Here is a 72,089-nt window from a genome sequence, read left to right on the forward strand (position 1 = left end):
TCTTTAAAAAGATGTGTTTTTAATTTGTTTTTTAAAAACACTACAGGAGGGAGCATGGTGAAGCTCTTAAGGGAGGGCATTCTAAAGATGAAGGGCCACACCCGCAAAAGCTCTGTCTCTAGTCCCCGCCTACTGGATCTCTGTTAGTGGCAGGGTCATGAGCAGGGCCTGAAATGATGAATGGAGGATGCTGGCAGGTTTATATGGCCGAATATGGTCTGAAAGGTACCCTGGTCCCAAGATTTAAAGGTTAAGACCAACAACCAATCTAGTCCAGAAGTGGATGGGTAACCAATGAAGCAGGATGGGTGTGACACTCACGAAGCAACTTGCGCCTACGAGCATTCTTTCAGCAGCATTCTGGACCAGCTAAAGCTTCCGAACCATCTTCAAGGGCAGCCTCACATAGAGTGCATTGCAGTAGTCCAATCTGGATGTTACCAACACATGAGTGACTGAGGTCAGATCCAATTTCTCCAAGTAGGTCGCAGCGGGTGTATGATGGTAAAAGGCACTTCTGCACACTGCCACCAACTGTGCCTCCAGGGACAGTGCTGGGTCCAGAAGCACCCCCAAGCTGTGGACCTTGTCTATCAGAGGGGGTTTGACCCCATCCAAAACCAGATTACTCAGATGATCAGTTATACCAACCCAGTTCAACCAGGCACAAAACTGAATAGGACTGGGTGATCTCGAATCCGGTTCAGATTAGAGCCAATCCAGCCAAACCAGTACACCTCCTTAGTTTGATCAAGCATTTGAATCAGCTTGTCTGTGGGTGGTCTTGTGCAAGACCACTGATGATAACAACAAATGTCATGGAAACCCTGAGAATTTCACATGAGAACCACCCTGAGAACTACCCTCCTTCCTTCAGTGAGAGTACAAAAGTTGTTTTGGATGAATGCTTGTATTCAGCAACTGTGGATATTTGCAATTGATCTCCGGTGCAGATATCCTTGAACAAGTTCACTGGGATGTAGAAAAAAATAGGATTTTTTAAAAAGGCACTTTGCATGTGCACATAGGTACTCCTTAACTACCTGGGAGCAAGGTGAATGCCCCAGTAGGAAGCAGAAGGCAGGGTACCCCTCCTTTTCTTGAACCATTGGCCAGAAATGGGCCTGATTAATTAGGATGGATCAGGGGAAAGCCTATGTGAACAAATCAATATTTGAAAAAAACATAAGGAATCTTAATCAACTGTAATAAAAAGCAGCAATGTAAATGACCCCAATTTCCTTCAAATATGCTTATTAACACTTATTAATGCTTATATGCACTTTATATACTCTCATCCAAACTCATCCTAATTTCACCACTTTACACCATAGTAAAAACTCCAGTCTGGAAATCGTCCAGAGCTACATGGAAAAACATTCGTGTGAACTGGATTCTTGCAACCATTTTTATTACTGCAAATGAAATTCTTCTGGCCATTGTGATCACGGGAATCACTGTGGGTCTCTCTCTGTTCATACTGTTTTCTGCATGGTGGTCACACTGTTTTCTGCATTGTGGTGTGAATAGATGCTTTGTTCACACTGCGTTCACAATGTTTTCTGCATTGAGGTGTTTCCCTCCAGATGATTACATAAATGGAGTTGCTCTGCACCACTACTTAGCCAGTATGATTACATAAGTGGGATTTTTTAATCTGGAAACTATGGTTGGCACTGAACTTCAGAAGAGTCAGATTTGAAGCAAATTTCAGGTCTCCCTCAGGAAGAAACATTAGACTTTTCACAGGAAGCCTAATGAGTCAACTGAGATTTCTCAGGCAGTTTCTGCTAGAGGTATGCATGAATCAATTTTTGCAATTAGAATATACCTTGAATCAAATTGCAAAAATTTAAATTGATTTCCAGCCAGTTCAATGAGTTGATTTGAAAATTTGCCCCCCAAAATTGTGATGTGCCTATAGGGAACAATGAGGAACTTAAATCACCCCATTGTTCCCCTTGGGTAGGCCCTAGGAACACCAAAGTGGGTTGGGTGGTAGGGCATGGTGGGTGCTACTTACCACCCAACCCACAAAAGAAATGGGCAAGTGGGTGATATTTAAAAATATATACTTCACCCCCCAAAAAACCCATAGTATCCTATGGGGGTAAGTTCATTTAAAAAAATACACCAGACCAATAATAGCCTGCTTGCCTGTTTCTTTTTTGGGTTGGGTGGTAGGTAGCATTCATCATGCTATGCCCTTTGGTTTCCCTAGGTCCTATCTATGGGAACAATGGGGTGATTCGGGTTCCATGTTGTGTCCTATGGATGAAACAAGCAGAGTGCAGTGCACAAATTTTGCAACCCTTCCTCGAAAAACAACACTGAAGAACAGAAGCAGCACATACAGTCCATCCCAACACAGAAAAATGCATTTTGACTAACACATAGTCCAGAAGTGGCCAAAAAAGAATCACTGACCCAGAATCAACTGTCGGCTACTGTGCCCGCTCTGTGGTAATATCACTGGCACAAGTTGCTCTCTCACACACAATTACAACTCTATCCTTATTTGCAACAGCTGCCACAGCGGAGAGCATCCTTAGCAGCCAGCAGGCATAGCCACAAGCTCAACCAGAACAATGTCTTCAGCCACATTTTGGCTGAATACACCTTGCAATGCAGAATGCAGATTGCAGAACAGAACATAGCAGTGACTGAAGGACAGGTTAGTCAAGGCTAGACATGGAGTTCATCACAGCAGTCACCAAATTAGTCAAGGCTAGACATAGAGTTCACCACAGCAATCACCAAGAAATAGCACAGAAAAAAGTGCCACATTTTTCACCACACCATCTCGCAAACAGAACAAACTACAGCTCAGGAAAGGCAGGCAGGCACCTAAGTTCTTCCTTTGTCAATCTGAGATCCAGGAACACCATATACCGTAGTTACAGCAGCAAGCAATAACATAGCATTATACTCAGTGCTAAGAAAATAAAAGAAACCACAAAATCAACCCTTGCTTGATTCCTTCCTCCTCCCCTGATGTAAGGGCTCTCTCTCTCTTTCACTCTCTCTCCCTCCCTCCCAGTAGGGATATGTGAGCCAGTATTCCAACGGGGGTACTGGTCCAAGTTCATACCAGACTGGCCCTGGTTCTAAAAGAATCAGTCTGAAACAGTTCAGGGGGTATATTAATAAAGTGGTATTAAATTGGCTTATAACAAATAGGTCATAATCTCCCCCCCCTTCTGAATAAGAATGGTAACAGACATAAACCAGTTTCCCCCCTCAAAGAGCTATGCATACAGATATTTCTACAGATGAAATATGAATATAATTCTTTCTTTCAAATACTGCAATAGAAGCATAAATAAGGTTGTCTAAATAAAAAAGCCAACTTTTCTGTTGAGAAAGCTTATATTCTGGTAAGGACTTCAGAATTCTTCTGTCTTTCATATTGCATTATTTTGTATGCTTTCCCCTGACCTTTTTCTTCTTTATTTAGCATCGTGTTCACTGGCACATACTTTATTCCATATTTAATGGAAAGAAATATTGCTGTTCTAGTCTGCTCCTCAAGGAAACAACTCTACGTTAGTTGTATACAGCCTCTCTTGAACTCAGGGACTTGTATCATGCATTTGGCAGGAAAAGCATAGCAGATGCTATCTGCAAGGTCTTGAACCACCAATTTTGGAATTTATGCTTTTCTGAAACAATAAACCATTTGGTTTGTTGTGAGGGTTTCACGCAGGGAGTTTTATTAGGCAGCCTTTCAAGCATAATATTCTATTTGACTTTGGCATCTATAATCTTTGTTGTTATTTGTGTGTTTTTTCTATGCAGTCAATCCTTAAAACATGCTTTTGGCATAAGTATACTGATCTCAACCCTCAGCTCTTTATGCTGATGATACAAAGCTGTTACTAGAGATGCTGTCTCCTGAATTGTCTTAATAGACCTGGGGTTGAAGTATTTAACTCCCAGCAATCTATTAGACTTCTGGCATTTGGGGAAAATCTGACAAGGGTTAGAAACAAGGAGGGGAAGCCTTGGCTTCTTCTAAGTCCCAAGCACCGTGGTGGTTTGTGGGATGGGGAATCTCGTGGCTGTATCCCTTAAAAGGACTACACATCCCACAATACACTGTGCCACTTGGGGCCTATAGGAACTTAAAGGGAGAAAAGGGGGGTGCTTTAAAACAGAAGCTGTAGTGAAGGTAAGAGACCACAGCAGCTGGCTCCAATGCTCCATAGCATTGGACATCACACCTTCTCGCACTCATGCCAGTCCCTGGTAAGGGATAGAGATGGGAAGATATCAAGGAAATGACAGAGTCCAACAAGATATCAGAGAAATGTTGCGGTTCCAATCCGATCCAACACTTGGGAAACGTGTTGACCTGTCTCAACAGTTTCCCAGTCGGATTGGGTTAGATACAACATTTTTGTGAGTGCTTAGACCAAATGGATATGATACAGAAGAGGACATATCCATAACTGGGTCACAAGTAACTAGGAAAGTAAGTAACTATGAAAGTAACTATGAAAGAATGTTCTTACGATCAGCCCAAACTGGGCTGAGTATGCCAAGCCTGGTCTTGGCTGATTGTAAGAAATGCTGGGATCCCACCCATCCTGGTGGCACTTCGGCGGCAAACCTGCCAAAGAGGCCAGCCTCTTAAACAGGGTTAAGGCAGTAAGCGCTTCTTTAGACCTGTTTTTTTTTTATCATCTGCCAGCACAGGCTGCTTGCAGCTGGGACTGGGAAACTGCAGGGCTCCTGCCTGGTGCCGGGGAATACCCAGAATTCACTTTAACTTTGTCTGTTATTATTTGTCTCCAGGTAATGTTCTCCAATTGTCAGCTAAATACCTGCTAGGTAGCAACGCCTTCTTTCAGTACTTTTCATTGATCCTTCATTATCCTAATATCATTCAGAGTTTTAAATAATATATTTATATTGATGTGTTCAGCAACAAGAGACTTACAGGAATTGTTTAGCTGCTTAACTTTAGCGCATTGCAGCTTTTTGTTCATAGGCATATACTCCTTGCCCTACATAGTTTATTGCTGATGACAGCACGGAAACATCTTTTGATAATTAAAAGCAACTTTGAACATCATGAAATTCAGTCAGCGTTACTGTATGAATAAAGCTTGTCAAACTATTCCATTGGAATATCACTTTTTACTGAAACTTGCTCAACATGTGCATTTTGATGGATGATTAGTATTTTCTGATCAGCTCTAGCATACTATATTTGAGTGGAGAAGAAAAGCCTGGAGATTATAGACAACCAAGTTCTATGCACAAGAAAGTTCTATGGATCAAGAAAGCAGTTACCTGAATGAGTTGAGTGCTGAATCATCACCATAGCGGAATGTATAGCATTAGGCCAGTGTCCTAGCATCACTTTTATTTTTGCTTTATTTTATTTTTTAAGCAAGTCACTGTTGCCTTTCACTATATGGTAGACTCTCAGTAGACTCTCAAGTTAAACAACAAGATAAGAGTGAGCAAGCTAGAAAAATAACCAAAAAAAGTAATATAATTAGGAAATGAGATGAAGATCAACAAAAGCCAGTTCCACGGAGATTAAAACCAGCTACATCACATTTTGGGATACATGGACAAATAGTGAAGCCTTTTCCTGGTACCAAGACATCAGAGTTGAAGTCTGTTGACCTTCTCGAAGGATGTTGGTCCATATACAGGACATTCTGAGACTGTTCTTAAGATCAGCCCAAACTGGGCGGAGGAAGCCAAACCCAGTCTTAACTTATCATAAGAACTGCTGGGATCATGCCCAATCCCAGCAGCACTTAGCTGGCAATCCTGCCAAACAGGCCAGCCTCTTAAAGGGGTTAAGGGAGTGAGCACTCGTTTAGCCCCATTTTTTCAATCGTCTGCCATCACAGGCTGCTTGTAGCTGGGGGTGGGGGAGACTGCGGGGCTCCTACCCATTGCCAGGGGAATACCCAGAATGCACTGCACACTTGCGTGGTGTATCATGGGATTTCCGGGGGCTGGGCCAATGCATCCTAACCCCCAACTGTCCATGCTGCCTGGGACAGTGGAGGATCATCTGCGTCCTCAAACCCAGCTCCTTTGACAGATTGTCTGAGGGGAAGGTAAGCATAGTGAACTTCCTTCCCCACCCGTCAGCCCACCAAGTCCTTCTCACAGATTGTGAGAAAGGGCTCTATCATCAGCAAGGCCCTTTCCCCGATCACTGCCTGCCTCTCTTCAAGCAGTTTGTGGGGAACAATGAGAAGGGCCTTGAATGAAGAAAAGCATGCAGTAGCAGATGGTCTTTCAGGTAACAGGTCCTAAGCTATTAGGCTTTAAAGATAACAACAAGCACTCTGAATTATCTGACTGACAACCAGTGTAGCTGGCAAGGCTACTGGCAAGAAATGCTCCCCAATTGGCCCTTAAATGCAAAAAGAATTGCTGGATTAAGATATCAGTTTAATTTAGAGCAGTTGGACTAAAGCCTGAACCAACTGTGATCCATCAAATAGCCCACCATCAGCCATGTATGGTGGCCCACTAAAGGCCAATAACCCTCCTGTTTCCTGCCTGCTTGGGACTACAAAAGTGGGGCTTGTCAATTAGATCAAAATACAGTAAATGGCACAAAGGCTGGGTTCATCCTGGTTCTGTCCTCATGGATTAGCAGTGTGTGTGTGTGTGTGTGTGTGTGTGTGTGTGTGTGTGTGTGAATATTAAAAACATTCTATCTTAATATTATCAAGTTTTGTCTTTTTTACTTTCGGTTTAGATATATAATGCAAATGATGGGCTTCCCACCACCTATCTTTGTCACTTCTGTCTCCCATTTATAGTTATTGTTGTTTTTAACATCATGGCAACAGAGTCTCTTCCACAGACCAACTAGTACAGTATTCTTTATTCATGGGAAATCCTTGGGCAAGATAAATATATTTAAAATTTTGTAACACTCACATTTGTCCATTGGCAATCTATGTAGCAGAACTTCTGCTTCACAAGGGTGTTGAGGAGTTTAATGAATTAATGTTTGCAAAGTGACCTGGGATCCTGCCATGTGAGTTGTTAATTAAGTGTAGAGTATTATTATTATTAAATTTGCATCAGTGTAATGCACTCATGGTATTGCACATTTCATGATGATGAATGGATTGAAGTTGCTCAGAATAGAGTTACTGGGCTGGAAATTCTTTAATGTGCAGTAATGGTTATAGACTGAGGTGTAACACAATACTTAGTGCAATTATGCTACAATTAATTTTTTCTAGTACAGAGTTATGCATTCTAAGAATATTCTAGAATATATAACTAATATTTTTATTTTAATGATCATATTCAGCTTAATAAGCTTATGGAACTTATAACATCAACAAAAAACAAGTAAAATAAACCATCTGCTGTACATGGATGATCTGAAGTTGTATGGAAAGTCCCAGTCAGAAATTGAATCACTGCTAAACACTGTCCGTATATTCAATAGCGATACAGCAATGGAGTTTGGACTAGACAAGTGTGCTGCATTAATAATGAACAGAGGAAAAATAAGAAAAAACAGAAGGAATAGAACTGCCCAATAGAAGCAACATCAAGAACCTGGAAGAGAAAGAACATTACAAATCCTTGGGCATCCGCCAGGCTGATAACATTGCACACACTGAAGTTAAAAGAAAAATTGGAAGTGAATACATCAGGAGAGTTAGAAAAATCCTAAATTCCAAACTCAATGGCGGGAACAACATACAGCCATAATCACCTGGGCCATACCTATAACTGCCCAATGGAAGCAACATCAAGAACCTGGAAGAGAAAGAACATTACAAATACTTGGGCATTCTCCAGGAGGATAACATCGCACACACTGAAGTTAAAAGAAAAATTGGAAGTGAATACATCAGGAGAGTCAAAAAAATCCTAAAGTCCAAACTAAATGGTGGGAACACCATACACACCATAAACACCTGGGCTATACCTATTATCAGATACACTACAGGAATAATAGACTGGACCCAGGCAGAGCTAGAGACGCTAGATCGTAAGACCAGGAAAATATTGACCATCAATCATGCTCTGCACACCCAGTGATGTAGATAGGCTATACCTCCCTTGCAGCTCAGGTGGAAGAGGAATGCTGAAAGTCCATCAAACAGTAGAGGAGGAGAAAAGAGGCCTTGAAGAATATATCAAGGACAGTGAAGAAGATGCAATTAAAATAGTCAATAACGAGAAACTGTTAAATACCAATGAAACAAAGCAGGCTTACAAGAAAGAACAAGTCAAGAACCGAGCAGAAAAATGGGAAAATAAGCCCCTGCATGGTCAATATTTGCACAATATACGTGGAAATTCAGACATCACCAAGACCTGGCAATGGCTTAAGAATGGCAACTTGAAGAAAGAAACAGAGGATTTAATACTGGCTGCACAAGAACAGGCACTAAGAACAAATGCAATAAGAGCAAAAGTTGAAAGGTCAACAACAAACAGCAAGTGCCACCTTTGTAAAGAAGCAGATGAAACCGTGGACCACCTAATCAGCTGTTGTAAAAAGATTACACAGACTGACTACAAACAAAGGCATGACAAGGTAGCAGGGATGATACACTGGAATATCTGCAAAAAAATACAAGCTACCTGTAGCCAAAGATTGGTGGGACCATAAAACTGAAAAAGTTGAAGAAAATGAAGATGTAAAAATATTATGGGACTTCCGACTACAAACAGACAAACATCTGCCACACAATACACCAGATATAACTGTAGTTGAGAAGAAAGAAAAATAAGTCAAAATAATCGACATAGCAATACCAGGGGATAGCAGAACAGAATAAAAGCAGAATAATAAATAAGATAGCAAGTAGAAAAAAATCACAAAATACAAAGATCTACAAATTGAAATTGAAAGGCTGTGGCAGAAGAAGACCAAAATAATCCCAGTGGTAATTGGCACCCTAGGTGCAATTCCAAAACAACTTGAAGAGCACCTCAACACCATGGGGCCCCAGAAATCACCATCAGCCAATTACAGAAAGCAACTTTACTAGGAACAGCCTATATTCTGCGACGATATCTATAATAACAACATTGATTAAAAAATTCAGCCATTCCAGGTCCTTGGGAAGGACTTGGTCTGAATAAAACAAACCAGTCAATAACACCTGTCTGACTGTGTAAATAAATAATAATCATAAATAATTAATAATGTAGAAGGAGGAGAAAAACGAAGATGGAAAATTCCAAAATTCTAGGTATTTTTAATGGCAAACAGTTTTGGACTGCACTGCTGAGGCCGGGGCTTGTTTTCCCCTCTGCACTGCTGTCTCAGGTAAAAATCATCTAAAGCGTCTATTTGCCCCACCCCTTAAACACCATTTGGTACAAAATATGCATTTTAAAAAATCATAGAGATCTGTGACGCTTGACATGTCTTGCAATATTGACATGGCACCACAAGTTGTAACATTTCCGTATTTGTGCCTGTACACCGACCACACATTATTTGTGTATAGCCAGATATGGATACAGAAGGAGGAGGAGAAGAAGAAGAAATTTTCAATTATTATTATAAATACATTCCTAATGTATTATACCAATAGCAGTCCTCACTCTCCAGTGATAAATGGGAGTTACATGTGAACAGAGCTTGTGGCGTGCAGTCTGTAAAAGTGGAGGAGTGAGCAAAGAGGAAGAATGTAAATAAAAATAAAAATGGTCACAGGATTATTTGGGCATTATCACTTCATACAGCATTTCTTTCTCAGTCATATATATATATATATATCTATTCTTAAAATGCACATCATTTTGATGTAAAGATATATTCTTGCCAGAGGCAAAGATGCTCTACAATGCATCCCTTAACTTTGCTCGCCATGGTCAGCTGAAACTAAAGATTGCAAAAAGATGAAGTGCTTCATAAAATCACAGTTTTATTGTATAAGTGCCCTTATGAAACTGATTGACTATACAATGGCATTATATCAGAGCTGGAGTAAGGTTTAGAGCATTACAATGACCAGATGTATGGCTTTCTTGCATTGGATTTAAAGTGAAATATGTATGAACTGATTTAAATACTAATGAAGAGGTATTCTTACAGCAATCATGAAGTACAAGAAGGATAATGGTGTCAGATAGTAATATCCCAATGATTATGTGGCCCACCTTCAAATGTTGTCGACATAGATTTCTTACCCAGGCAAGAAAAGAACAGAGACCTTCTGTAGCATAATAAAATATGCCCTCAGCTTGCACATATGCTTTTAATTCCTTTAGATATTCACTTAATCAGAGATTTGGAGTCCTCAATATCAGTATATCATTTTTAATAAGCCCAGGAATAGTCTTTTACTATTATTACTATTATTACATTTTATATCCCGCTCTTCCTCTAAGGAGCCCAGAGCAGTGTACTACAAACTCAAGTTTCTCCTCACAACAACCATGTGAAGTAGGTTAGGCTGAGAGATAAGTGACTGGCCCTTTTCCATTTTAAACAATCGCTTGGCGGGGCTATGTTTGAATGGATGAGTGCAAACAGAGTGAAATGTAATCTAGACATAACTCAGTTATGATTGGAGGACTGAGTGCATGTTGGTTTGTGGGGACAGAGTGTAGCTTAGGAGTACTCTGTTTTGGAAAGATTAGACATTGGCAAGAAGAACCTTTTAACAACTTCATGTTATCTGCAGGTTAGGGACCATCCTCAGTTGTAAGGATCTTGAAACCATAGCAGAAATTTTGGTGACTTCAGTGACCAAGCCACAGCTAATATCAAGGCCAGCCTGTTAAAAAGGGAGCCTGCCTCCAGCTGCCTTTGTGGGCCCACTGCATTACATTGGCCCACTGTCCCCAATAGGAACATTTAATGGGTGGTAGTGGACAATAGTGGACATTCCTCATTCAACACCAGTGTCCTTAAAGTAGCCATGAAGCATCCAACTGCTCTCCTTTCCCCAATTAGTGGCCACCCATCCACAAAAGTTAAAAGGGCAACTGACACTAGGGGTGTGCGAGCCGCCTAGAAATCGAGCCAGCTGAAAGTTGAGCTGGCTCGGCTTGAAAGCTCGAGCTAGAACTGAAAGACTGTTTGAGTTCGAGCCAAGCACAGCCTGGTTCAAACTAAGCTGGCTCAAAAGTGGTTCAATGGCTCAAGCCACCATATCGTGCAGGGTGAGTGACGGTGGCCATTTTGTGACACTATGTGTCACTTTAACAGGTTGCCTATCCTACCACTGCCCTGATTGGCCAGCTGTCTGCTGCTTTGGTTGGCTTGCCAGTCGTGCCATTCAGATTGTTGTTGTGGCAGCTGAGACCCAATTGGCTAGGGCACTCAGTAGGGCACTCTGGTTATTTTAAATGAATGTTTATGTACTGTAGATTCTCTATTGTGAAATAGGGAATCTTTATGAAGTTATGTCACAACCTATAAAAATTCATTTAAAATGACATGAGTGCTCTATTGTGTTGCGGGTTGGGTGGTAGTTGGCACCCACAAGGTCCTGCCACCCAACCCACTTTTTAGTACCTAGGCACTACCCTCAGGGGAAAATGGGCCACTTTGCATGGGGCACTTCAAATTATCTCCAAAAATAAAACTTTGAAACACTAAAAAATTCCTTTAAAAATTACCTGAGTGCCCTACTGCCTTGTGGGTTGGGTGGTAGTTGTCACCCAAGGGGCCCTACCACCCAACCCATTTTGGTGCCCCTAGGTGCTTCCCATGGGGAATAACAGGCTGGTTCAAATCCCCATTATTCCCTTTGGCTGAACCTTTAGAACCAGCTCGAGCATGGTTTGAGCTCAACCCATTTTGGTGCCCCTAGGTGCTTCCCATGGGGAATAATGAGTACCCAGAATGTTGGGGGCAATATGCTAAATCATTGTAAACTGCTGAGAGAGCTCTGGCTATAAAGCGGTATATAAATGTAAGTGCCATTGCTATTGCTAAGTGCTATAATGGGGCGGTTCAAATCCCCATTATTCCCTTTGGCTGAACCTTTAGAACCAGCTCGAGCATAGTTTGAGCTCAAGCCAAACCATGGTTTTGCTTGACCAAACTGTTAAGTCAGAGCACCTGGTTTGAGCCCAGGTCCAACTCAAACCGAACCAGGAAAACCAGTTTTGTGCACATCTCTGACACAGACCACCTGTATGTGGATCATGGAAGGGGGCAACAGCCCCATGAGAATTTTATAGTTAATTTTTTTTTTTTTTGATGGGGAAATAATATAGATGTAAAGGATTGAATGTTCCCTACCTCCATGAAGTGGTCCTGATCTGGATTGGGGGACATGTGGCTGACACTTTAGACTAAAAACAACCCTCAATTAGATGAATAAACTTGTCTAGTATGGCCCTAAATCACAATATATACACGTCTAAGGTGGGTATTGGAAGAAAGAGGAGCTTAGGTTTCTCTAGCCACTGCTTGAACTTCCTTAGGAAAGTATCCTCACAGGTCTTAGTGTCCCTTAAATCACAGTCTGGTCAGCTGTGTCAACAGTCACAGTTTTAGACTCCTCCTCATGCTGTTTCTTGGGTGAGCATAGACTCTGCAACATGTCCATGTGGTTTTTCCAGGAACTTTGTTGATGACCTTCTGCACTCTGTGCTAAACTGCAATGCAAATAACATTCCGAGGGCCTTAGCCTGATTTTCACATTCAAAGCTAACTTGCTAGCAGATGATTTCCAATGAATACAACTGTGGTAGGTGCTAAGCAACAACTGCACTGTAAAACAAAAAAAACCCCGAGGAGTCAAATATGTTAGCTCTTTTAAAATGAAGAGAAATAGACTAGCCTGTGAATATGCAGTAACAAATCTAGGTGTGAGGGAATTAAATAAAAATAATCATATTCCAAGCAAGAATCTTTCAATTTCATCCTTTTGAAAGTCTGGAAATTGCTATTGATTCAAGTCTGTGTGTAATTAGGTAATTGTAGACTTGGAAATACACATTTTTAAATGAAAGTAAAAAATAAAAACCAATTACTACACTAAAGAATATAGAAGAATGCAATTTTCAAGACGGCTCACAAATCCCTCATACACAGTAATTAAAATTACTGGTTTCCAAAACTTCTGTGTATTTATATTAACTTCACAAAATCTTTTTAAATGAAACATATTTTCAATCTTAGCCAAGTAAAAAACACAGTACTGAGTAAACACATATCCCTGGGGAACATGTTTATAGCTGTTAAACCATGTTGGGACATTTATTTAATTAAGAATTTGTAAGAGTGTAAGAAGGAAACCTGTGTGTGAGTTTGCCTTTCTTCATTTTAAGATAATTTATTAAGCTAAATTCCAGATGACAGTATATATTAATAATGAATTATAAAGTGACAAAAAGTATTTAATAAGCTAACAATGAGAGAAGTTTATTGCTGAAAGCAGTTTCTTGGACTTGCCTATTAGAGGATTGTCCCATTTATTAGTTTATTAACTTTTTAACTTTAATTTTGTACGAAAGAGATTATGAATGTGTGAACTTCTGATCTGCCAGGACAATGCCCTATAGGAGGCTAGTACATGGAGGTGGGGAGCTCCACTGGTACTATATTCTGTGTACACAAGCCTGCAATGGGATCCACAATGGATGGTTTCTGAAGAACTTCACTGTGGAATGGTAGGTCAGATCTACATGTTCTGCATGTTCAAGCACATTAAATTGTTTTATCTATTAAGGGTCCTGCCGGCCACTTTCCCCTCCCCCAAAGATGGCTAGTGTAGTGCAGTGGAATGTCATAGGACAGGAAGAATATGGAAAGTCTTTTTTCTAGAGCCACATCTTAGCACATGATTTACCTTCTTGAACCACATTGGGTTTTGCTGAACAAAAATGTCTCAATGGTATCATGTCAGTCTTTTTCTTTTGCATTTGTCACAATGTCATTTTTTCTTTATATATATTTTTTCTGGTTCAGGCAACCATCACAATTATCTTTTTCTCAGAACTTGTCCCAGTTTTCCAAGAAATCCACTTCTTTAGAGAAGTCTATGTTCAAAATTTACTGCTCCTTTTCAGAAATGACTCCCGAAGTCAATACCCACCCTAAGAATACTTATTGATCTGACTACAAAATAGCTGATTTGACAGCATACATTTCTATCATCAAGTGACTGGAAAATGAAACAACTTATATCAATGGCAGGCATTTAGAATTGCCACCACATTTGACTGAACCGTTCTCAATGGTTTATAATCCCATATAATTAATATTTCTTTAAATGGTGTCTAAGTGCTAATCATTTTAAAATGAAATGTTTTAAAATGAATAGCTTTAGTATGGAATCCCTCAGGACTCCGTACTATCTCCAATGCTTTTTAACATCTACATGAAACTGCTGGGTGAAATCATCAGGAAATTTTGTGCAGGGTGTTATCAGTATGCTGATGAGACCTAAATCTATTTCTCCATGTCAACTTCATCAGGAAAAGGTATAACCTACCTAAAATATCTGCCTGGAGGCAATAATGGGCTAGGTACTAGGTAATGGATAACAAACTGAGTCCAAATACAAATAAAATGTAGGCATTTATTGTGCTGGGTTGGAACACTGGGATTTTTCCAATATACATTGTCTCTGTTCTTTATATGGGGCATGCTTGTCTGTATTTGAATGTAGTTATGTACTGGCTTGGGGGTAGCATATCTCTCTCTCTCTCTCTCTCTCTCACACACACACACACACACACACACACACACACACACACACACAAACGTCTGGTTCTTATTTGCTATCTTGAATTTAAAATTCAGAGAGAGGGGCAGAGCCACCATTGTGAGGACAGGTCCAAAGAACCCAGCCACCACTCCCTGTGGATCCGCTCCGTTCAACCTAGCCATGCTTCTTGCATCGGATGTCACATGCAGGGGGCATGGCTAGAGTGCCTAGGGGCCATCGCCGGAGGGTTACACCACACCACCGGTGGCAGCTTCTTACATGCCTGCTTAGAGGTTCCCTCTGCTAGAGGTTGAAACTGAGAGGTTCCCTCTGTTATCTCTGTTTATTTTTTCTTAGTCTATGTTTAATAAATATCAAATTCTTGTTTCTCAGTTCAAGTCTGTCTATCTATCTATCTATCTATCTATCTATCTATCTATCTATCTATCTACCTATCTATCAAATTTGTACACAGCCCCAAACTTTCATCTCAGTGTGGTTCACAGTGACATAAAACAGGTTAAAACACAGAAAATAAAACAGGTTAAAATGCAGAAAATAAAAGCCTTAAAACAAAACAATTTTAAAAGTTTGGGTGAAGAGGTAAGTCCAAGTGCTTTTAAAAATTTGTCAGAGATGGGGAGGCCCGTATTTCAGTAGGGAGTGCATTCCACAGTCTTGAGGCAGCAACAGAGAAGGCCCGTTCCTGTGTGGACACCAGACAAGCTGGTGGCAACTGGAGACGGACGTCTCTGGATTATCTGGTTAGAGTGCTGGACTAGGGAGAGACCAGCGAGACCCAAGTTCAAATCCCCATTCAGCCATGAAACTAGCTGGGTGACTCTGGGCCAGTCACTTCTCTCTCAGCCTAACCTACCTCACAGGGTTGCTGTGAAAGAGAAACTCAAATATGTAGTACACCACTCTGGGCTCCTTGGAGGAAGAGCGGGATATAAATGTAAAAATAATAAATAATAATAATAATAGTATCTCAGTGGGTGATAGGGCTCATAATGAAGATGACGTTCTCTTAAATACCCAGGGCCCTGTCTTAAATACTGAAGTTGCTTCCTGTAATTTCTTTGCAACACTGGGTTATGGACCCAGTTGTGAAGCAATAAGTTGAGAGATAACAAAGAGTTTGTAGGCTAGAAAACTGGACAAGATTACTACTTTTGCTCCTGTGGAGAGACATCCCACTGTTGAGCTGCTCAATGAAACAAACTACAGAAAATGGTCATTCAGAGTGAAGATGTTGCTGAATACACCTGGGCTACCTTTTGTTCTGGAGGAACAAAAACCAATGAAGAGAAATGAGAATGGGACTCTGCAAACAAGCAAACCCTAGGATACATATCTCTGACTGTAAATGATGAATTAATCTATAATATAGAAGACAAAAATATAGCAAGAGAGATGTGGGAAAGACTGAAGAAGGTCTTTCAGCAAAGAACCATGAATAGTCAAGTAAGGTATATAGAACTTTTATGTTCTACGTGTATCTCAGAGAAATCTTGCATATTAAAGAAAATGTGGCCTTGGAATTTGTGCAAAATCACTTGCAAGAATTTGATTTAACACAGAAAACAGAAAGGCATCAGTTAAAAATCACGTCTACAAAGTTGGTGATGGTAGGCAATGTTTTATATGTGGAAGCACCTTGTATTTAAGGAATACATGTCCAAATAAAAAGCAAGGGAATTATTCAGAAAAAAGGGAATAAGACTAAATTCCAGAAAAATGGACAAATTTGCCTATGCAAAAGTGAAAGCAATGAAAACAATGCTGAAAATGATGGAAATTGTGTGCTGCAAAAAAAAAATCATTTTCAGGATGGATGCAGGTCAAAGTAGAAGCATAATATATTTGGATGGTGGAGCTACACATTTCTTCAATAATTTGCAAAATTTGTCTGAGATAAGCATGGAACATAAAAGTTGTATATACCTTGCCAATGAGTAGCAAATGTTTACAGAAGGAAAAGAGACAGCGCAACGGGGAAATGCTTGACTAACAAGCAGAAGGTTGCTGGTTCGAATCCCCGCTGCTACTATGTCGGGCAGCAGCGATATAGGAAGATGCTGAAAGGCATCATGTCATGCTGCGTGGGAGGAGACAATGGTAAACCCCTCCTGTATATACGCTACCAAAGAAAACAATGGGGCTCTGTGGGTGCCAGGAGTCAAAATCGACTTGACAGCACACTTTACCTTTACCTAATCTTGGTGCAAATAGATTGAATGAGGTGTGTATTCCAGAGGCATATAGTTTAATGAGTGTAAAAACAGCTACAAAGTGTTGATGTAGAGTTCTTTTCAGAAGGAACCACTGCTTCATTTGCAAAGTAGGAAAGCTTCTAATGAAAGTCATGCTGAAAAATGAACTGTATTAGATAGATTGCAAAAGAGAACAAGCTAATTTTGCAAGTGAGTGTGCACAAAAAGACTGCATGAATCTTTGGCATCATAGACTTGGGCACCCAAGCAATGAAGACATTTCAAAATTAGTAAAAGAACAATTGGCAACAAGCCTACAAGTTAAACTGTCCACATCTGAAGTCAAATGCTCTGAATGTGTTAAAGCAAAAGCAACAAAGGGCACATATTCATCAACCACAGAAAGGCATTTGGATTAAATTCACAGCGATATTTGTGGGTGCTTCTCCTTAAAGACACCAGGAAAGAATCTTTATGTCCTGACTTTCATAGAGGATTTTTCTCGCTATATTTACACTTACTTACTCAAAGAGAAAATTGAAGTGTTGCCAAAACTTAAGAATATGTGACTAGAGTAAGCAACAAGTTTGGAAGGAAACCTAAGATTTTGCACACTCATAATGCTGCAGAATATATTGGGAAGGATATTGAGCAATACTGAAAAGAACAAGGAATTAAACATGAGATAAACAATACCTTATACTCAAGAGCAACATGGAATGACAGAAAGAAAGAACAGAACTTTGATTGAAATGAAAAGAATCTTTGATTGAAATGAAAAGAAACTATGCTTCTTGACTCAGGTCTTGAAAACAAATACTGGGGAGGAGCTGTAATGACTGCAGCTTATCTACAGAATAGACTCCCAAATAAAACTAAAGGAGTAACAGGGTATTTGGATCTAAAGCATATGCATATATTCCTAAGGAACTAAGAAAAAAATTAGATTTCAAAATGAAGAAGGAATACTCATAAATTATTCACTGAATAGCAAAAGCTACAGAATATTTGATCTTATCACAGAGACTGTTAAATTGCTCAGTGTTGCATCTTTTGATGAGAGTCAAAAGTCAGATGCCAATGTGATATCTGACTGTGACCTGGATCTTCCAATAAGTGAAAAGGCTGAACAGCAACCACAGCAACAAAGTGAACAAGTAACCATAGACTATGATATAATGGAGTTATGTCTATCTATCTGGGTTAGGCTGTGCATGAAAACCACCCGATCCCAGTAGGGCAGTGCTACCTAGCCCAGCTTTTTAGCCCAGCTTTTAGCCAAGGTTAAGGGAGCGAGTTCTCCTGTAACCCAGGCTTATTCCAGCCTGCTCACATACAGAGACAAGTGCCTATCTCCTGGGGAATACCCCCAATGCACTGTGCTTCACACGTGGTGCATTGTGCGATACCTGGAGGCTGAGCCATGTCCTGGCTCTCCGGCAATGGATCTTGTGGGAGTATGGACGGTGCTCCCATGAACATTTTTCCAATCGTTGGCGGGGAAGGTGAATGAAGTCAAATCTTTCCCCCGCCTGCCCGTCCATCCACTTGCACGGTCGTGTGAATGACATCTCAGTCTAGAAGGGGAGATTGAGACAGAACCAGAGAGTTCCAGTCAAGAATGGGTGACTGAGATGGAACAAGAAGTGAGACTCTCAGAGTTAATAAAGGGATTCCACCTAAAAGATTGTCACTGGCAGCCAGAGAGGCGAAAATGCAAGAACCTACAGGTTGGCACAAAATTGAAGACATGCCAGATTCAGAGACAGAGAAATTGATGCAATAAGGAAAGGAAAAGATTGTATCACATCATTAAACAAAACGTGGAGCTCGGAATTCAAGAATGAGACAATGAGAAGGAAAATGCTGGGATTTTTCAATAGACATTGAAGCTATTCTCACAGGCAGCAGAAACCAGGCTAAGGCAGCCAAGCAAGGTTTCTGCTTCTCGTGTGCATCAATGGGAGCTGTGCAGCTCCTGGAGGCAGCTTGGTGGCAATTCTGCTAATGAAGACCGCCGCCTAACCCAGGTCTGTGTGTCCATGGCTGCTTGTAGTTGTGGTGAACACACTCAGGGAGGTGGGGGGATCCCAGAAATGCACTGTGCACTCATGTGGTGCATTACTGGGGCCTGAGGAGCAGGATACTGCATGGCGGTGCTTCACTTCACCCAACTCCCAGAGTTGCCAAGTGAGGTGCAGGTGGATGGCAGGAGAGCTGCTGCTCGTCTGTACCACCAATCTGCCCTCCCAGAGCCCTGGCTGTGATAGTCTGTGGGGAGATAAGCACTTTCGGGATTCCTTCCCACAAAAGAGGGTGGCTTCATTGTCTCAGTTCCTTATATGATTGTCTGTATTTGAATGTAGCTATGTACTGGCTTGGGGGTGGAGTCACAGGGGTTTTTTTTTTTTTTTGTCTGCTTCCTACTTGCTGACTGGTATTCAAACTGGAGGTTCCCTCAGACACAGTGGGTACAGTCTCTGTTAGTTTGTTGTTATCTTAGCCTATGTTTAAAAAGCTGGCAGTCATCAGTGCTTTCCCCCAAAACTTATTTGCCAAACATGCATCTTGCAACATGCATCTGGCCATTTCTAGTAAATAGCAATATTTCCTCTCTGCCACACCATTCAATTCTGGTGTGTATGGGGGCATAGGCTCATGTTTAATCATGTTTAATCTTCAGGAATGCTTTCATGTCCTTTGACATGTACTTGCCTCCATTATCCAACCTTAATCTCTGAGGCTTTCTTCCAAATTTGTTACTGACCAGTGCAACATACTCTTTAAACTTCTGAAACACTTGACTCTTCTCTCAGAGTATAAACATAAGGAGAATGTAACAATTAAAACCTCTGCTTTCTTCTAATGGACCTCAAACATCACTGTGAATCAACTGTAGGGAGAGCTGTGACTCTTTCTCCTCTCTTTTATGAAAGGTAGGCTTCACAGCTTTAGCACGAAGGCAACAGTCGCATCTGGATGCAGTCTCTCTGCACGGCTGTACTTTAAAGTCTTTAAGGAATTACCTATTCTCAAGCTCATGAATTGCTTTAATATTAGAATGAGCAAGGAGATGGTGCCAAAGTAGGTCACATGACTTGTGGTTGTACCCTCTTGCTAGATTTGCTATTTCATTTATGGAGTCCACTTCAAACAATCCACTCTCTTTTAGAGTTGCTGTCACAATCTAATCATTTCCATTTGTAATATAACAATGCTGGTCTTTGAATTAAACTCTGTATCCTTTTTCAACTCATATTTCACAGAAATCAAATTATTCTCCAATGATGTCACAGATAATTCATCCTTAATAGTAACAGTCACATTGTCCATCTGGTTACAATGCACTATTGCAACACCTCTCCACTCAGCAGAAAGGGATCTGCCATTTGGAAGATAAATCGGGACTTTGTAATCCTTATCAGATTCTGTAAAAAGTTTAACATCTTTCAAAAGATTCTCTGTTGCTCCGGAGTCGATGCAGAATACATTTTTAATTGGTATCAATCATGGTATTATAACTTTTAAGCTTGTGTATGCCCTCTATGTACTTCAGTTTATGAGAATCTCTTGCTGATATGAGGAATCTTAACCTTCTCTACCTCTCCTTTTGTCTTGTTTCTGCCAGCACCAGCTTTCCTGTGTTTATCAGTGCAATTAGCATATAAATGGTCTTCACCTATACACTGAAAACACCTTGGTTCTTCTGTGTTCTCTGAGTGAGATGGTGCGACATGATCTCTCTAGGAGGAGAATAATTTGCTTTCTATGAAAAAGTTCAGCCAAACGCCCAGAGATGTATTTTAAGTTTAATGATACATCTGAAACTTCAGTCGCCAATTTCAAAGCTTGATAACTTTCAGGGAATGAGTTTAGAATGAATCCCACAATTGCAGCCTCACTGAGGTTTGTACCCAAGTCTTTAAGATGTTTTCCCAGATCCTGGATTTGGCTTATGTGTTCAGTGGGATTTTATCTCTCATATAGCTTCAAGTTGCAGAGCTTTTTTAATGAGAAAGATTGTATCACTGGGGCTACTGTGATTATAAAGCTCATCCAGCCTTTTCCAAACTTCACTGGCCATTTCCACACCCATAAAAATGAGTATTTTTTATTTACATGCATCCCAAGGATTCCAAGAGTGTTCTTGTTTTGAGAATCCCAAAGCTTTCTTGCATCAGCCTGTTGCTCACTGGGTATCTGTGTTCTCCAGAACATTGTTGAGTCCTTGGCTCAGATTTTATCTGAATTGACTAGTCACTGTAGTTTGATCCATCCAGCTTGTGAATGCTGAGGCTAATCTGGCTGGAATCCATGCTGTCTCTTTGTTACTGTAGCTATGCCTTTATCAATCCTGATATAAAATTTGAGTCCCAAAAATGCTGTTAGGGGCTGGGCCAGGGGCGTAACTACCATTAGGCAGGGGGAGGCAGTCGTCTCGGGGCCCCCACTGCCTTGAGGGGCCCCCCAGAGACACCTCACATGACTCCCCATTGCCCCCTGCCCAGCCCCAAGACCCTTCAGCCACTTGCCCTGTTTGCCCTCTCTCCTGCTTGTCGTCCTGGTTGGCAATCAAAGCAGCAGGCAAGCTGCTTTTCTCCCCGCCTCTCAGCTGATCAGCGGGTGGGCGGGGCTTCCAGGGAGGCCTCCGTGTAGGCCTCAGTAAAGCCTGAATTCGAGTAGGCTGGCAAGCCCCAGGAAGAAGGCTGGCAGTCAGAGTGGCCACTACAGTTCTCTGCAGCAGACCCTCTTTCCCAGGCCAGACAGCTCAGCCTTTGCCAGGTAGAATGTGAATTCCTTTATGTGGTTACACCCCCCCCACCCCCTATAGGTAGGGATCTGCTTGCCATAGGGCTTTGATGGGGGGTGGGGAGACTGAGAAGTCTCTGAGTATTTAATTTAAAACTGATTGGAAAAATAGCTGGCTTAAAAAAACCCCTCTAAAAAGTCCTATAAGTGGCTTGTTTCATGGCAGGAAATTACAAAAACTTCTGGAACAAATTTATTTATGTATTAATTAATTCATTAATTAATTCATTAATTAATTCATAAATACACTTATGTTCAAGTTGTTTTGCAACCCAGGTCTGAGTGAGAACTGTGACGCATGTGTTGTGCTTTTATATTTTTCCCCCTTAGGGTAAATCTGGCCAACATGTGAATGCAGCACCTCCATTCCAGAGGAGATGTGTGTTAAAGGGCTTTAAAAGCCTCTTGTGAAAAACCTCCTGGAATCAAACTTTACTGAATTTGTTCAGAATTCTGAGAAAACAAACACAGGCTCACCCTGCATGGTTGAAAGTCTCCTTTTCTAATCTGCAGCAAGGAGCCCTTTTTAATAATTAGTGTTTCTAGTGTGTTCTAGGCATTAAAAGTAGCACAAATATATAGTATTCAATGTATATCACTATATATTGTGAAGTGTGTGTGTGTGTATTCAGTGAAATGTATTTCTTGGCAGCATACTTATTTTGAAATATCAGACTTAAATCCTTGGAAGCCTGGGGTGTGTGGAGGCCCTGGACTTTGGGGGGGGGGCATTTTAAAATCTCTTCTCAGGGCCCACTCCAACCTTGCTATGTCCCTGAGCGCATTCGGCTCCGCTCTTAGAGCTCTTCTTCGAAAACGGAGCACAGTGCAGAGAGCTTCACCATTGAAAAGGGAGCTGCATCTGCTGTCCACAGAGCCACCACCGGGTATTGCTGGCAGACTGGAAGTCGCTTAGATGAACTTCAAGCTCAAATCCTTGGTTTTGCAAATACACCATATGAAAAAGGAATTTTTGACTTGGAAATAGTTGTGTCTGAAAGGTATCCATTTGAGCCTCCAAAGATGCGCTTCCTGACTCCTTTTAAAAAAGGTTTTACTTCCATATAATTCTTCTCTTCTCATTTGCTCAATTTTGTACATCTGTTTTTTGTATGTTTTGAATGAGGACAGAAATGTGAGAATAAAAGCCCCCTGCTTACTGGGCAAAGAGGCACCTTTTTCTCTTTGTAAACCGCCCTGAGCCATTTTTGGAAGGGCGGTATAGAAATCGAATTATTATTATTATTATTATTATTATTATTATTATTATTATTATTATTATTAAAAAATTTCTCGGCAGGGGGAGCATTTAAGAATCTTGTCTCAGGGCCCACTCCAACCTAGTTACGCCCCTGGGCTGGGCCTGTAACCCTGTAGTGGGGTAATTTCATATATAGCAGAGTATTTCAGGAGCTAACTCACTCCCATTACAGACGAAGTTAACAGAGTCTCAGGGTCAACAGCTTGTAAATTATAAACATGGAGATTCATGTAAAGCTAAACTAATCTGCTTTATTCAGAACTTCATGATGGTAGGAAAAGACCTATATCTGACCACTAGCTAGGGATGTCAAACTGTGGCCCTCCAGCTGTTTTTGGACTACAACTCCCATAATCCCCAGCCACAGTGGCCAATAGCCAGGGATGATGGGCGTTGTAGGCCAACATCTGCAGAAGGGCCACAGTTTGACATCCCTGACCATGGTGGTCAGAGAGAGACCTATAGAAGTATGGTGCTCAGAGAGCTAGAAGCATTCAGTGGTGGGGGGAGGATGACAAGGACCATGAAGTCACTCCCAGGAAATTCCTGAATACATTCTATCAATCGAAGGGTCACAGAGGCAGAGATAAACAGGAACGAGAAGGAGACCCTAACTATCTATCTCTGTTCCCAATGCCCCAGTGGCCATTAGGGTTACAGGTGCAAAAGGTTGATGCCATCTGGAGCTGGATCTCCAACAAAAGGCAAACCCACCTTGAACTCCCCTCCCCCCGCAATACTTCCCTTAGGGCTATTTGAAGCACCACCTTCTCCATCAGCTATACATAATAATAGAAAACAAATATATCAAATTGAATTGCTCCTCTGTTAAACAGTATGTGTCAGTTTTAATTTTATATTCATTTTAGCATTTTAACCTTTTGGTTTGCCAGTTTGCTTTTCTTGCCAAATCTTTCCTAAAGCCTCTCATGCATTTTCCTCCCCACAGTTTTCAAAATTTAGAATCAATAGTGTACTCTTACAGAGCCTGAAGACAATTTACAGAAGTCTTTTTAAAGCTGTTAATGTTTTTATCAATGCAAATAAATAATTCAATATTAGCAAACACTGAGCAAGCTGGCTGAAGGCCTCATTTTATCTCTTGCCCTGGTTCTGAACTGAGCTGGTTCTGTCTCAGTTCTGTCAACAAGTCTTTACATGACAGATAGATAGATATGTAAATAGAGATCGTAAGTTTTGTTTTATTTGGAAGCACTAGCACAGTGTTGTGTTGGGGGGAGGAAATTAGTAGTGGTTGAGCCTATGATGGTTTTAGTAACTGTAATAAGAGAAACAAAGGCCAGTATATTTCCCTTCTTTTGCTGTATTATTAGGAGTATTCCCCCGGCTGACATAAGTCATATCCTTACACTTTAAACAAACATAAGCATATTTCTTATCTTATAAAGGGATTTTTGCTAGCGTTCTTTTGATGGTTTGAAGTTTGTCCAGTAGTGTGTCTGGCATAAACCCAGGGGGTTCTGCACAAAACAAACTACAGTACTATGGGAATGTGGCTTCTGAAGAATTTAGAGATGTATTTATCCTGTTTCCCTTGACTTTCTCTGAGCTTTTATAAAGTGAATTTGTTCAAAAAGCCTTTCATAGAATTGGATGTCTCAACAGACCCCTGCTATGCAGTAATGGCTTTTGAAAGTACCAAGATGCCGTCTGCAATTACACAGTCTAATATGACCCAATTCCATCAACTTATTTAACCTTATTTAAACATTTGAATGCTTTTTATGTGTGGAAAGCAACTTGACATGTGACTTCTGAAACTGATACTTTGAGCACTCATAGATAAGTTTCTTATTTGATTTTGACATGTGGAATGTTAATATCATGTATTTGCTATAATATTGCTGGGCACATATGGCAGAGAAAAAATGAATGACTCCTTGTGGACCACTTCAGCTTCCTGGTCACTGCTCTATCATGTACAGTCCCCAGGGTCCTGATGCACCACTATTCTGTTGCTAGAAAACCTCTGCGAATTGAAGAGCTCCTCTTCTCAACTGCTCATTTCTTTACTGTCAGAACAATCCTCTTTTATATTGAAAATTGGTCTTCTCTGAGGCTTAAATATTGTTTTATACTCTATGCTTCCTATATTCCAAATGAAAATGAAGATTTATGATACCCTAGAGACATCTCTTGGTTGCAGCCCTTCAAAGAAAAATGTTCCTTTAGGGACAGTGTTGATATCCTTGCAGTGCACCAGGAATTTATTATGAAGTATAAACTGTCCAAGAAAATAGACAGCAATGAACAGAGGTAAGAAAGCACCACTGTCACCACATTCAGTTTTAATGTGGGCTTATGAATATTTATGGCATTTTTGAAAATTATAATTTGTTTGTATGAGACAGCTTTCAGTGACTCTGTTCTTAGTCAAAATCAAACTCCTCTGACTATCTTAAGCTTTGTCTTTCCAGAAAGTTGTTAAACAATCTCCAGGGTGTAAATTTCTTGTCTTGTAAAGCAGAAGGTTGCTTTTTTATTTAGAAAAATATAAAGCAGTAATAAACGGCCCAATGTACAATACAGTTTTTGGCACTAATGTAAACGAACTGAGGGCTAAAGTCCTCAAATTGCTCCTTCGGAGCAGTTGTATTGACTTCAATGGAACTTTTAGGAAAATGATGTGAGGATGGTAGCATAATATGCATTACTAGCTGACCCAGTGCAGAGCATATGCACCCATAGTTCTCCATGTCTCTCCCCACCACACACACACCCTGCAACCTATCAGGCTCCCTGCCCCGTCTTCATTTCATCTCCATCCCTTCTTCCCCCATTCCTTCAACCACTTAGTTCTCCTCCATCCCTTCAGCCAGTTGGTTCTCCCCCCCATCCCTTCAGCCAGTTCGTTCTGCCCCTCCAACATCCCTTCAGCCAGTTTGTTCTCCTTCCTTCCACATCCCTTCAGCCAGTTCTGCTGCCACCACCACTTTCTCTCGGCCAGCCTCCCCAACACATCCCTTCAGCTTGTTCATTCTCCCCCACATCCCTTCAGCCAGATCATTCTCCCCCCAACATTCCATCAGCAAATTCATTCTTCCCCTCCAACATCCAATCAGCCAGTTTGTTCTCCCTCCCTCCACATCCCTTCAGCCAGTTCTGCCGCCACCACCACTTTCTCTTGGCCAGCCTGCCACTGCTTTCTGGCATTCCACTTCCTCTCTCAGCAGCTTCTTGCGAACTCTTGCATGAGCTGCCACACACAGCATTAGTCATGGGCATGCCTTAGAGATTTATATATATCGATGATATTGTGTGCCTTTATCTCTGGTTGCCAAGATAGCTCCATAGTAAATATAAAAAGTCTGATCAGGAGTGTTTTTCTCTGGTATATGCTGAATACAGAGTTACATAACTGGATCTCAGTGTCTTCATCTGAAGCTTCAGTTTAGATTTTATGATTTTCTAATGGATAGTCAACAGCCCTCAGGTTTTCTTTTCTTTCTTTCTTTTTTTAAATACCCCACCAGGATGGAACTAAAGCTGGCAGACCCAGAAGAAAAATGACTCATTCAGATTTTAATGAACAAATCTGGTAGGCATAAGTAGCATGGCAACACTAAGAAGAATTGGACACCGAAATGTAATGTTTGGGAAAGATTACGAAAGGCATGAATATGGCAAACATCATAGGCAGATGGGGCATTCTGATGACATACTTGTCAAGATTGGCTGACTGACAAATAAAACCAATCTGCTGTGACTGGGTCAGATCAGCTAACATTCTTTCACCAAGGCGTTTTTCACAGAGCAGGCTTTACTGCAAGTTTACTGTGAGGCTTTACTGCAATTTGAATTTGACCCCAAAAACCAATGCAAAAAGTGGATTTTTAAAATCTTGAATATAAATCGGGCTACACTCTAAAGTGCACTGAAAACCCAAATCATGTGTGAAGTGCTGCTCGATATCTCATAGATAGGGATGTGCATGAATTGATTTTTTTCAATTTGATTTGTACCCGAATCAAATAACCCCTGATTTGTTTTGGGTCCAAATCTGCCACACACATTTGATTTGGATTCAATTTAATTTGGATCAATTTGGAACATGTATAAAGGTTCTAGGGGCACCACATTTGGTTGGTGGGTAGGTCCCCATGGGTGCCAACTACCACCCAAATTTCAAGGCAGTGCGACACTTGGTTGATTTTTAATGATTTTAGTTAGTTTTTACTGATTTTGTATATTTCTGCCATAGGAAATAATGGGAATTCAAAGTTGTCCTATCCTAACTGCAACATGAGTCCCCAGCTTTAATTTTTTAAAAGAAGGCTAAGCTCTAGTCCTTGTGGAAGTGGAATTATGGAGCAAAATGTGCGGTCACATTTTTCAAGTGCTTGGATTCTTTGGTGTATAATAACTTTTCCTCATAATGAATCCCTACGCGGATTCATTATACTCTTCCATTTCTTCTGTTCATTGTGACTGTCATTGGACAGTGCCAACTGTCAACTGCCTTGTGTTAATCCACACACACACACTGGGGTACTCAGTTTACTTTTTAGGAATTTTTGAAGTGTTTAGATTCTTTGGTGTCTTCAATACACACCTTCACTTCTTCTGTTCATTTTAAGCTCACTGATTTGTGGGTGGGTGTGGGAAATTAGTGGCATCCCATGTGCCTACTACCCCACCCCCCACCCGCAAGCCACTGGGTACTCAGTTTATATTTTAGGAATTTTGAGGTGTTTAGACTCTTTGGTGTGTAATGAATCCTCATAAGGATTCATTATGAGAAAATGTTATTAGTCACCATAGAGTCTAATTACTTGAAAAAAATCCTAGAACATAAGCTGAGTAGTATCCCACTGCCTTGCAGGTGGGAGGGGGGTGTAGTTGGCACATGGCAGTTGACAGTTGGCACTGTCCAAAGACAATAAAAATGAATAGACGAAATGGTGTGTAATGAATCCTCATAGGGATTCACTGAGCAAAAGTTATTATACACCAAAGAATCCAAACATTTGAAAAATAGTGCTCCATAACTCCACTTTTACAAGGGCTAGAGCTTAGCTTTTTTTAACAAATGAAAGCTGGGAATCTGGGAGAATTAATAGGAGGACTCAAATTCTTGAATTGATTTGAATCAAGTATGGCACAATTTGATTTGGACCTGAATTTAGATAATGGACAACAGGGGCGATTTGTTCTGTCTCCTAATTGCCCGAATCAGCTTGATTCAGGTACAAATTGATTTGTACCCACATCAGTTTGCACATTCCTACTTATAGGGATTTCGGGGTAAATCTGGCTGATATGTGAATGCACACCTTCCATTCTGAAGGAGATGCGAGCTAAAAGCCCTGTGTGAAAAATGCCCAGTAGAACTGACAGAGAGGTGATTTTGTACTATATATAAGGGTCTTCTTTGGAATGTGGGATATAAATCTGAAAATAAATAGATATGTAAATAAGTATATATTTGTGGCTGATTGTATCCCTGTTTGTGGAGCTAACAATAATTTACTTCAAAATAAATAAAGCTCTGCTAAAATAGACCAAACTATAGCTAATACCTAATAAATGAAAAAATTAGGATTATTCAGTGTTTCAGAAAATTACTCAGACTTTGGTGAGGGCCCATAGTAAGGGTTGACTCTGCAATGCTTTCCCAGTGGCCATCCGCTTCTCCGTCTCAATAATAGTTTTTAGAAAGTGTGTGAAATCTTGGCTTTTTACCCATGCTTTTATATGACTGTTCTAATTGCTGCTGCTTTGTATCTTTTATGGTTATATTGTGCTTGTTTTTAAATCTTCTAATAAGATCTCTATTTTTATGTTTTAGCTGATATTTTAATTGGTTTTTTTTAAAAAAAAAAAGTCTTGTTTTAACTTTTGTGTGAGCTGCTTTGGGATTGTTTCAATGAAAGGTGCTATAGATATTTAACAATAAATAAAATAAAATAATAAATAAAATAAATTTACATTCAACAATAACCATATGAACAGTGCTGAGAAACATGCTCTGTGGGACAGCTGTTCCACACAGTGGCTTGTTGTGGAGTAGAGCTGCTTGCCAAATGGATGGAAATGATAGCACACTCTTTGCGTTGTTGCCAGACTTTTCTGGCAATGCAGGCACACTCCTAAGAACAGAGGCCATCCATGTTGTAAGGCACCATTCCCACTACAGCCACCACATGGTGACTGTTTCAGGTGGCCTCCATATACTAATCATAGCGATAATCTGAATTTATACTGAAAATAACAACCAATATGTGACTGAAGGCTTATTTTTTTCCCTGTCAAGGGAGTCATATTAATTATATTTCATAGCATGTCTGTCTTCCATTTGCCTGTCATTGAGAAATAAAACACTCATACTATATGGAAAGTGAGGCTTAATAGTCTAGGGCTGTTACAGTAATTTTTCCTACTGTGGGAATTGGTGAGGTCATAGATTCACGATTCTGTTGATCCAACATGGACAGGGATACATGAAACGTTTTCAATTGTTCTCTATATTTGAAACATCAACAAAAGCATCTTGAAGGAACAGAGCTATAGTCAGAGGGAATAGATCATTACACAGCATTTTGTCCTTGTCCTCTGTATGCACCAGTTTTGCATTTTTCTAAATGACATCCCCCCTCCCCAAAGTTGAATTCAGAGCAGATTTCAGGTTTCCTCCCAAAACACAAACATCTGAAATTTTTCAGGGAAAGCCTCATAATTTTCTATTTAAAAAAATAAAATTCCTCAGGGATTTTCTGCACACTCCTGTCATATTATTATGCTGTTATTATTATTAAGAGTGCATATATACCACTTTTAAACAAAAAGTTCACAAAGCAGTTTAGCAAATCTAGCAAGAGGAATAGGAAAGAATGAGAAAATGGTTTGCTGTCTCAAAGGGGCTCACAGTCCAAACAAAAGATCTTCAGTCATCTCATGGTCTTCATTCTTCAGTTCTAATGGTCTTCAGTCACTTGGTGAAACCTGAGATTTGCCACATTCTGAAGGAATGTTTGCCTTTGAGTGGATCGTCTAGATCTAAGAATTCTGTGCTTTCTACCTGTCTGGTAGAAGGGAAAGGGGGCAATTAAAATGCAATTAATTATCTGTAGTTCATTTCATTTTTCTTCATCCTGCTTTTAATTTTTACTAGCATTCCAAAGCGGCTTACAACAAAAATAGAAGTGTAGCATAGGCCATAATCAAGAATTACTGGAGATGTAACTTTACTCCAAAGTCTGTTTGAGGCACAGATTAGACAGTAACACTGTGTACCTGTTTCAGAAGCCACACTGCTATACTTTTAAACAGCAGCTCTCAGACAAAGCATTGGAAATATTTTTTTCCCAGAAGTATTCTTTTAATTTAACTACATGATCACGAATTATATATTCTGTGTTTGAAGAATTCATATATCATAAAAGTAGTGCAACAGCAGCTCCTGTGATGCACCTATCTAGGACCAATATTTATTTATTTATTTATTTATTTATTTATTTGATTTCTATACCGCCCTTCCATAAATGGCTCTGGGCGGTTTACACAGAGAAATAACAAATAAACAAGAAAAACAAAATGGATCCCTGTCCCCAAAGGGCTCATCACAATCTAAAAAGAAACATAAGATAGACACCAGCAAAAGTCACTGGAGGTACTGTGCTGGGGGTGGATAGGGCCAGTTACTCTCCCCCTGCTAAATAAAGAGAATCACCACGGTAAAAGGTGCCTCTTTGCCAAGTTAGCAGGGGTTATGACCATGTTAATGCTTCCAAAGAGTTAATGTGTGTCTCTGGCAGTAATTTGCATTGCTGCACAGATCTGGAAAGGGATTAATTGAGGCTAAATGGTGTAACAAAGCATGAGTAACACAAGCTGACATAACATGTCCATATATTAGTGGTCTGCTTTTTTAAAAAAATGAAGTGAGATTTCAATCTACTATATTTGTATTTGAACAGAATTTGTTGGCACTTAAAAGTGATAATATAAAATCTATACCAAGCATTTGAAGATATTTAGATGAAGAAACTTGTAACTAAAGGACTGGTTTTAAAGCCAGGAAACACATGATCTTTGTAGGGAAAAGCAATCAGCTCAAGCTAATTGTTTAAAGCCAAATGTTGCATGTTGACTTTAAAGGAACTGAAATCTGTAACAAACTGTTCATGCTCCAGTACTTGAATTAATTGTAGAAAACCTCCTGCTTAAACTAATATTCAGGAGGAGTAGAATTCAGGGCAGAGTGAAGTCAAATCTATTCATCCCTGATGTTAAGAGGCAAGCTTCGGCTGATACGCCAGCTGCCTCCATTTCTCAGAATGACCTCAGAACAGTAGTACATCTGCTGGTCACCTCCAGACTTGACTACTGCAATGCGCTCTGTGTGGGGCTGCCTTTGTACGTAGTCCTGAAACTGCAGTTAGACCAGAATGCAGCATCCAGGTTGGTCTCTGAGTCATCTTGGAGAGACCATATCACTCCTATCTTAAAAGATCTACCCTGGCTGCCGATAAGTTTCCGGGGAAAGTACAAGGTTTTGGTTATAACATATATAAGCCCTAGACAGCTTGGGCCCTGGGTATTTAAGAGAACTTTTTTTTTTGCTATGAACCACACCACCCACTGAGATCATCTGGAGAGGTTTGTCTGCAGTTGCCCCCATCTCGTCTGGTGGCTATTCAGGGATGGGCCTTCTCCATTGCTGCCCCCGAGGCTTTGGAACACACTTTCTGCTGAAATAAGAGCCTCCCCATCTCTTACAACTTTTTAAAAGGCAGTCAAGAGGCATTTGTTCACCCAGGCTTTTAATTAGATATTGTTTTAATTGTGTTTTAATAGTTTTAACATTTTAAATTTTAATTGTTGAAATGTTTGATTGTTTTAAACTTTAAATTTAATTGTTGAAATGTTTATTGGTTGTTTTTATTGTTTTGTTGTAAACTGCCCAGAGAACCTGTGTTTTGGGCAGTATAAAAATGTTTCAAATAAATAAATAGGCAAAAGCCTTGCAATTCTGCCCACATGTCTAGCACCTCATCCCAGATGTGCAAGGACCTATACATTTGCAAAAGTGGAAGATTGCTTGAAGCTGTAAGTCAGCTTGTACCCAAGTATAAGTTGACTGAACAGTAGATTGGACAGTCCATCCTGTAAGATCATATTATATTATTTATATAGGGGTGTGCATGGAACCACTAGGGGAGGTTCAGTTTGAGTTTGAACTGAACTCGAACAAAACCTCCTGGTCTGCAAGCCAGTTTGTTTGAACTGTCAGCAGTCCAGTCCAAGTGGTCAAACAAGATCAAAACAATTTGAACTGGCTTGGATGCTTGTAAAGGAGAATCTAGTAAAGATTCCTATTTACAAGCATTGGAAGGGGGGGTCAAAAAGGGTGGACGGGGCAGGCAGGAGGTTACCTTATGCTCAGCAGCAATGGTGGTGCAGCTCCTCAGCAGCAGTGGGGAAGCAGTGGCTGCCCTAGGTCCCGCTGGCACCCACCCATCAGCCTAGGCTAATGGGAGGCAGCACCGGTGGGGCCTAGGGGAGCCACCACTGCCCCGCCACAGAGGAGCGTTACACTGCAGTGGTGCATAAGGTAACTTTCCACCCACCCCGTGCATCCTTTTTCAAACTACCCCACCCCAATGCTTGTGAAGCTGAATCTTCACTGGATTCCCCTCTACAAGCATCCATACTTGCTGAACCAGGCTGAAATGGTTCAATCCAAGCCAGGCCCAGTTAAGCTTGAACTCAGACCAGCCCCCTTTTTGGAACATTGATTTGAGCTTGAATCAGTTGAACCAGGGTGGTTTGACTCGAACCCGGTTTGAGCTTGTACTGGTTCATACACCCCTAGACTGTAAAGCAGTTACAGGGATTTTCACTTGGCAAAGCAACAAAGCCGTATTTATTTTAATTGGCTGAGTACTTTTCTATTACTTGTTGGGCTCTCTTGACCACATTATATTTCATAATGTTTCCTAAATTTCAAATCAACTATTTCACTATCAAGATAGAACATTAAATCAGTGATGGATGATAAACAAATGAGATCTAGTAGCTGAAATTCAGCCTGTACCTTCAGTGTCAGGTTCAATCATTACTGTAATGCTTACAAGAAGCAGGCTCCAAATGTTTTTCTCAGAGCCTCAATCATTTCCAGGGCTTCTTTTTATTTGTTTCTTTGTTTTGGGCTTATTCAGGCCCACCCTTGTTTGTTTCTGGACATTATTTGGGGGCTGACTTGTGGACATTTTATCAATGTCATTTGAAATCCTGGGCATTCAGAGTTCCAATATTCAAGGATAAAGTGTCCCCAGATTCAGCTCTGCTCTTTTCAGACAAATGCTGAACACAGTCCACATCAGTCCTGGGGAGCATGGCTAGCCATTATACTCCATTCATCATCTGCACTGTACCCAGTTTCAGAAGTGAGCTGCTTCTTCAAGCATAACCTGACTCACTTATAAAGGAAAGGATAGATTGTGCTGTTGAGTTTGTGTTGACTCCTGGCAAGCACAGAGCAGCCATGTGGTTTTCTTGGTAGAACTAGTAATTTTAAGCCCATTGAAATAACGGGCACTAGTAGGATTGTATAGATACGTTTGTTAGATCCTACTGAGAGTACTGCCCCACTCTTCCTCCTTCCCCCACACCCCACACTCTTGGACACCCGTGGTGTCCCACGCTTCTTTCTGACGCCAGGAGGAGACAGAGTTAAGTGTAGGCATCAGAGAAGCCGAGTCTGGGGTTTGCAGGCGGCTTTGGCAGCCTCAGGGGGGCTGGTGTGGTTCGGGTGTCAGGCCGGTCCAGGATGGACTTGTGAGTGTCAGAACTGTTCAGGGGCTGCTGCCGGCCTGTGGGGAGTGGAAATGGCGGGGCTTTGCATGGCCGCGCTGGCAGCGGCTGTGGCTCCGCTGGTGGCGGTGGCACTTCTATCAGGCGGAAAAAGAACGGGCGACACCGGGGAAGCAAGGCCAACAACCCCGCTGTACCTGCCGCTGGAGGTGAGCGAGGTGGAGCGGTGATGAGTGTGGGACTTGGCTGGGAGAACATTCTGTGGAGGGCGTCCCTGGGCGCACTTGGCCCTCCTCCACCTTGCGGCCTGGGCCTCCGCCTGCTCTGGCTGAGGCGGCGGCTCTGCTGCCTCCTCAGCCGTTCCAGGTTCTCTGACCGAGGCCGCGGCTCTGCTGCCGCCTCAGCCGGCTTCCCTCGCCGCCTCCTTCCGGGTCATTTGGCTGCTGTGGCTGAGGCCGCGGCTCCGCCGCCACCTCGGCCATTCCGTGTCCTCTGGCCAAGGCTCCTCAGCCACAACGCGTCTTCTGGCCTCGGCCGGCTTCCCCCGCCGCCTCCTCCTCCCACCTGGCTTCAGCGGCTGCCGCTTCTCCTCGGCCGCCGCTTCTCCTCCTCCAACATGGCCGCCTGGTGCCTGCAGCCGTATCTTTCTCGGACATTCTGGGCATGCGCTCCGCTCTGCGCATGCCCAGAACGTCCGAGAAAGACACAGGCACAGAGACACGGGAGCTCACCTAAGCCTTTTATTATAGAGGATACAGGACTGGTTTAACGTTGCCTTTCTTCCACGCACTATGAGAGGATGCCTTTGCCATTGTCACTGAAGTGAGCTTCTGCCTCCAGCACCTTCCTATATTGCTGCTGCCCGATATAGGTGACTACAAATATATATTTACTAGGCACAGTCTGAGAAACACACCTGTGGGGATTTGAACTAACAGCCTCTTGCTCCCTAAGCAAGCTGCCTCCCCGTTGTACCAACATAGCTGATGACTCACTTAGAGGATTAGCCAATTAGGATCCCAGTGAAGCAGTTGAATTTGCAGCACACACAATCATTACTCATCTTGGGTAGGAAAAGAGAACTAATCTTCTCTTCAGTACTTACTTTTCTATGCCAGACTTCCATCAGCCCAGCTCTTCTTTAGTCTTTTCCCAAATCTCCAACAACTGACCAGAGCAGCTTCATCTCCTAAGCAGAAGTGCAAAACAAATATCCACAGACTTTTCCAACATTGTTATTGTGTATCAGCAATCAATATTGTCAAATATTTAATATATTGCTTGGCTACTGTCATATACCCACTGTCAGATATTAAACACTGAAATGAAATATTATTGGGTGCCAAATACAGACAACAAAAATTCATAGACAAGCTGGCAACCTTTCAAAGGTCCAAAGATAATGCTGAGGCAGATTTTATTTGATAGAAAAACTTGTAAAAAAAAGAGAAGAGAATAATATTGAGAGGCATATTCATTGCAGTTCTTGAACACTATTATATCATCAAGTTCTTCTAAGGACCTATGGTCTGCTGTATTCTACACCAATCTTTCTTTAAATATATAGTTCTGTGCAGATATCTGTTAGAAGAGGAATGGGGTCTGGTGATGTCAGAAAAGTTGTAAAGACAGCTGGAAATAGCTATTATATTACTGAAAGCCATTTAAAACCGTTCTGGCATCACTGGCCAATACACTCCTCTTCTCACAGATATTTACACAGCACTATATTGCACTGTTCTTATAGAGAAGATACATTAGATTATTGTTGTTATTGTAATTAAGAATATGTGTATACAAGTTTTCAACAAAAGAGTCTCAAAACATTTATTTATTTATTTATTTATTTATCTAGCTATCTATCTATCTATCATATTTTTATACCACCTGATATGTAAATCTCTAGGCAGTGCACAAATCCCAACATTAAAATCACAGGTTAAAATACATAAAAACATGATAAAAACAATATAAAACAAATTATTATTAAAATTATTAAAATTCTAACTAGAAGCTTGCGAGAACAGGAAAGGGTGTTCCTGAAAACAAACAGAGAAGGAGATGCTTTTATTTCAGCAGGGAGCATATTTGGGGCAGCCACAGAGAAAGCTCGGTCCCGAGTCGCCCCCAGACTTGCTGGTGGCAACCGTAACCGGACATCTCCAGAAGATCATAAAAGGCAGGAGGGTTCATGACAAGGAGGCCCTCTCTTAAATAACCTGGTCTCAAACCATTTAGGGCTTTATAGGTAATAACCAGCACTTCGTATTTCTCCCAGAAACATATCATCAGCCAGTGCAGCTCTTTCAAAACAGGTGTTATATGATCCCTTCATGTTGTCCCAGTGTGGCTGCCGCATTCTGTACCAATTGTAGTTTCTAGACTATGTACAAAGGCAGCCCCACATAGAGTGCATTACAGTAATCAAGTCAGTAGTCAAGTCCACTATTTACATAGTGGTATACATAGAATCAAGAATAAAATGGTTTCCAGTTGTAAAAGGGTTCACAGTCTAAGGAGAAACTCAAGGTAGACACTAGCAACAGTTACTGGGAAACCTTGTGCTGGGGCTAGACTGGGTGGGAAATGAAGGTATTTTGGGTGATGAACAGGCTTAAAGCAGCCTTTGATTCAATCTCCAGGATAAGCCTCTGGGGAAAACTCAGAGACAAGAATATCGATAGGTGCTTACTCTTTCTTATTCAGAAGCTCCACGATAATACCAGTGTAAGAATGAGATGTAATCATCAAGGCTCACTTTTACATTTAATAACCACTAGTAAAGGAGTTAAACAAGGGTGCATTTTGGCACCCTCCCTGTTTAATCTTTACATAAATACCATCTGATCCAAACCTCTCTGATCCAATGCTACATCCCCCAACTATTGAAGGTGCAGCTATCCCAATCCTGCTGTATGCAGATGCTGCTGCTATCATCTCACGAACTCCTGTGGGCCTTAGGAGAGCACTTAGGCTCTTGGACACTTACTGCAAGGACAACCACTTGGTACTTAACTTCCAGAAATCCAAAATGATGGTCTTTGCCAAGCAGCCTACAAGATTTATCTGGCATATAGAAGCCATCGTATAGAGCAGGTCAATAGTTTTAAATATCTGGGTGTGGTTTTTCATGCCATTGGGTCATGGAAGGCCTATGTGGACTACATTGTCCAACAGGCACAAAGAAGTGCTTTAGCAATGTTAAGATTCTTTTGTTCCAAAGGTAAAGTAATCCCTGCAGCGCTAAAGTTATTTGCTGCTAAATCATTGGACCAACTTTTGTATGGCTCACAACTGGGCCCCTACTGTAACTATAGGCCGCTGGAGATAATCCAATCTAAGTTTCTTAGAGCATTATATTAAGAGTATTCAGTATTTATTATATTAGAGTATTCAGGGCCCCTCATGTATCTCCAGTGCAGCACTGAAGTTGGAAACAGGCCTCCAGAGGGTGGAAACATGGATTTTAATCCTCAGTTATTGGCTTAGGATACATTTCTTCCCTCTGGGATTGATCCCTCATGTGTTGGCTGATAGGTTTCAATCCACCTGGACACAAGCACTGATGGGTAAATTGTCATCACTCGGCCTCTCTGCTGAACATTTGTCATTATTAGTCTACAGTCAGGCCAAGGAGATACTCAAACAGAGGGTCTTGGACACTGAACATCAGAACGATTTAAGCTCCATCCCAGAGACCATAAGAGGGTGCCTTGGTTACTTCAACCAGTAACCTGCTAGCTATGTACTGTCCCTCTTTTTACCAAGCCATCACAGGGCTTTCCTCAGAGCAAGATATGATGCCTTACCATCAGCAGTCTTATCAGAAAGGTTTTTAAAAACCCATCTGGTCAGTCAGTTATGCCCCTGTGGCTCAGATGAGGTTGAATCTACCCACCATGTGCTGTTGTTTTGCCTTTTTAATAATGACAGCCGGTGCAGTCTTATTTCTCCCTTGCTATCACGCTTTCCTGGCTGGACTGCTGAATTTTATGCCATACTCTTCCTGGCAGATAAGAAACCTTCTACCGCCTACAAGGCTGCCAAATTTTGTTAAGATCCATCAACAGCTAACCTCTAGTCCTTCCTTTTAGATGTTGTTACATAAGGCTTCTATGTTGGTGTATTCTGTATGATTTACTTCTTATCTGAATGCAGTATGATCTGTTTGTATATATAACTGATTAACGATCATAATAAAGTATTTCACATTTGCATTTCACTTATGCTGGGGCTCGATTGGGACAGTTGTCATTTCCCTGTTAAAGATGAGAAATCCACCTTTTAACAAGATGCCTCTTTTTCCAGTTTGAGTCCCATTTGTGGGACTTTTGACAAAAGGTTAGGGGTTTCCCCAGACCAGCCTATCACCTTCCCTCCATCTGAACGTTCTAATAATACCACACCCACCCAAAGCAGTAAAGCAGCTCATGAGAAGGATAGACAGACTTGTAGACATGTGAAACATTATTACATAAGAATCTAATTTAATCAAATGAATTACTACAAGGTCTTATAAAAGAAACCAGAAGAATATGCAAATTCGGAATGTATGAGTAACTTTGTCATTCCAGTGAAGGGAGGCAAGGGAATCTGCTTTTGCATGTCATTTTGTTTGTGGAATAAGAAACCAAATGGTCTGCTGAAAAATTGGATGAATTCCAGTTGAACAGCCACTATTCAAATTAATAGTGACAGCTCATTCTGAAAAAAGTGGTTATTTTCAAATGATTGATATGAACTCAAAGGGGTGTGAAGAACTACAACATTCATATTGCTCATGAGCTGTTGACAGTTTGGCATTTCTCTAATACAGATTAGAAACAAGTCAGGACATTGCGTTTTGCATTCCCATTAAGCTTAGAGGCCATATTAAATTATTTTTTATTCACACAAATATTCAGTGCCAAAAAAATTGGAATAAAACGACAGTATTTTTATTACACCAATAGAGGTGAAGCTTTTGCTGTGCACAAAGGAGCCTGATATATAATTTCTAGATACACAAAATATTTTTAATGCAGTCTGGTGAATTGGGGGGAGGATTAAAACTAGAAGACTTAATTGCACAGTCCCTCAATTATATACAGTTGAACTTAGATGCTACCATCCTAAATAAAATCACATATAACTGTCCCACTGAAATATATGGGAACTACTTCTCAATAACCATGTTGAACATTGGATAGTTATTCCAACCCACCACACAAGATGTGGTGGGAAAACCCTGTTTGTTTAATGATGTGTCTGCCTATTCATACATAAAGAGTGTGAAAGAGGTTGCAATTAATATCAAAAGAAGTGCATGGAAATGAACCCTGCCCTTGTCTCTTTCTTCACTTCTTCCCATTAAGTGGCACAGGAAGTGGTACCTTTAAGCATGAATAAAGCAGGTCCTTACTTGCTCCTCTGCCACCCTGCTGCTTTTCTGGGGGCCACGCTGCGCTGCTCAGAAGTCCGTGCGTGGCGGCCATGTGCAACCTGCCACTGCGCGCAGGCTGCTGGATGAAGCCCTATGGACTTCTGGGTGAAGCCCACATGGACTTCTGAGCAGCACAGCACTCAGAGAATAGTGGTGGGATAGTGGAGGAGCAGGTAAGGACCTGCTTTACACATGCTTAAAGGTACCGCTCCTCACCCCATCGAAATGATTCAACAGGCCACACTGAATCGATTCATGCACATCCCTACTAACCATGGTCTGTCACCCAAGGCAATTTTCTCACAGTCCAGTTATAAATTTTGCAAGTGAGCAGAACAGGAAGAAAGTGCCTGAAATGATGGTGTGAGATAATCAAGGCAGGGGAGGAGAAGACTTCAATGTCCTCACTTGTGTGTTGCGTTTGATGTAAAAATTAGAACTCTCTAGCTTATTTATCAACAGGAAGGACATGTAAATAACAAATGTGGTTGTTCCTGTCACATCTAGTTGGGTTCTCATTGGTTTCAATAAGACTTAGGCATAGCTGACTTCTCTGGACTCCAATTACTTGCCGTTTACCACTTTGTGAGAACAGAAGCAGTTTTGCTGCCCTATCAAGTAACCTACTTCTAAAGAGAGCTCTTTAAAAATTGTTGTACCTACTGCACCCCACCCCAGATTGGATACAGCCTGTTGTGTTCTGATTTCTGTTTACATATTCTGGATGTATATATTTCCTGTCCCCCTCAAAAGCCCTGCGTATGGTTGCACACATTTTCAATGAGCCCATAGCTTATTTATTAATTTTATTTATTTATGTATCATATTTGTATACTGCCTGATATATACATATCTAGGCGGTGTTAAAAAATGTAAAAACAATATAAAAGTCACAGATTAAAATCTACAAAACACAATTAAAATGGCATAAAACTAAAGCTATTAAAACAAATTATTAAAATTAATTTTAATTAAAAGTCTACAAAAACAGGTGAGTCTTGAGGGTCTTCCTGAAAACAAAGAGAGAAGAAGATGCTCTTATTTCAGTGGGGAGCTTAGGAGGGGACAACATATTTCTTCTTCTTTACTAATTTAAGGTTGTTTAAAAAAACAACCAAAAACTAAAACCCAAATTTATTCCATTATTCATTCATAAAAATCACATTCCCCAGAGTAATAAATGAAATAAATAAATGAATGAATGAATACTGCAGATTCCTTTCAATTTTCACCCATTTTACCCCCATTTGTAGAGGTGGCCCTTCCATGAAGGAGGGAGAAAGGGTGCTTCAGGGATGGGTGTGGTGAGGGGCACAGGATGTGGCAAAATCTGGGTTTCTGGCACCATAGAGACCACCCCACAGTTCACTGCCACTACTTGCCTTGCCCTGCAGGGGCATGCTGTTCATTTCCCCCTTCTCACCCCACTTGAGTGTACCTTTTCATCCCTCCCCACAACCTGAACTAGGAATGCTGCTGCCACCAGTGCCTAGCTAGATCTCATAGTACGAGAGTGCTTATGTCTTGCCACTGCTGCTTTATCAGCATGGCCTAAGAATGCTGATCACCAACTCGCAGACAGGGGACATTGTGTCATCTTTTGCCTCAGACAACAAAATGTATTTAGCCAACCCTGCCCATTTGTTTTCATAATGACAGTGGCAAAGAATGGCGGTGGATTTTAGCCCCTGTTTAAATACTGCATTTCAAGTTTAAAAAGAGTAGCACGACTCTTTTAGAGACTGCCTCCTAGCAGCTACTTTTCCCCACAGTGACTCAGATGTTGCTTTGTTCTGGAGCACTCTAAGAAGAAAGGGGGGGGAAAGGCCACCACAGAAGGCTGCCAAAAGGAGCTTTGCTGATCTTTTAAAATATGGCTTTTAAAAAGTGGGGGGGGGATCACTTGCTCTGCCATGCTATGAATGTTGCCTCAGCAACACCCACTCGCCCAGTATAAAATGAATTGAGAACTCTGAATGGTATATGCCCATCAAATGCATAGAGGCTGACTGTGAAGCAAACAGGTATGCCAGTGTTGGCAGCCGGACTAAGAGACATGGTCCCACTTCTTCTTCCCCATGTTCCTTATGCATGGGGAGTATATACATTATACTTCCCCACTCCTTATACACATGGAGTGGGGGAACAAGTGAATAGCCCGAGATACAGGCTGTATGATGAAGAGATTTCAAGAAAGAGATAAGCTGGTTGAGATAGGGATTCTATAGAGAAGTATAACCCCTGCTAACTGGGCAAAGAGGCACCTTTTACCATGGTGATTCTCTTTATTTAGCAGGGGGAGAATAACTGGCCCTATCCACCCCCAGCACAGTACTTCCAGTGACTGTTGCTGGTGTCTATATTATGTTTTGTTTTAGAATGTGAGCCCTTTGGGGACAGGGAGCCATCATATTTATTTATTCTCTATGTAAACCGCCCTGAGCCATTTTTGGAAGGGTGGTATAGAAATTGAAATAATAATAATAATAATAATAATAATAATAATAAGAATAATAATAATACCTGTCTGGCTGTGTAAACAAGAAATAATAATAATAAGTCTGTGGTGATCCCAGAGAGAACAGCAAGGCACACAGTGCATAATGGGCATCTTCATGAGATAATGCAATACTGTGGGGTGGGAGAGTGAGAGAAATGTTAACAAAGCAGGAAGCAATATGAATTAAATGGATGCATCAAGGAAAGAAGGCAAGAGAGTTTGAATTGTTAAGTTATTTTCAAGTCTAATCCTGATCATTGTTAGGTCACATGCAGGATCAAATAGGGTGGTTCAGACAATATCTCTCATATAGTTAGAATGAGGATGTGCCCACTGCAATGTCATTTGTGACATCGTTTGCACCTCCCCAGTACATCCCTTCATTGCTTGTGGAGGCTGTTCACCCAAATGGCCAGTCTACACATGCTCCAAATGCTACTTTAAATGAATTCATCCATTTGTATGAATGAAGCAATAAAGGAACATGCCAGGAGAGTGCTGGGATTTTGCAGACACTGCCATAAAAAGCACTTCTTTTTTTTTAACTGTGTGGACTGGGGAAATATAATTTGAACTGGTCCCTTGTGCATAAAAATGTGGCTTGCTTTTTCTCTTCACTCTATGCACTTCAGACCCATCCAAATGATTCATCTCATAGGGTTTCGGCACTGTCAAATGTGTCAATTTTTCCCTCATATTTAATGATATTTTCTCAATCCGATTTCTTATTTACCAAAGAGCTAGAACTGGTTGCAGTCAATCAAATGTCTTTGCTTTACAATCTTTTGATATTGACCCATGATGCTTTCACTCAGAAAAAGTAAATGAGGGTGGGTGGCCTGTGGGAAGATGAATGATTCTACTACTTCACTACTAGAGGGGCAAATATAAGGAGTACAGTTCTGAAAGTGTTTACACAAGAGTGTCATCAAACTTTGAAGTCACTGTGACCCCAGTGCCAGCAGAACTGCATTGATTACAGTCAAGGTTTTTTTTAATTGCTTTCTAGGAACAATGTATACATTTCTATACCTAAACAAAACTATGAAGCTTGAATGATACAATGAATATAAGGACGATGATTGAAGCCTTAGCAAAAGAAAAAAAAACCGTGGAATTAAGCCAGCCCCATTGTGGGCACTGCATCCCTATCCACAGGATCCCCATAGATTCAAGGGTTGCCTATTTCACCTCTCCTCCTTCAGCTTGTATACATGGAAAATGGACATGTGTGCACCAAGGCATTAAAGAGAATAGAAACAATAACAACAAACAAATAAATATTTATATACCTTTTTTTTTAACAAAGGTTCCCAAAGCAGTTTACAAAGAGAAAACAATAATATATTAATAAGATGGATCCCTGTCCCCAAATGGCTCACAGTCTAAAAAGAAACATAAGGTAGACATCAGTAGCAGCCACCGGAGGGATGCTGTGCTGGGGCTAGATAGGGCCAGTTGCTCTCCCCCTCTAAATATAACACAGTCTCCTCTTTAAAAGGTGCCTCTTTGCTCCGTTAGCAGGGGGCCATCCAAATGATTGGATGTGCTACTGCAGGAATACTCCATAGGTGCTAATGGGTACATATCTGACGGCTTTGCCTTACATATCAGGTGCAGCAGAAAGTCATGCCACTCCTAATATCTCCATCCAGTCCTCCCTGTCTGTATAGTTTCTCATGTTCCAGAATTTGGTTGGAGATGGCAGGTGTGCACAAATCACCCATTGTGCATACTGCCATGTTGTGTTCCTGAGTAAGCATGCATGCTGGGACAAGGGGATAAGAGTTCCATTGATCCCTGTGGGAATACAACTGTGGAATCTGTGATGGTAGCTGGGTTTTACAATTGCTCGTTCCCCACCTCAGAAGACTCCAGAAGCACTTTTGTGCCCATCCTTCATTTCCCCAGACATAGGGCAGAGTCCCCTCCTCTCCCAAGTGCGCTACTGTGCTTGTCATGAACCATCTCTTCCCAAGATCGAATAAACTCATTTTTAAACAAATAAAGAGTAAAAGCATATATCAACTTCTCCCCCAGACCACAAAGCACACAAGCCCCCACTTTACAGCTTCCTGCTGGTGCAAGGCACTGTGAAAGAGGAAGATGAACAGGAGGAAGAACAGAGCAGGAGGAAGAGCAGAACAGTAATAGGAAGGAAGATACGACTATCCATTTATATATATAATATTTTTTACCCAAAAAGTCTAGATGCTCAGCAGCTTTCTGCTTGTCTCTTTGGGACCAATGTTTGCTATTCTTTCTAATTCCAGATCCAAACACAGCAAGGGCTGGAACTTTCACCTAAATGGAGGAAGACCAAAACAGCAGTAAGTGGCTTATTTTTAAGTTGACAAAAATCTCATTAAACTCCTGATCAACCATTAGCAGAAGTTTTCTAAGGCCACTGACAATGCCATGTCCCAGTCCAGAGTAACATGTGCTACTGCAAGAATACTCCCTAGGTGCTAATGGATATGTATCTCACATTTTAGAATCTTTGACTTACAAATCACATGCAGCAGATTACAGCCACAAGGGAAATAAACCCTTTTTCTTCCATTCCAGGGGAGGAGACAGCTAGTCATCTACTTCTTTTGAAGCTAGGCTGCAGATACTATGGGCAGAAAATCTGCAGATAAAGTAGGATATAGACTGCATCAAGGCTGCCCTGAAAAATTACTAGCAAGATAGAAGAAGAAGAGCATGGGAGCTGGAGAACAACTTGTATTGTTTAGAAAAAGTCATTTGTTAATAGTTATTTCAAAAATTAGAAGTAATATTATATACTCTCTATATTTTTAAACTGAGAACAAAACTGCAGATTTGTTAAAATAAGGTTTAGTTCTTTCAGCTGTGATATTTTATTTTGTATAAATGTGTATTTTTTATAAACAGCATTTCAGTTTTGTATCTTGTCTCTCATGAAATGGAAAGGATTGTGAACAAAACAGCCATTGCAATTTTGTGATTTAATCATGTGTAAAAGAAGTAATTTAGAAATGTCACTTTGATCCTCAGTCTGCACCTGTGGTATGTGTTCAGGCTACAGCAGATCCAGTTGGGCTTGACACTGGCATCCCTTGTACCAAGACCCCAGCCCAAAAAGACACGGACACAGAATATGTTTGGGTAAAGGGCCACGACATTATTTTAACCAATGCAAGGCATAGCGGACTGACAGTCACCCTAAATTAACAGTGCGGGTCTACCAAGGTCGGGTTAGGATTCCATCCTCCTTCCCCAGACCTTTAAGGGCGACACACCTTGGCTCAGGCAAGAAGCAGGTAAAACCTACCTCCCGTCTTCAAGGCCAACCCCCTCTTCTGAGGGGGCCTGAATACTTCTAGGTCTTCACCTGTCCCGGACCGCGCAGCCCAAGGGCCGGTGAATTCCTGAAGCTGGTGTCATGGTGAATCAATCTCCCTGGGCCACACAAACCACAAGGGAGCAATTGACCAATCGACCTATTAAATATTCAAAGGTGCTCACCAAAGTTCAATTCCTGAAATTATCCCCCAACCCGCACTGTTCCTGCTAAGCCGTGACCTGCCTAACTAAGCTATACACCTGGGAACAGAACAGAGTAGGCGGAAAAAACCGCAACAGTGGCCAATGCATTGGGGGTAAAAAAATTCCTACTCGGCCCCCAAGGGGCGACCAGTCACTAAACCCGCTCTGCACCAGGGAGTGGGAGGGTGGGGAAAGCCAGGCCAACACTGAGAGTTTGGGGCGCGCACCGCAATAGAGCGCCACAAGCCCCGCACCCTCTCTTCCTGACCAATGAGGCTGCTTTTTGGCCTCGTGCAGGGTGGCTGGTACAAATCGCCCTCCCCTCTGCACGAGGCCAAGGGGAGGGGCATTCTTAGAATCCTGCTCAATTGATAATAACACTGAGAAGTTTTTCTGCCATAGACAGATTTAGAATTGTGGCATACTACATTTTTATCCTACTTTCCAGTAGGCTTATGAGATCACCTGGCATTCTGTGTGTGTTTGTCCATCCATGTGTGTGCCTCCCCCAATCAACTTCACAATGCCTGGACCAATATGAACCAAAATGGGTACAGTTGTAGGTCCACAAGATAGATCTCTTGCACCTCAACTGTTCACGAGTCCTCCATCTTGGATTGGAGTGGATGACATCATCACAAACTATGCTGTTGAGGTGTCCCTATGTGTCCCTACAGCTGTAGCAAATGTTATTCAAATCTTTCAAGTGGTTCACAATTTAGCCTCCTTGTGCCTCAAAAGTTTATGCATCCACCATCTTGGATCAGGGTGGATGACATCATTACAAACCATGCCACTGCGGTTTGTGTCCCTACAATTTTACCCATTTTGGTTCATACTGGTCCAGGCATTGCGAGGTTGATAGAGGAAGACACACATAACACGGACACATGGACAGACACACACAGAGAGAATGCTGGGTGATCTCAAAAGCCTACTGGAAAGTAAGCTTAAAAATATGTTTTACTGGATGTCATGTCAAGATTGACCTAAGAACATAAGAAGAGCCCTACTGGATCAGGCCCAAGGCCTCTCTAGTTCAGCATACTGTTACTCACAGTGACCCTCCAGAGGCTTCTGGGAAGCCCACAAGCTCCTGCTGTTGCTGCCTTGCAACTGGTATTTAGTGACTTCTTGCCTCTGGACAAGTGGTAGCACATTTACAACAGTGATTTATGTGTTTAAAGGTTAAGATCTGAGTTCAGTCTTACCTCTTGGAAGAAAGAGTTGAAATGGTATTGGAATCAATGTCAAAGTCAATGTTATTGTATATGGAATATGTGTAGCAAATGACATGCAAACAAGGCAGATATTGATAGGCAGAAGATGTTTGCGAGGGGAGGGGGGAGAAAGATTGCATAAATCTGTCCTTATACATGGATTTACATGTATCCATTATCCAATTGTCAAAAGACAGTTTTGAATTTGAATCAGAATGAGAGGGCTAGAGTCCAACAGTCTATTCATGTTTCCATATCTAGGTATAGAAACTGATGCATTAAGTTTCAGTGGGCGCTCACGTATCTCTTAGGACCAAGTGACCAGTGCTGTCTCTAAAAAAAAATTATCTGTGTCCGGAATGAGTTTTCTTCTGAGTGGCAGTATCAAGGCAGTGTGCGCGCACATGCATTCAGAATGGGGCCTTCCAGATTCAACCTGAGTGGGATTTAAAATTAACTGAGCGGACATCAAAAAAATTGTGAGCGTGTGCACATGTGCACGCCTTAGAGGGGACACTGCAACTGACCCATGTTCAACTTCAGGCGAAAGACAGAGAAAATTTTGCTTGGAACTCCCCCCCCCGCCCCCATTTTTTAATAAATCCAAACAAATATTTCTGATGAAACATGACTAATTATTGCATTTACTCTTCTAGAATTTCTGTGTTCTATTCAGAGGGGCAGCTTTGAATAAATGGTAGCTAGGTCTAGCCATTCAGATGTGTTCAAGTGTAGCATTGTTTATATTCCATAACACCACAAAACTGTTCTTCAGTAGAAGAGGAGGAACTGCTGCTTCAGTGTCTTTTCTATTAAGAATCTCACTGAACCCCACTGAAAACTGAAGTATCATGATGCTTCAATCCTCCAGCTTGATGCAAGCAGTGAATTTTATTACCCAATATATACTGCAAGTACCATCTGCAATGTTAGCACAGTGGTGGTGTTCTGCTGTGTTCCTATTACAAGTGGTGTTCCTGTTGCTGCCTTGGCAGAGTCCTAATGTTTCTTTGCTGGAAACATTCAAAATGTTTCACATTGATTGCTTCAAAATCCATCTCTTTGCCTAAACCTTATGTTACATGTTCTCCATCTTTCTCTTTTCCCATCATATTCTCTTACCCAATGCAGTTCAACTATGGACTATTCTGTTCTTTTAAAATAGTTGTGAAGCACCTAGCTGATTAAGAACTCATTAAATAATACAGCAGTCTAGGACAAGTAGTATACTGTATTAACAAGCCGTACACTCTTGCTTAGAAGGAAGGGGCATAAAACTGCTCTTTGTCCTCATATTGGCATTGCCAACTTTCAGTGCATACAAATTGTTCATATATTGTCTACTATACGACAGATGTTTTGAGCAACACCATTTGGGGGTATTGGTCAAGTTGTATCACATATATTCTTTCTTTCACCCTCTTTTTTGGTGGCCGTTGATCCCAAACCAAAAGAAATCTAGTTGAAATCATGTTTCATGGTAGGAATTGCAAACAGAGCTGACTTGTTTCTTTCTTACAGGCACACGATACTTGTAAACAACATTTCAAAGCTGTTGCCATACTGTAAACATGCTAAAAAAACTTGACATTCAGTCCAATGAATGAAAAATTATTTGTCCAATGAATGGAGAAACACCCTGGACTCAATTCTCTAGTGGCCTACATCAGCCAATTACTTTCCCTCTATACAGGCTAGGAATGTGCAAACAGGTTTAACACTGAACGTGTTAAAACCTCCATGGACCCTACCACTACCTCAGACAACAGTAAGTGTCAAAAAAAAAATTAAAAAAACTAAAAAAAAACCCCTTGTGTACCCTCCTGGACTGGGCCGGGGGTGGTGGTGGTGGTTCTGAGGAGGTGTTAGACTAAACTGTCCTGATCTGGTTTGGGTCCTGTTTGTTATCGAACCAAACCAGACCAGCCGGCTCCATGCATACCGCGAATACAGGCATCTTCACCCTGTCTCCTCACTCCCACTCCAATAGTTACATATGGCAGGTGAATGTACAGTCCTCATGTCCTTGACTTTTTCTCAGATTACACACCTGTATTGGCTATCCCTTCCTGTGCCTCACAAAAAAATTCAGCACTGAGTACGAAATGTACATCTACAGTATGCAATTATTTCAGCAGTTCTCTAACTTAAGCCATTCTATGGTTCATACATTGGTACTGCATAATATAATCACACTCTATAAGTAAAACGTTCTCACTGAATGCATTAATTCTGCAGCCATCATAATTAACACAAATCAGTTTAGTGCTTCAATGATAATTTCTCACTAGTTATGTCCTGAAATTATTATCCCAGGAGTACTAATTGGGCAAAATGAATACATCCACTACAGTAAATTAGAAGAATGAGATACTTAGATTGTAAGAATGTCATTTTCAGACTTTTGCGAACTTATATTTTGATAGGTATCAACTGGGAACTTTTAAAAAGGTATTAAATGGTAATGGCAAGATTAATTATACTTTTAACATACATTCACACATTGAGAATAGTGTAGGACTATAATTTCTGGGGAAATAATGTCTTATGACAGCATCTCATTTAACTTACGGGTCCTTATCCTTCATGTATTATTGTCTGGCCAAGAAGCATAAGAGATTCATTTGTGTAGTAGTCATAAAAATGAAGGTGAAAACTCAGTTAAACAATTAAGGGGCAGTAAGGACTGAAGGAATAAAGAACTTTGTGGCATAAATAGATAAGAACAGACTGAGACTAATCATGAAATATCTGGGCAAAGAGAAAGTTTTTAATGTGTTTTTAAAATTGTTTTTGGAGATCCCTAATGTAGGTAACCTACACCATAAGTGGAGGAAGATGAAAGAGAATAAAACAATGTTCCAAGTCTCCTTTTTTTCCCACTCCTCTCACCAAATGAAAGTATTTCTTCCCTTACCCTCACTGCTTCCTCAGAACAGCCTTCTATCACCTCAGTCCCTGAGAACATCTGGACTCTGCCAATGTAAATGTACCGGTTGTCCACCAGATTAAATGACTCATGGGATTTACTTGTCCCATTAATCTCAATGGAACTACTCATGAGTAATTAAGTTTGTCAGCCACTGAGTAGCATGGGATGGCAATTAGACATGGGGTAACAGTTTCAGAAAATGCAGTAAGTAAATATCTCATTTACATTTGCATTAAAGACTATGTAAAAATCAATTAACAGGTTCATAAAAGAGAGGAAATCGTAAATCATATTTTGTAGTACACCATAAGAGCAGTAGCAGTATTATGACTACTATGGTGACAAATATTTATATACCGCTTTTCAACAAAAGGTTCCCAAAGAGGTTTACATAGATATAAATAAATAAATAAATAAATAAATAAATAAATAAATTAAAATGGCTCCCTGTCCCCAAAGGGCTCATAATCTCAAAAAGAAACATAAGATAAACACCAGCAACAGTATAAAAATAGCAATTGTGGCTGCATTTTCACAAACAATAATGGCAATGCTAATTAGAGAGCTAACCAGGATTTCTAAGTGCCATGAAGCTGGGTTGTGAGAAATCAGATTTCCCAGGTAATCCTGGGCAAAACTATTGTGGTTATACTACATTTAACCAGGTTCAGATCTCTCTGTTTGCTGACTCTTACTTTCTTTTTCCTCTGTCTCATCCTACATAGTCTTATTCTTACTTTCCTTCTAGGATTCTGACCAAAAAAATGGCAGTAACTTAAGTGTCTATCTAACCAGTATCTTAAGTTTTTGTTCCCTGGGTTGACCTTTTGAATCTCTTAAGGTAAATGACCATTTGAATCTTGTGGAGGATGAAAACTTCAGAAAGAACTGAGCAACACATATTTTTTTCTTCAGAAGCAACCATTTTATAACACTTTGCAATGATGAATATAAAAGCTGACATACTGAACAGTAGTAATCAGTCTAGTAACACTGTGTTTGCACAATTTGCACAAGTTGTATATGTTGTGTAAATGTCAGATTTGTAAGAAATTGCACTACACAAGAGTAATCCCATTGGACATAATGGGATAACTCTTGTGTGATGCAATTTGCACAAATTTTTGTGACTTGCACAACTTCCACAACTTGCACTTTTGTGTGCTATGTCAGGAAACACCAATTACAAAATGGTGGTGGGAGTTCCATTTTTTTCACACATCCCCTTATATTTACGTTGCAGATTTCCTTATGTCTTAGAAATAAGTCCATTAACCAGTTGCAAGTATATTTCCCATGTCTGTGTCCTGATTCATACATTTGAAAAATATGAGCCAGCTCCTTAGGAACATTTGATGAAGCATATCTATTCCAAACATCTGAATCCCTGGCAGTCTTGTTCAGATGAAGTTCTTAAAGGGAAAAGGAGAGATTGCATAGGAAGTCCTCCCTGGAGGACTGGACACTGGTCATTCTGGCTCATACATTACTCCCCCTCCCCGCGGTCCCACAGCCACAGTGATGACAGGATTGCTTTGGGTGTTTTTTTAAAAAAAATTGTATGAATTTGTACCTGATTTTTAAAAATATAATCTCAAAGGTATAATGTTCTAAGAAATTAAGATGCAACGTCAATTCTTCCATCCAAAGAACATAACCCAGCATTGTTTTGTTATTGTAGTGCATTTCAGATCTCTGTTTTAAAGAAGGATTTATGATAAAAATGAAAAGCTTAAGACACAGAAATAAAACTTGAAGCCATTGTTGAAAATCCTTTTGTGCCATGAACTCTCAACATTTATCATCGCTCAGTGTGTGCTATGTACTTGTGAAGCACGATTCTTGCCAGAAACATATTACAATGCTTTCTAGGTGTATTCTGAAACCATTTCACTATAAAATATCCCCTGCATTTATGCCTAATTCAGTTAAGAGCTCCACTAGATGAATGTTTAAAAGCAATGCTTTTTCAGACACCTAATTTACAAGGATAATTATCCTTGTATTGATTATCCATTGTCCAACAGGTGCCAGGTTATTTTCCTTCATACATATAGATTTGAATATAACTTCCTTCAGGAAAAAAGGCTTGGTACGGGTATGTAAGCCTTGTAAAGGCTGAAATAGAGTGCACTTATTGAATTGATTATATGGAATGTGACATTTAGGATAAAAACCCTTATGGAATATGGATATTCTCCTTTATATGGGGAATTGGCACTTTGTTTAGGTGAGCAAGGGCCAGCGAGTGCTCAGTGGGATTTTTGAGGGGTTTTCTTTCAAACAGCAAAACGTCATGCAACATCACAGACAGCTTTTACCAAAAATAGTTTGCCCTACAGCAGTGGCATTGGCAGGGTGGCTGGTGTTCCGGAAATACAAGTCTTCCTTTAATATATGGAAAGAGTTGTGCAGTTTTTTGGATCCTGGGCTAGGAATCAGTTTAAACAAATTTACTGTTTGGGATTGATATCCAAAATATCACAATATCAATATTTCCAAGTCTGCAGACAGAACTGATTATAGTCTCATAATAAGATAATGATAGATATTATGTATATATATGGAAAATTATTAATAAAGTGCAATCGTAAAGTTACGAGTAGACATATTTAGCAGCAATCAAATTTCATTTAAACTATTATTCAAAGTGAATCTGGATGATTTTGTTTGAGCAAAACATCTATGTAGAGCACATAGGGTGCCAACCACCCCCATGGGTTGCTAACCCATGGGGTACTGGGTTCTGTTGTTTCTGAGATGTTTTGAGTGTAGATTCAGATTCTCTGGTAGCATATGAGAGTGGATTCATGGTTTGTCATTGAAAATCTCATATGCTACCAGAAAATCTGCACTCAGAACACCTCAGAAACAACAGAACCCAGTACCCCATGGGTTAGCAACCCATGGGGGTGGTTGGCACCCTATGTGCACTACACCACCACTCGCTCCTGGCCACCTCAGTGCCCACTATGGGTCTGCTGAAACCTCCATTATTCCCTAGCGGGGGAAACCTTAAAGAAGCTTAAACTTCAACAATTCCTAAGAAATCAGCCCTTTGCCTTATTCCTTTGGAATATGGGTTGTGGCAGGCACCCCTTGGGGCACTGCTACCCAACCCACTGTTTTGCCACTCAGGCCCCCTTTCTGCCCCGAATCTGCCCCAAAGACATGTCAACTTCAGAAATTCTTTAAAAATCAGCCCTTTCCCCAATTCCTTTGGAATCTAGGTGGAAGCAGGCACCCATTGGGGCACTACCACCTGAACCACTCTTCTGCCCCCAAAGCCCCCTTTCTGCCCCCAAAGCCCCCTTTCTGCCCCAAATCCACCCCAAATAACATCAACATCACACATCAACAACAGCAGAGCTTTGGAAAAAATCAGGCAGATTTCCAAAGGTCTTGCACATCCACATCCCCCCTGCCTGAAATGCAATTGATCTACACACAACAGTGTGAAACAACAACAATGAAATGCACACTGCCCCACTGGCCAATGAGGGTAAATTCACACTGCCCTACTAGCCAATGAGGGTAAAATTTACCCTTAAATTTGCTTAAAAGGAATAAGGAGGCAATTGCCAGCAGATCAGCCCATGCTTTCGCTGACCAATCTTCGGGCTGGAAGGGCTGGAAATTCAAACAGATGTCAAAACTCAAAATGGAGACTGAATGAGAAAGATTTTTGAGATTGCAAAATGGAGTTCCAAAACAGCCGAAACAACAAAATGTTTTGTATCTGAAACAGAGATTTTTTTTGGGCTACAAAATTTTCTGTTTTGAGCATTGGGTGTTTTATTTTGGCTACAAAACAGCTGAAATGGCCTGTTTTGTGCACAAAACATTTTGTATCCGAAACGAAACGCACATCCCTAATAAGGATAGCCCTGCTGGATCAGGCACAGGGCCCATCTAGTCCAGCATCCTGTTTCACACAGAGACCCACCAGATGCTGCAGGGGAGCCCACAGACAAGAGGTATGTGCATGTGCTCTCTCCTGCTGTTGGTTCCCTCCAACGTGTATTGAGAAACACCGTGCATCTGAAGCTGGAGGTGGCCCACAGCCACCAGACTAGTAGCCATTGATATACCTGTCCTCCATCAATTTGTCTAAGCCCCTTTTAAAGCCATCCAAGCTGGTGCCCATCACCATATCCCATAGCAAAGAATTCCATAGATTAATTATGCACTGTGTGAAAAAGTACTTCCTCTTCTGGTCCTAAATTTCCCAACATACAATGGGTACAGCAACTAGCCTCAAAACTGACAATGAAGTGGATAGCTTCTGACTTTTAGGATTGACTGTCAACAGTAAAGGATCCAGCTGTCAAGAAATACACTGCAGACTAGCACTTGTTAGGGTCACAATGAAGGCCTTGGAAAGGATATTTAGATGCTATGATGTGTCTACACATTCAAAGAGTAGAATCATTCGGACAATGGTTTTTCCTGTTACACTCTATGGATGTGAGAGCTGATAGAAAGAAGAAGCAAAACAGGAAAAGCATCTATTCTTTTGAACTTCGGTGCTGTAGAAGACTTTTGAGGATACCATGGACAGCCAGGAAAACAAACAAATGGATCACAGAACCAATCAATCCAGAATTTTCACTCGAGTCACAAATAAGCAGGCTCAAACTATCATACTTTGGACATATTATGTGAAGATCCATCTCCCTTGAGAAGTTCATAATGCTGGGGAAAGTTGAAGGTAAGTGACGAAGAGGACAACCAGCAGCAAGGTGGATGGACTAGATTACGAAAGTGAATGTACCACTGAGAGACCTTAACGGTCTCTCATATTATTTTGGCTACTACTACATCATTGTCCCAATCTAGAACATAAGGTTGTACACAGGTACTCCAGTGCTTATATAATGCTGTTTGAGCAGGGTCTGCCCCTTTTTCTTCAATCTTGTGTATAGACTTTTCAAGCCTCCAGAACTGACCTGGAGTCTCTAACAAGAGCAACCTCTGACTATTGCAACCAGTCCTGGAGATTTTAATGGCTTGATATTGAGAAGAATAGTGGTGGTGGTGGGGATCTCCAGTAAGAGCTTAAGTCAGCTTTGGCAGCCCTATTTGTGGACAGCTTCATATGTGCATAGGAATACATATTCAAAAAATTTTCTGACATTTAAACTACATGAAATTGATGTAATCCTGAAGAGCTTTTGATCACTGAAAATGTGTTTAGGGTACAGATACTAGAAAATTACATTTGATGCTTGGACATACCATGAAAAACTTTCTGATATATACCAATTATTTTCCAAAATCCAAAATATTTCAAGTTATAAACTTGAAAGACAGCATATATGGTATTCAAGTAGGGATATAATGAGTAGAAGAAGGAATATGAGGGGAGAAGTACCGGCATTTGGCAAGTGTGAAACTGAACAAATAACATAGCTCTGAATGTGGCCTAGGAAAGGATGTGATTCATCTGTGTTCAGCAGTATCTGAAGCCAGTGCTTTTGGACAATGCATTTCAAGCATCTGCCATGAGCACACACATACTTACAAATGCCTGTTCAGAAAACATTAGACATGGATTCATGCCCAAGCTTTTTGGACACAAGTAAAATAAAATAATGATTTTTAGTATTGGACGGTATAGCAATCCATTTGGGAAAATATAGTCTTCTGAAAGGCTGTTACATTTATGTGATATTATAACACATGTCCCCTTAGTGCATTCAGAGGGCATTTATCATCTTTATTTTAAAGGATGTTTATGAGGCTGCTTCATTTCCTTTAACAACAATATCTGTGCTATTCCAATACTGGAAATAGAAACTAACTTAAACCATTGCCATAAACTTAACTGCTGTCAGTAATCAATGGCCAACTGTTAATAGCAGTTTCTGTGGACTATGACCTACAATTTCATGCATTATTATTTATAAAAGTGTAGGGTTATTACAATACACAGAGTTTTATAACCTGTAAAATATATTAAACATAAAACTTTAAAGACTGTGCCAAAAAGTTCATCTGAGTGCCTAGCAATCCAGTTTCACTGAAAATCATTCAGAAATTTTAAAAAAAATCATTCCGCAATCCTATTTACAGTTGGAAGGTCTTCCTCTGAGAGTGTAACCTAGATCTGCAACTCCGAATCAGAATGATGAAATCCTACATCTGGTCTCTTCTCCTGTACAGGAGCAAAATCTGGACCATCACGAAAGAAGCATATAAAAAACTGGAAGTCTTTGAGATGTGGTATCTCAGAAGAATACTCAAGATTAAATGGACCAGCAGAACAACAAATGAAGAAGTACTTTGAAAAGCAAAAACAAATAAACAAATAATACAGACAATCAAGAGACGCAAACTGGAGTAACTGAGGACATATCCTCAGAAGAGTAAAATATTAAATACCACAACTAAAGAAAAGCTAGCTGGAAAACAATCAAGAGGAAGGAGAAGGAAGAGATGGATGGATGATCTGAAAGAATGGTTAGAAATTGACACAGAAGATATTATCCACAATTCTAGAGACCGTGATCTATGGCTTTTGCTGGCCGCCAACCTCCCAGTCAGAGAAGGCACATGAAGAGAGAGATGCTACTGTCACTATAATTTTGAGTCATGTTTGGATATATGTCTTCTCCCCAACCGCAAGTTGATTTCCCTAAGAGTCACTATCATACTGAAAGGTTATGCCTTGGATCTCCACCTTGAAAGACACACAATAGCTCCATTCAGACATTGGGGGGGAAACCCATACACTTGCGCTTACAGTAAGGAAGTGCATTGTGATTAGCTGTTGAATTGATTCAATTCAAATTGGGCTGATTCAACCAATTCTACCTCAAATCAAATCATCATTGGATCCAATGGTGAGATTCTAGAGGTTGAATCAACCCAGATTTGAATTGAATCATTTGAGTAGCCATTTTGTTTTCCAGTTCTAATGCTTCTGATTAGTTTTCTGGAACTAGTTGTCTAGCAATTGGATGGTGATCTTCTTACTTCTTGGTTGGCTTGTTATCATTCAAATCTATGGTTGGCATGGACAATTGTGTCCCCATTGGCTGTGGGGGGGGGGTTACTTAGAAAGGCCACTGACCAATCCTCCTCCCCCTCCCTTTAGACTCACCCCATTCTTTTTGTTGCTTGCTCTTTCAGCCTCCCTCAAAAGACCTACCCCCAAATAAATTCTGCTCTTTATTTTGGAGGTTTTGATTTTTGTTAGCTGCTTTGTGTGCACTACAGTGCTAGCACTGTGTGTAGCACACACAGCATAAATATAGACCACTCCCTGCCTCACACTTCTTTCTTAGATAGCAACCTTCCCCCACACCCATTAGATTTAGGGCTTATATTAAAACACAAAAATATCTGAGAGGTGCAAGGAAGATCTAGAAAGATCCAGAAAAAGGGAGATATGATGCTGGTCATGGTGGGGGTGATGGGCCTACTCCCCAAGCCACCCCCACCCCTGCTTTTTTGGCTGTGCACAGGCTCACCTACTTGGATGAGCCTGCAGTGCAGCCTGTTTCAGCAAAGCAGAAGTTAGCGGTGAGGGCGTCCCCTGTCACAGAAGGGAATCTTCCTGTGGCAGCTGTGAAGGAGGAGCAGGCTGCTTCAGCTTTTAGCCCAGCCAGATCAATCTTGCCATCCTCCCAAGTCCCCCTGGGCAGTGTGAGCCCCCAGTCTGAGACTGCAGAGGAGCCGGAGGAAGTCATTGCACTTTCCATTCCTGGACCTTCTCGGCCCTGAATTGATAGTGCTGGTGGCCCTCAGAAAGATCCAGCAGCCCCACCACCACCAAAGTGGCCCAGGGCCAGAGCGAGCATGGTGACAGCATAGTGTGGGTAACTTCAATCTCTGCCTTGGTGACCCAACCCAGAATTTACTGTCTGAACTCACTGCAGGGCACGGATCAGTCAATCTAATGACAATCAATTTCATTCATTTTCAGAAACATTAAATTTCAGCAGATTTTTTTAAAAAAATGAAGACAGACAACTCTGCATGTATATAGAATATTTGATGGAAACAATCTAAGTGAAATGATCCTAGCAGAACTGTGTAGGTATATGAGAGGTATGTGAGAGCCAGTGCAGTATAATGGTTTGAAGGAAAGCTGGGTTCAGCTTAACTCACTGGCAAAGCTCACTGGTTAACCTGGGGCTACCTACCTGTGAAGCAGCTTAGGCTTTCTCAACCTAACCTACTTCATGGGGTACAGATAATAAACAGGGAGCATCTCCACTATTCTCAGCTCCTTGAAGGAAGACAGGATAAAATGTAAATTAACTAACTAACTAACTAACTAACTAACTGAAACTAATTTTTTTAAAAAAATCTTTTTAAACAAATGTTAAAATTTTCAAATCTTTAATTTTTTAAAAATCAGTTTTAAAATCTGTTTTAATATTCTAACCCGATTTTGGGGCTTTTAATCACTGTAATTGTTTAATTGTTGTTTTAAAATGTTTTTAAATTGTTAATTGTTGTTATATTGTTTTTAATTTGTTCTAGCTCTTTATTGTTTTAGTGGTTTGTTTTAATTGTAAACCACCGTGAGCCATTTTGGAAGGGTGGTATATAAATCAAATAAATGAATGAATGAATGAATGAATGAATGAATGAATGTGTCCCAGACACTGACAACAGGAACTCTTTGTCAAGTTTCCCTTCCTAAGGAACAATAAAGTGTTGCTGTGAAAATGCTTGTGGGATATCATTACAGTCTACAGCTTTCTGATGCCATTAAACTTTATAAGGCCAAAGTGATTCCCCAGCTCCTTTATGGGACACAATTGGGACTGTATACCAACTTTAAAGATTTGGGAAAAATTCAAACCGTTTTTTAAAGAACTATATTTGGTGTACCCAACTGCGTTTCCAATTCGGTGCTACACATGGAGCCGGGCATACTGAAACTGGAAACCACAGCCTGGCTCCTAAGGATACTTTATTGGCTTAAACTTCACATGCATCCGTTAGGGCTAATTCCAAAGCTTCTTGTGGCTGAGCCTCAGGCATCTTGGTATAACAAAACTCCTTGAAATATTTAGCAAATATATTACTGCACATCGCATGTCAAGTTTTGTCCATAATCTCAGATAATATTTAAAAGATGCAAAGAAGCAGTTGATGCTGGAATCAATACACATGCATTTTATTATGTCCTTGAAAATGGATGTCATAGAAGCAGCATGTAGTAGGAAAACTGAAGTGGGATTTGTAACCAGAGACAAAGGATAGGTGTGAAAAATAACAAAGAATATACTGAACTATGTGAAATGAAAATGTACTGGAAGGCATAGCCTTGTTGCCATCCCCTAGCCCCAAGAAGACACAGAGACAGATGTTGGATGAATGGGCCACAACTTTATTTCAATAGAATGCAAGTGGCATAGCAGACTGAATAGGGATAATCTCTCCCCTCTCAACAGTGAGGGCCCAACAAAGGACGAGTTGGACTCCACTGTCCCCCATCCATGCCTTGTGGGCAACACACCCTGGCTCAGGAAGAAATAAGGTAAAACCTGCTCTTTCCCTTCATAGTCAACCCCCCTTAAAGAGGGCCTGGACACTTAATCCACCCCAGACTGTGCAGCCTAAGGGTTAGTGAAGTCCTGAAACTGATATCATGGCAAATCATCCTCCCTGGCCCACACAAACCACAAGGGAATGATTGTCCAATCAACCTTCTAACTGTCCAAGGATGCTCACTAACATTCAATACCCTCTAATTACCACCCAGACTGCACTGTCCAAGCCCGCACTATCCCCCAGCTGATACAACCAGCTTGCCAATGGCATGGGAGGCTTTACACTGGGCTCTTCCAACCCCTCTAACACTTTGGACCCCACGCCAGTGGGCTGCAACCATTTGACCCAATAAGTGGATGCCGGGCAGCTACCCCCTCAGGATTAAGTCCAAGGTCGCCTTCTCTCTGGTTGGTTCCAAGACCAACTGTCCCAGGACACAGTCATTCAGCGTATCTAGAAATCTGACCTCTTTGTCATTACCTGACTGTGAATTTACCCAGTCTATGTGTGGGTAATTAAAGTTACCCATTATTATTCATGTATGAAGTCACTCTCATTTCCTTGCTAGTACATTCACCATCTCACAACTGCCTCATGTTCCTTAGCAAGTCTATTTATGACCCTGCCACCTACCGTTCCCTTGCATGGTCTCCTGCTACCTCAACAGCTGCCACACACACACACACACACACACACACACACACACACACCCTTCAAGGCTCCGTTACCACCCTGCCACTTGCTTGTATAGTCTTCAAAGGCCTTCTGCACCATCATCAGTGCCTCAGTTTTTTAATCTCAGACAGAAAACAAAAATCCATTAAAAGAAAGAGAGGGAAGATAATGTTTGTGTAACTATATAACTGCCAAAGTGCTCTCCTACTCAATCAGCTAAATTCAGAGCTTCTGGAATTCTCTAAAACATGCCCCTCACAACTCTGGATTCAGGACCTTCATTGGGACACCTCCCCCCCCCACTTCCATTGGGACACTTTTTTCCAGACAGGATGAAAACATTTAGCAAAGATAGAATATGACAAATTAATGTTATATTTTCCAACCTTCAACATGAAAAAATTAACCACCATTTTGTATCCAAACCCTTTGCCCCTTTAAATAAACAAACATAAGAAATACCACAAAAAAACCAAGGCTTGGTTAAATCATTAGTAGATTTTACTCTATTATTATGGGGACTTCTGAGGCTAATTATTTAGGAAACATGGGATCAGTTTTTTTAAAAAGCAACACAGCATTATTCTTCAGCATATAACAATTTGAAAAACAAATAAAGGGACATTACAACAAATAGATATTTGATGGCAAAAGAAATGCAGCCTACAATTGTTTTCTAGAGTTTAGGGGTCAGTTTTTAAGCTTTAAAATCACTTCCATTTTACATCTTATCTCCTCCAGATTTGAAGGGTGGTGTAGTTTATTACCCTGTTGATTTCTGCCAGTGGCCAAGAAGATTTAACAGAAGTTTTGGCTTATAACGGTAACATGCTGAAACAACTCATAGGAATATAGGAAACTGCCTTATACTGAGTCAGAACATTGGTCCATCTAGCTCAGTATTGTCTATCCAGACTGACAGTGGCTTCTACAAGGTTACATACGAGAGTTTCTCCTAGCCCTATCTTGGAGATGCCAGGTAGGGAATTTGGAGCCTTCTGCATGCAAGCATACAGGTGCTCTTCCCAGAGCGGCCCCATTCCCTAAGGGGATGCAATGCTCACATGTAGTCTCCCATTCAAATGCAACCATAGCAGAACCTGCTTAACAAAGGAAACAGTTCATGCTTGCTGCCACAAGACCAGCTCTCTTCATCTTAAGTATACCATACCATTATAATATAATACTAATGAATTTTTTGTGTATATAATTTTGTTGCAAGTATGAAGAAGTTGGCAAAATGGGAGAACAAGACAGACAGAAAGTATATGCATCTGTTCTTAAAAGCCAAGCAATTTGCTTGCTGCTACCAGTTCATCTTCCTCAATGCAAAGACTTCCATCAGGCAAAAGCAAGTGCATAGCATAAAAAAAATAAATAAATCAAAGGTACTTGACTTATGCTGGACAATAAATGTGAAGCCTGTTAGAAGAATGATGTACACTACAATCCTGAATCTACTTATTTGTGACCCTGTGAGACATCTGTAAGGCTATTTGAAAGCAAGTGGATGCAGGACATGATCCATCTCAAGGCACTCATGGAACAATCAGCAAGACCTGGTATAACAGATAGAGTTTCTGAAAGCCTTTTTCATTTATTAAAAGAGAAAGAGAGGGAGGGGGGAAATGAGGATTTCCTTCAGCGGCAATATGCCAGATGGTTTAGCGGAACTTCCATTAGGCAGTCTGAGGGCAGGCTGTGTGATTTACTACCTGTGTGGTACCTACATATAGGAAAGGTCTAAATTATTGTTATACAAAGATTTAGCAGGTATTGAACTGTGCTAAGATGAGTAGACTAAAACTGATGGTGCCTATTATCTAGCTCACAATGTGTTATTCCAGAAACGAAGGTTTAACATCTTTAGCTATAGATTTTTTAAAAAAGTAATAGCAATGTAAATAATATTTTCTGTGGACATTTAAAGGAAACGTGGTATAAAATGGGGACATTACCTGCAGATATTATTCCCCAATGAGACTGGAAAGGCAGCCATAATAATGGGGAGCAAGGATTGTGTGTATGGTTGTGCTTCAAAAGGAAAGCACAAGTTTACATTCTGCATATACCCTGCTGTTCCAAGTGCGGGTTCCATGTAGCTCAATAGACCATCTTCAGTGCTAATAAAGACAGAAAGTCTTTGCTTCATGAATTGATGGATTACATCATGTTGTGCAATCACCATGTAGTGATGATTCTCCCATAAATGGGAATGATAGGAGAACTATCATTGTCACTACAGCAATGATGCAATCCTTTGTTGCCACAAACCCATTCCATCTTCCCTAGTAGCAAGGATGGGATGTTAATGCAAACCAATGCACTCTCACTCTTGGATTGGAAGGACACTGCACAAAATATTAGACATTGTTTTTTGAAAAAATATTGTCAAAAAAACTGTAGTGGCCTCCCAATTCTAGGCAGTCTTAGATGAAACTGATTATCTAGTTTCATTATTTATTATTTATTTCTTATTGATTATGTATTTAGCGCATTTTTATACTGCCCCCACCCAAGGTCTCAGGGCAGTTCACAACAGACAAAAAAAAAAATCAATTAAATACTAAAAACAGTTTAAAACAATAAATAAATAATCCAAAATTTAAAAAGTTACAAAGCTAAAAAGCTAAAAGGCCTGGGTAAAAAGATAAGTCTTTTTAAAAAGCTGCTAGAGATGGGGAGACTCTTATTCCCATGGAAAGCGCATTCCAAAGCCTCGGGGTGACAACAGAGAAGGCCCGTCCCTGGGTGGCCACCAGATGACATGAAGGTAGCCACAGACGAGCCTCCCCCGATGTACGCAGTGGACAATGGGGATCATGCAGAAGAAGACGCTCTCTTAAGTTCCGTGGGCCTAAGCTGTTTAGGGCTTTATAGGTTATAACCAGCACTTTGTATTTTGCCCGGAGACTTATTGGCAGCCAGTGCAACTCCTGTAATATAGGAGTAATATGGTCTCTTCAAGATGACCCGGAGACCAACCTGGTTGCTGCATTTTGTACTAATTGCAGTTTCCAGACTATGTACAAAGGCAGCCCCACATAGAGCACATTGCAGTAATCAAGTCTGGAGGTTACCAAGAAGTGTACTATTGCTTTGAGATCATGAACCTCAAGAAACGGACGCAGCTGGTGTATCAACTGAAGCTAGCTGATAGAAAGCGCTTCTGGCCACTGCCTCAACCTGGGAAACCAGGAAAAGGTATGGATCCAGAAGCACTCCCTGACTGCGTACCTGTTCCTTCTGAGGAAGTGTGACCCCATCTAGAACAGGTAGATCAAAATCACTTCCCGAGTGACAACCCCGCACAAAAAGTACCTCCGACTTGTCTGGATTCAGTCTCAGTTTGTTATGCCTCATCCAGCCTGTTACTGCTTCCAAGCAGGCATTTAGGGAGGATATGCCTTCTCCTGATGATGTTGACATGGAGAAAGAGATTTGGATGTCAACAGCATACTGATAACACCCAGCACCAAATCTCCGGATTATCTCTCCCAATGGTTTCATGTAGATATTAAAAAGCATTGAAGACAGTATGGAGCTTTGAGAGACCCCATATAAAAGCTCATATTTTGAAGAGCAACAGTCTCCAAGTGACACCACCTGGAATATGCCCAAAAGTTAGGAGTGGAACCACTGCAAAGCAGTGCCTCCCACCCCCAACTCCCTCAGACGTTCCAGAAGGATGCTGTGGTCGATAGTATTGAAAGCTGCCGAGATAACCATTTGATTACCATTTCAGACTGGCTTTTGGGTGGGCTATGGGGTGGAGATTGCCTTGGTCATCCTGATGGATGATCTGCAATTGGGAATTGATGGAGGAAGTGTGACTCTGTTGGTTCTTTTTGACTTATCGGCGGCTTTCGATACTATCAAGTGTAGTGTCCTTCTGGAGTGTCTGAGGGGGTTGGGGTGGGAGGCACTGCTTTGCAGTGGTTTTACTCCTACCTCTCGGGCAGATTCCAGATGGTGTCAGTCAGAGACTGTCATTCTTCAAAATCTGAACTTCTGTATGGTGTCCCTCAGAGTTCTGTTTGTTTAACATCTACATCTATGTTGTTTAACATCTACATGAAACCACTGGGAGAGATCATCAGGCGATTTGGTGTAGGGTGTTAGTATGTGGATGACAAACAAATCTTTTTCTCCATGTCAACATCATCAGAAGAAGGCATAACCTCCCTAATGCCTGCCTGGAGGCGGTGATAGGCTGGATGAGAGATAACAAACTGAGACTGAACCCAGATAAGATGGTGGTACTTATTGTGTGGTGTTGGAAATCAGTTGGAAATATTTTGATCTACCTGTTCTGGATGGAGTCACACTTCTGCAAAGGGAACAGGTATGCAGTCTGGGGATGCATCTGGACACAAACCCTGGTGTCCCAGGTTGCGGCAGTGCCCAGAAGTGCCTTTTATCAGCTTTGGCTGATGCACCAGCTGTGTCCATTTTTTGAGAGAAACCACCTCAGCACAGTAGGACATATGCTGGTAACCTCCAGACCTAACTTCTACAATGTGCTCTATGTGGAGCTGCCTTTGTACATAGGCCGGAAGCTGCAGATAGTACAGAATGTGGCAGCCAGGCTGGTCTCTGGGTCATCTCGAGGAGACCATATTCCTCCTGTATTGAAAAAAAATACATTGGCTACCAATGGGTTTCCGGCAAAATACAAGGTGCTGGTTATGACCTATAAAGCCCTAACAAAGCATAGTCCTTGAGTATTTAAAATAACATCTTCTTCACCATGAACCCCATCACCCACTGAGATCATCCAGAGAGGTTCATCTGCAATTGCCACCAGCTTGTCTGGTGGCTATGCAGGGATGGGCCTTCTCTGTAATCGTTTTAAGGTTTTAATTTCTGTTTTAATTTGTTTTACGTTGTTGTAAACCATGCAGAGACTGAAGTTTAGAGTGGTACAAATGTATACAAATGTAATAAATAAATAAAAAGCAAAAGTTAGTTTTTAGAGACAATTGCCTTAGATGTTTAAGCATCAGCTGTGGTGCTTAAAAAAAATCAAAAGAAAAGTGCAGAGGCATAACTATATTTGGGCAAGGGGAGACAGTCGTCTGGGGGCCCACTGCCTTGGGGGGCCCCCAGAGGCAAGTCACATGACTAACTTCCCCAGCCGCGCACCCACCCGGGCTTCATTAAGTTGTATTCATCCTTCAAAATCGATGTGAATGTTAAGACCTGGAGCTACCAGAACAGCATGTCTTTCTCTAGTACCATTAAATGACTTGCATGCATACACACACACACACACACACACACACACACACACACTAACTTCAGTGAGGGGGGGCATTTTAAAATCTTGTCTCTGGGCACACTCCAACCTTGCTACGCCCTGAGACAAATGTGGTACCACTCTGTTCCAATGTAGGCAGGAAATTTTGAGGCTACTTAAGGTTCCTGTGTCTTTAATTAAAAGGTTCTTCACTTTTATTTATTTCCGTTGAAGACATATTGGCATATTAGTAAAGAATTGCTTATTATTTGTCTCTTATTGTCAGTTTTTGTTCCATATGTGTTTGTGTGTGTTGTATGGGGGAGTTCATTAATGATATCATCTCTTTTTCTTTTCATTTTTATAAAGGGAATAAGTGCTAATATTCTATAAAAGAAATTAAAAAATGGTGAGAGGATATCACTAATTAAAGCCCCCCCCCATACCCAGGAACCAAAAAAAAAAAAAGATAATAAGGGTTTTCAAGGGGAAATTAAGAGACAATTTCATTTGCCATGCTCAACAGGAAGCAATAAAAGGGCAACAGCATAAAATCTTGAAACTTAATTAAAACTGGAATGGACCATTGCAGAATAGGGCTTACTAGTGAGAAAAGTATCTTGGCCATGGGGAAGAATACAGAAGAATTTTGGTCATTATTAATTATGGCATATCTGTTTTAATTACACTTCCAGTTGATTTCAGAAATTAGTGCTATAGAAGCACTAAAAGTCTGTAGTGTGGAAGCAAGCTGTGTCTACAGTAGCACATGTGTGTGCATTACTAGCACATCACACATACATAGGCAAATTCCCATCCCCTGGATTGGCACTGATTCACTAAAGCAAAAGTGTAGGGAGCAGGTCAAAGCAGATTACACTGAAACATATGTACCTATTTTTCAGACTTACAATGTCATTTCTACCTGGCAGTCTCTGCATGGCTGTGGTCCCACAGGTGCCAGTGCCTGTGGATTTGATAGGAAAGGAACAGATGGGGTGACCTGTACAACATGATGATGCAGGTTGCTTATGCACTGCAAATATGCATCCACCTCCTTCAAAACTAGTCCACAGATGCCTAGTAAGAGCATAAACTCCATCCCTCAAGGAGGAAGGCCAAGCATTGCAATGGAAGAGCAGATGGTTGTAGCATTTTAAACTAAATTATCCCTTTCTTGTCACCTCAGGTGAGACATGTTGCAACTGTTTTCCTTGACCTTCGTTTTGACAGTGACATTTTGGTACCTTGCATATGTACTCAACACAGCATGTAATTAACTTGTGAACTTTATTTCCAAAAGAAGTGATGATGCTGCCTCCAGTTTAAGGCCAGTCTAAAGATGTTAAATATATCTTCATCTAGTTAGGTCTTGTTTTTACTCAAAAGCAGAGCTGCATAACTTTGGCCCTCCAGCTGTTGTTGGACTACAACTTCCATTGTCCTTAACTATTGGCCACTGTGACTGGGGATGACAGGAGTTGTAGTCCAATGATAGCTGAAGAGCCAAAGTTGTGCAGACCCATTCTAAAGTAAGCACTAGGTTTGAATCCCAATCAACACAGAGAGAAAAATGCTTAACTGTTCACATCCATGTTGTTGTCTCAACCAAAAAATCCCCTCGAAGACGGGCATCTTCCTCCAAAACTCCACCTTGAAGCACTTAACCCTGAAGTGCAATTGTAGCAAATGGGCCTTTCAGGGTTAAAAAGGTGTTGGTGGGGTTAGCAGCACAAAAATTGCATGCCTAGTTTGGTCTTTCATTGAGGAAATATCTATTAATGGCTGTCAACTGCAGGAGCTACATGGAATCTCTGTGTTCAGAGGCAATATGCCCAGGCTCATGGCCACCATTGAGCATGGGAGGATGAGCATCCCCCAGCCACTGAAGCCCTGAGCACTTCCAATGGCTGCCAGAGGCTCACCCTGGCTTTCCCCCATACCTTCAGGTGGTCACCATAGTCACTTCTCCATCCCCATGTCAAGTGCACTGCACTGGCTACTTCATTCATTCATACATTCATTCAGTTCTGTTGTGCAGTGAAAGAACTCATTTGCCCTGACCACTACAGTGTGCAATGAAACACCCAGAGCACCTGGCAGACAGGCAGCTGTCCCATCTTGCCGCTGGTGATGACACCCGCTTCATATGAGGTTATATGTAGGAGAGTGAGGCCGACACACACTAGCACGCACACAAGCACATCCACAGGGCACGACAGCTGCTGGTCAAACTCATCCTGTGGTCATCAGCAGGCTCCCTACACCCTGGTTGTACCTCTGATTCAGCAGGCAAAAACTTTCACTGCTGCATTCTCTTTGAAAGTTTTCCAGTAGTATTCAGTTTGTCATGTTTGAGAAAGAGAGTTGAAACAGAGGGTCTGATAACAGCAAGGAAATGTTTGCGTTCATGATAGGCAATCTATATAGTTTATATAGACTGCAGTTTTAACCACACATTTGGGGGTAAACCCCACTGAATATAGTTGGAAGCATTTCACAGACTTGGCTGCGAGTATAATAACTTTGATGTTAAGTAAACAATGTTGAATTAGATATGCTTATTTCTCAAAATTAGGCAAGACCTGACAGATGCCTGAAAAAGGCATGAATTCTTTAGATTTTGAACTATTTAAAAAACAATCTCAACTATAGAAGTGAGTGTAGGAATATTTTTCATTATACAGGGGTTAGTGCCTGTATAGTTAAGGTGAGAACCACGAGGGGCTTGGGCTAAACCTTAAATTGGTTGAGCATAATGCCAGGCTGCATTGTGAGAACTAAAGCCACTTCTGGAGCTTGACTAACTTTCTGCTGAGTATCATAATCCTCTAGACACACACAAAAATTAATTTGGACCTCCTGTTGATCAATCAGATATTCTTGAGAGATTCTATCATTCAGCTGGTTCAGATGTCATGCATTACAGTTAACGTTTGGTTTTGCATGGCATCACCAAGGCTCAGGAGCATGCTTGAATCCACTTCAATAATCCAGAACTTCATTACGAAATGCTTGGGCACACAGAAGAGTATTTCATGGTTAATAGCTAGGTTTTGCCTTCCTTTTTTTAAAAACCAAACATCAGCCTTCCTCTATGAATTCTGCTGAGACACCTGGAGGCATTTTATAAGTTTTTGATATGGTTTGGATTGATATGGCATCGAATTACTTCATAGATTATGACTATTATTATTATTATTGTTCCAAAAAAATACATCAGCAGCATTTTCACCTTGAGTATTTTGTGGTATGGCAGGGAAAATGCTTGACAAACAAGCAGAAAGTTGCCAGTTTGAATCCCCACTGGTATGTTTCCCAGACTTTGGGAAACACCTATATTGGGCAGCAGCGATACAGGAAGATGCTGAAAGGCATCATCTCATACTGCACGGGAGATGGCAATGGTAAACCCCTTCTGTATTCTGCCAAAGAAAAACTAGAGGACTCTGTGGGTGCCAGGAGTCGACTTGACAGCTCACTTTACCTTTATTTTCATTAGGAATACATTATTTGCCTACTCCTGATAATTACTATTTATATACTGCTTTTCAACAACACACAAAAAAAGGTTCTCAAAATAATTTACATAGAAAAAGAATAATAAGAAAAAGATGGTTCCTGGTGCCCAGAAGTAGTGGCACCGCTGGCGATGGCTCCTATTTGTGTGGATATAGGCGCATATGCTAGCGTACGTACACCATAAGCATGCTCCCATGTCTGACATCAGATGCAGGGGGCATGGTCAGATGCAGGAACGAAGCCACTCGGCCTTATTTACGAGGTGCATCATCCAGCACTGGGTTACAAGCCTGGCTTGGCGTGCCTCTCTCTGCCTCAAACAATCTGGTGTTGATGCAGGGGGCATGACAAGAGGAGGAAACAAGGCCACTCGGCCCTGTTCATGAGGCACTTCAGCCAGCACTGGGTTCCCAGACTAGCAGGAAGCATATATCTCTGCCTTTCGAGGCAGCAAGAAGTGCTCTAAGCTGAGTAATGGCCATTTTAAAAAGGTGCTTCTTTGTCCAGCTAGCTGGGGGCAGGGTCAGACATGTCATAGTGTATGCACATTGTCTCTAGCTCTAATCAGCCATTTTTGATAAGTCCTGTTCTTCATCTCTCCTGTGCAGTGTTTTAAAATAAATACATAAAAAATAAGAACATATGAGACTAGGTCACATATTTTGATAGATTTTTTTCATACACAGGAGAATTAGAGTTGAGGCTGAAACTTCAAATAATTGAAATTGGTAGCAAATTTCAAAATTCTTGCTAAGAAGAAATATCTGAGAAATTTAAAGGGAAGCCAAATTAGTTTCTAGAACATATCTTACTCAGGGAGTTTCTGCCCAACTGAGGAAGATGTTTTCTGGTGTAAATGGCATTTTAAACATACAAAATGGACTCCTGATGCTATTCTGTGAAACATTCTCATGTAAATAGTCTTTCATATTATTGTTACATTTCAGAGGAGAAATGTTACAAAATTGAAGCATGTTCTTAGGTTTCAATTAATCCTCATGGTATGTAAAAAACCAGTTTCCAACAACCCATTCACTATTCCAATATTCCCTCACACCTTAGAATAAACCAGAAACACTGCCCAGGTTGGAGAGATGGCTGCATTCCCAGAAGCTTCCAATGAGTTATAGGGATAAATTCAAAGTGATGTATTCTGGGAAACAGTAACGAGAGGGGGAAATTACTTCTCACTTGAAACACTGGTATTACCAAGGGAAGTTCTGCCAGAGTCCCACTCACATGCTCTATCCTTTACTAATGATGGGCATTTAACTAACATAACAATCACCATAATCCTACTATTCTGTCTGACTTGGTATTTAGCAGCTCATCAAGCTAACAGTGTAAATCCCCCAGCAAATTAACAACTAAAATATGATTTCATAAGCACATCTTACAGCCTGATGAAAGGTTTCCAAGCAAATTACTTTACTTTATTTTGGGACCTTAATTTCTTTGTTTATTGTTTAGTCAATATATTAATTCTATTTTCCTTACAAAAGTGAATCTCCTAATATCTGTATGTCCTTCATCAGCTTTGAAAGCATTCAATACAATTTGTTCAGGTGACATTTGGCCATTTGAAGAGCTTAATTTTTAATGTCTTGTCACTTGTGTTGGAAAGGTGTTCAAAATATTATACTATTAAATATTTTATAACATCATTACATAAGATTTCAGGACTGCAGACCCAAACTCAGGAGGCTGTATCACTGCACACTAGTTTGTGAAATGTTAAACAGGCCCACTGAGGTTTGTGCTTTTTTCCTCCATAATTTAATAACATAGATGTTATTGTTGCTGGCTTTGCAAAAATATATCCTTCTAGTACAGATGTGACTGTTAATTAAGGAGTCTCTAGTGAGAGGAAATGAGTCTGAGGGCGATGTTTCAGAGGCCATTTTTTGTCATTGAGAAAATCTGGATTATGCAAGTATAGGAGAATTTGCAAACTTAGTACACATAAAGGACTTTGGTACTTGCTGCACAGCTATGAGGATTTCATATCTCTCCTGCTGTTTTATCACTAATTTATCTTATTCTCCAAAATCAAGCACCAAAACAGTAATTATGCTATGAATTCATTTATGATGTCAGCTCCTTTTTAAACAGGAGCATAAACAGAAAGCATATGTTTATTTTATTTATTTCTGTCAATGCTTAAGGTAAATGTTTCTTAGATAATAGGAAAATGGCAGAATATTATAAAAATCAGGGGAAACACAAATACAGGGTTATATAATTGTTATAGGATAAATACATATTTTTTATCATCTTATATAAATAGTTTCTCCATGGAGAATAAGGTATTTGCCATGTTAGTTATAATCAGATGTGCTTGAATTTAGAGACAGAATGGATAATGAAGGCAATTGTATAATTGCCACTACCACAAAAATTTTATACCACTTTTAATGCTCAAAGCAGTGTACATAGAAAAATAAATAATAAAATGGTTCCCTGCCCCAAAAGGGCACACAGTCTAAAAGGATAGACACCAGTAATAACCACTGGAGGGATGCTAAATATAAGAGAATTATTACTTAGGTGCCCCTTTGCTGAATTTGCAGGGGTAGATAATTATAGGAATACAGTATATCATAGATTCCTTAGAAAGCAGCAATCATTTTCTGTATTTTGCAACCTAAAATGCCTGCAATTAATTCACACTTAAGTCAAAATGGCTACACCTTTGAAATGCATAACTTTTTATCCATTATTGTAATAGAAAATAAAATATCAGTGCTGTGTTATTACTGTACAGGGAGACCTACCAGTGCAGACATTAGGTTTATAGGGGTCCTCAGCCAAGTGACTACTGGCTTTTTTAGTGTTGGGGGACAGCAATGCAACCATGCTGGTAGCCAACACCATTTTTTGCCTATAATGTAAAGCCCTTTACCACTGCAGCTATGAAGGAAAATGTTTCTCCAAACCAATCTGGGGGCTTAGTGGAAGCAACAACAGTGGCCCAGAGAGCTATCTGAAAGATTTGCCAGTGCCCAGCATCTCCCCACTCCCACTATAATGCAATGTTCCATCCCTGCTGTTGTGTCCAGTGGATACAACAAGGCACTGAATTAAAGGTAAATAAAGCTGCCAGCACATCTGCTGAAGTGTACTTCAGGCCACTGTCACTAATAAGGTATGGGTTTCAGGAAGGCTTAGTTGTAATGGCTGCAACTTTTACTGCTCTCCAGTGGTCACATCCGTGGCCAGCATCTTTTCCCACCAGAGCTTCAGGGCATCCATGGGCTTTTTAATGGTCTTGGGCCCTCAGCTACTGCCTAAGTAGGACAAACTATGATGTGGCAATGAGAGCTTAATGTGTGGTGGGGATCAAGCAGAAGAAGGCGCTCTCTAAAGTAACACGGGCCTAAGCTGTTCAGGGTTATCGGCAGCCAGTGCAATTGTTTCAAAATAGGCATAATATGGTGTCTCCGGGTTACCCCAGAGACCAATCTGGCTGCTGCATTCTGAACTAATTGAAGTTTCCGAACTACATAAAAGGCAGCCCCACATAGAGCACACTGCAATAGTCAAGGGAGGTTACCAGCTGGTGCACCACTGTTTTGAGGTCATCCTCCACAAGGAATGGGTGCAGCTGTCAAATCAGCTGAAGTTGATAGAAAGCACTCCTGGCCATGGCCTCCACCTGAGATATCAGGGTGAGGCCTGGGTCCAGGAGTACTCCCAAGCTGCGCACCTGCTCCTTCTGGGGGAGTGTAACCCAATCCAGCACAGGAAGATTTAACTCACCCCTCAGATACTGAGCCCCCACAATGAGCACCCCAGTCTTGCTTGGATTCAGCTTCAATTTGTTATCCCTGATCCAGCCCATTACTGCCTGTA

General features: G+C 40.9%; 1 long non-coding RNA gene across 2 annotated transcripts; it reads left to right on the top strand.

The window, feature by feature from the left end:
* The first annotated feature begins 21,539 nt into the window (after window positions 1-21,539).
* Window positions 21,540-44,523, top strand: LOC128325802 (uncharacterized). 2 transcript variants are annotated; one of them, XR_008307642.1, is made up of 5 exons: window positions 21,553-21,637; window positions 25,058-25,202; window positions 26,420-26,484; window positions 43,897-43,953; window positions 44,192-44,523. It is a non-coding gene; the product is annotated as an uncharacterized LOC128325802 (long non-coding RNA). The 2 variants fall into 2 exon arrangements; XR_008307641.1 differs by lacking the exons at window positions 25,058-25,202; window positions 26,420-26,484 and having other exon boundaries at window positions 21,540-21,637.
* Window positions 44,524-72,089: the final 27,566 nt, after the last annotated feature.

The sequence above is a fragment of the Hemicordylus capensis genome, chromosome 5 (genome assembly GCF_027244095.1).
Source record: "Hemicordylus capensis ecotype Gifberg chromosome 5, rHemCap1.1.pri, whole genome shotgun sequence".
Classification (NCBI taxonomy): domain Eukaryota; kingdom Metazoa; phylum Chordata; class Lepidosauria; order Squamata; family Cordylidae; genus Hemicordylus; species Hemicordylus capensis.